Here is a 72,089-nt window from a genome sequence, read left to right as displayed (position 1 = left end):
ATATCTAATATAGTTAATAGTTGTGTTAAAATTCGAATTTTAATTCGAAATCAAGACCTCTATCACTTCATATAGTCATATAAAGTGATATGTGTTGATTTCGATTTTAAATTCGAATTTTAACACCTTTAGTAATTAATAATAGAGAAGATAGTTCATTTAGAATTAAAAATCGAATTTTACATCTTTAATAGTTAATAATTCGAAATTAACACAATAATAACTGAAATTCGAAATTTAAAAAATTAAACACATCTATCACTTCATATAACTACTATATTGGCCTTAAATTCGAAATGAACTCCATAACTATAAAAGATATAACATTTGAAAATAACACCATCATAACTTTATTAAAGGGACATGAAACCCACATTTTTTCTTTCATGATTCAGAAAGAGCATGTGATTTTAAACTACTTTATAATTACTTCTATGATCTAATTTGCTTCATTCTCTTGATATCCTTTGCTGAAAAGTATATCTAGATAGCATCTGTAGCTGCTGATTGGTTGCTGCACATAGATGCTTCGTGTGATTGGTTCACCCATGTGCATTACTATATCTTCAAAAAAGATATCTAAAGAATGAAGCAAATTAGCTAATAGAAGGAAATTGGAATGTTGTTTAAAACTTGGAATTTCAAATAGAAAAAAATACAATACAATACAATCTACATAGGTAAATATAGCACTACAGCATTATCAACTCATCAAAATGCAAAGCCAAAAAAATGCATACCATTTTTTAAAAAAAATGAAAAAATCCAATTAAAAAAAATAAATATATTAAAATAAGCTTTTTACATTACAGTACCTAATTATACATATCAGAGTTCAAAAATCTCAAATAAAATCGAGTATATATACAATACATATAAATTAGAACCTAGTCAGCATCACTGGCTGCCAAATTGCAAATTTGCCCAATTCCATACTACAACACAGGACTAGCAGGCAGCACAGTAAAAAAGAAACAACACTACATTACAACAATTACAACATCTCTATGATGAACAATACATCAGTACTTCTCAACCACAGTCCTCAAGTTAACCTAGGCTAGTAGTAAGCTATCTTTATAACGTCTTAAAAGGATTGTCTAGTCAAAATTAAAGTTTGCTGATTCAGACAGAGGCAGAGCATGCAATTTTTTTTTTTTTTTTTTTTTTTTTTTTTATTTTTTTTTCAAACAAGCTTTATTGAAAAATATAATGTTCCTTACATAAATGAATAAATGTACAGAGAGAGACACAATCTGTAGAAATAGTATAAAAGGTTCAAATGTTACATATGTAATCCGGATGTATCTCAGAATAGAGACATATTTTCTTCCGTCTCAATTTTAAAATGTCAAAGTCCAATTCATCCAGGAGTAGATGAGTCTCTCTGGATAGCTAAGGCTTGCGGATGTTTTCTTCTTTATTTTTGAGAACAACACAGTTAACTTTAAAAACACAAACTATGCTACATATCATTTGAGATTACATTGGTTGTTATGAAAACAAGTTCTCTATGTATAACATCTGTTAAAAAGGCTGGGTGTGTAGACACTTCCTTTACAGGGTTTTCTGTGTGTACGAGGTATGTTATATCAGTCTTGGCTGTCTCTCTATGTACTTCCAGGAAGCTTAAGATTGTATAATTCTATTTTATATCTGATGCCAGAGATACAGGTTATTCTTTCTTTATAGCTGGGCAACTCAGTTCGAGGTGTAGTGTATTGTTGCACGCCGAGAAACAAGACATTATAAAATATCAACTTGTGAGAAGTGAGGTGAAATACGGAGGAACAAGATGTATTAAAGTAGGGCAAAGGTATAAGTCTATGTCATAGCTCGTATATCTTCCATATTGTGAGAAGTGGGTTTATGTATCAATGCCCTACTGGGGGTGCTTAATTAGATGTGGTGTCTGCGACAGTATGGATATATGTTTCCCAGTATAATGACATTGCACAGTAAAAGTCCATTCTATCAGTATTAATATAGTGGTATCTTTCTAGGGACAAGAGGAGTGTAACGTTTTGGGACCAGTCCTTTTTGGAAGGAGTCCTGCTCTGTTTCCAGAGTCTTGGGATTAATTGCTTTGCGCTGCTAAGCATGACATATAATAAAGTAGATTTATATTTACACCTGATCTTGGGAGGTTTATTGAATAATAGCGTTAGGGGGTCAAAGGGGATCTTTTGCGAAAGGACTTTCTGTATTTCTTCGTGTACGTCCTGCCAATATGGCCGGAGTATAGGGCATTCCCACCAGATGTGGTATAGCGTGCCTGTCTGTTTGCAATTTCTCCAACAGAGGGGGTCTGAGTGTTGAAACATCTTAGCTATCCTGCTTGGATATAAGTACCATCTCCCTAACAATTTCATGTTCGTCTCAGTAATTCCCATTGATGAGGGTGCTTTGCCCATTTGCTGAAAAATAGTGTTCCATGTGTCTGGGGGGACTGTAGTGCCCATCTCCGCCTCCCATATCTTAGTATAGGATGGTAAGTGTTTTGAGTGTGTTGCTATTAGGATCTTATATATCTTAGATAGTGTTCCTCTCATTACTTGTGGTGAGTAACATAATTGCTCAAAGGGGGTGAGATCCCTAGTCAGATTGGGCTTATCTTTGTGATGGGAGAGGAAGTGTGATAGTTGAAGATACTCGAACCATCTATCAAAGTACGTTATATTTTTATCCATTAGGGATGTTTTAGCCAGTATAACCCCTTTGTCTGTCACCGAGCATATGGGCAAGCCTGCAGAGATGGAATAGGAGCCTCCCGCCCATATATGTCTGAGTGGTGGATAGTCACCATTGTGGCAAAGGGGAGTCATTGGGGAGGGTATTGTGGATATGTTCCTCTGGGGTCTGACCTGACTGTTCCATGTAATTAATGTGTCTGCCACCAACGGGGAGGTGAATAAAAAACTCTGTCTGTGTTGCCTATGTGTCCAGCATATAGCTCCTAGGCTCTGTGAGCCTGCTAATTCATGTTCAAGTTTCACCCACTCTTTATTATGTGCATTTTTACACCAGTCCGTTACTCTGGTTAGTTGAGCCGCTTGCTGGTAGAATAGGAGGTTGGGCACTCCGAGACCTCCTTTGTCTCTATCTCTGTAGAGTATCGATTTTGCTATTCTGGGGTGTTTGTGGGCCCAAATGTAGGTGTTGACAACCTTTTGTGCGGTGCTGATATATTGCGGTGGGGGTTGGATGGGCACAGTCTGAAATAAGTATAGAAATTTGGGCAACACACTCATCTTGAAAGCTTGTATCCTGCCCAGCCATGAAAGACATTTTCCCTGCCAGGTTTTAAATTCCGATCTAACAGATTCTAAGAGGTGATGATGGTTTAACTGATACAGAGATTCCCTGGTGTTCGTTATATGTATCCCTAGATATTTTATGGAGGTGCTTTTGGACGCGAATTGGTATCTTGCTGTGATCTGATTGGTTACTTGGTCTGTGATCCTTATGCCCAGGAATTCTGATTTCGACATATTTATTTTAAAGTTGGAATATGTACTATATGTCTCAATCTCTGGCAGTAGTGCCGAAAGGGACTGGAGGGGGGAGGTTAGTGAAAAAAGGATATCATCTGCGTATAGTGTTAACTTGTATTGTGTGCTATTTATTTGAATTCCTTGTATGCCTGTGTTGTCTCTGACTTTAGAGGCTAACACTTCCATGGCCATAACAAACAACAAGGGGGAGAGAGGGCAGCCCTGCCTTGTGCCATTTAATATAGGGAAAGGGTCTGACAAGGAGTCATTTAATTTAATACGGGCTGTTGGTGATTGGTATAGAGCAAAGATTTTTTCAATAAGTTTTTTGCCTATCCCAAACCGGGCTAAAGTGAGTTTCAAAAATGTCCATTCCAGTCTGTCGAACGCCTTTTCGGCGTCGACAGCCAGAAAAATTGTAGGGATATTGTGGGCCTTGGTATACTCGAGTAAGTTTAACGTCTTAATGGTGTTGTCCCTCGCTTCCCTATAGGGTACAAAGCCTACCTGGTTCAAGTGAATTAGTTGGGGTAGAAATCTATTAAGTCTGGTGGCTATAAGTTTCGCATATAGTTTGATGTCTACGTTTAGTAATGAAATGGGGCGAAAATTAGAAGGGGTATCTGTTGATTTTCCAGGTTTGGGTATAACTGTGACATGGGCCTCCAACATTGAAGAAAGAAACGGGTGTTTCTGATCCACAGCGTTGAATATGGTTCCTAAGTGTGGTAATAAGAAGGGTGCATATTTTTTGTAATACGAAACGGTGAAACCATCTGGTCCTGGGCTTTTGCCGGTGGGCAATTGTTTAAGGGCTGTGAGAATTTCTGATGTTGAAAAGGGAACTTCTAGCTCTGCTGCCTGTGTGTTTGTCAGTTGGGGTAGCGAGGAATCTGCTAGGTATGTATTAATAGAATGTGAGAGGTCCACAGGATGATTATTTTTCGGGAGGCCGTATAGTTTGGAGTAGTATGATAGGAACTGAGATAGAATTTCTGGTGTGGTGTGTACCTTCTTGTTTGCTGGGGTTTTTACTTCATGTATGAAAGTTTTTAGCTTTTTGAGTTTAAGTGATCGTGCGAGGAGTTTTCCTGCTCTATTACTCTCGAAATAAAATTTTTGCTTTGTTTTGAGGGCTAGAGTGTTAGCTTCCGTTATTAGTTGGTCGTGTACGACCTTTCTAGCTTTTACTAGCTCTGCTAGGACATGTGAGGATGTGGGGTTTCGCTTATGCTCGAGTTCTAGTTTAGATAAGAGCTCCGTGGATGTTTGGTATAATGACCGTGTTTTCTTTTTAACATATGCTTGATACTTTATGAATTCCCCTCTCATAAAACACTTGTGGGCCTCCCACACTATCAGAGGGCCCGTTTCAGGGAGGGAGTTGAATTGAAAATATTCTGGGAGTAATTTCTCCATTTTGCCATTAAGATCAGTACAATTTAATAAATTTTCCTCTAGTTTCCACTGAAATGTGCTTTTAGGTGCAGAGGGCCAATCGAGTCTTGTGAGTACTGCGGAGTGGTCTGACCAGACAGTGTGTGAGAGTCTCGCTGATAGGACGTTAGAAAGTCCCTTTTGGTTGGTGAATTGATAGTCAATTCTGCTGTATGTACGATGTGGGGAGGAGAAGAAGGTGTAATCCCTCTTCTCAGGGTGTTTAAATCTCCATATATCAAATAGAGTCTGATCATACATTATTCTCCACAGTTGTTTAATTGCGTATTTTGATATTGTGGGTTTAGGGTTTGTGGTGTCTAGATTCGGTTGGATGGGTATATTAAAATCTCCTCCCAAGTAGAGTGCTCCTATTGTGTGATCTAATATTCGTGAGAAAGTCCTTCTAAAAAAAGGGAGCTGTTTGGTGTTGGGTGCATACAGGTTGACTAACGTCACCGGGGTGCCGAATAGCAAACCGGTTACACAAAGGAACCTACCCTCCACGTCTGTGTGCGTTTGAATCGGAGTGAAAGAGATATCTCTGCCTATTAGAATGCTTACTCCGTTGCGCTTACGGTCATATGAGCTGTGGAAGTGTTGTGTATAATAGCCTCCATAATACTTAGGCTCTTTTGACTTTAAAAAATGCGTCTCCTGTAGAAAAAGGATGTTACCTCCCTTCCTACGGAGGTCCTTCATGGCCAGGGAGCGTTTTTGCGCTGAGTTCAGTCCCTTGGTGTTCTGACTAACTAATGTAATTATTCTATTTTTGGTGGCCATTGTGTATCCGTATAAGTGTGCCTGTTAAGTGCCATGTGAGAGTGTAAATAATTTCTCTTATGAAAATCACTGTTTGTACATAGTATTTTGAGTGTCACACTGCATCCAAGCCTCTGATACGTAGCAATAACATTAAAACCAGAAACATAAAAAGGAAAAAAAACATAACAAAGAAAAAACAGGTAGCATACATTATTTCTTAATGAAAAACATCTTAAAATACATAACGTCATATGACTTTGCTAAAACGAGGGGGGTTGTAGACCAGCTCCCTTTGTAAAATGCTTAATTTCAAATCTAACACTTGTCTGAAATAAACAAACCCTTTGAACTAAATTTTTAACAGAGAGTTACTACGGGGATAGATGCAGCACTTTTTATTTATTACTACGCTGCCTGGGGCTGTTATGGAAAGGACTCTGGTCATAAGGGGTGCCGATGATAACATTCACTCAAACTAATAACTGTATGATGGTAGCGTAATACAAATAATATTGACATAGTAGTACACAAGTAGATATAGAGAGCGTTATACGTTACCAGAGCACAGTTCGTTTATATTGATCACAGTCTATGTGACGACTCTTAAATGTAACTTTCGGTACAGTCCAATGCAAGAGACAGTCTCTAAGTTGCGGACTGGGGCAGGGTGCCTCTGGGTTGTGTCAATGCCTGATGCTTGGATCTGGGGATAATCTTTTGCCAGTCTCCCGTAGCTGTTCTTAGCGTTTTTTTCTTGGGAGGTTCTGCATTGTCCTCGACGGACATGCCCTCTGGCGGGTCAATTTCTAGTGCAGAGCAGAAATTGTTGACATCTTCCAAGGACTTGCAATTCAATTTCCTATTGCCGTGTAGAACATAGAGGTGGAAAGGGAATCCCCATCTATAGAGGATTTTCTTTTGACGGAGAAGTGCTGTCAGGGGAGCAAGATCCCTTCTCCTCTGGAGTGTTCGTTGCGACAAGTCCTGATAAAATTGAAGAACAGTTCCCCTAAACTTCACAGGCTGGTGTTTACGTGAAAGGTTCAGGAGCTCCTCCTTCACTCCAAAGTCCTTAAACTTCATAATTATATCTCTTGGAGGTGCTGTATCTGGAGGTTTTGGCCTAAGGGCCCTATGTGCCCTTACCCAAGGGATATCCGTGGAGGGAGGAACATTCCTGAGGTGAGCGAAGAGTGCTGGGAGGTAAGTTGGGAAATCCTTAGGTAACACCGACTCAGGGACCCCTCGGATTCTGAGGTTTTTCCGACGACTTCGATTCTCAAGATCCTCAATTTTGTCATGTAGGTCGGCTATGATTGTTGTGTGATGATTTGTGGTATCTTGAACCTCATTGATTTCCTCCTGTAAGTGATCAGAGAATTCTTCTAACGCTTCCACTCTATTGCCAATGGAATGTAGGTCCTGTTTAATTTCAGCTATTTCTTCGCGTATGCATGAGCGAATAATGTCTGCAATGTCCTGTTTGGACGCCAACGTGGAGAGGATAGCATTTGGTACAGAGGTGCTTTCTTCTGATCCCTCCATATTTTTTTGTGGTGTTGGTGTCTTTTGCGAGAGCGATCTTCTAATCTCATCATTTGTTGAGGACCTTGAGCTTGGAGGGGAGAAGAACTGCTCCACCAGGTTGTCTTTTTGACTGATTGATTTTAATAATTTATGGGGTTTTGCAGAGCGCTTGGCGTTCATGTTGCCTCGATGTCCTGGAACTGCGTTTGCGTAGCTGCTGCTCTCTTAGACCAAAGATGGCAAATAAGCTGGCGCCCCTATTTAGTGTACTGGCTTATGAGTGCAACCAGGTTCTGCAGTATGAAAGTTCTTTTAAAGGGTGCACAATATTTCCCAGCAAATTCCCCTAGTTTGGGCAATCTATAACCCTCTGTCTTATATGGTGGTTGCGCTCTATTTAAACTGCAAACTGAAAGCCAGATTTAAAAAGTAAGCAGGAGGGTTGTCTAGGAGCTCTCATCCAAAATGTCCCTATATGTGCTGTATTTAGTCTTCAGGTGCAGCAGCCTCCCTTTGCAACTAACTGCTCTGAGTAAGGAGCTTTATAGTATCTCTGCAACAGTGTCTGCTCGTTTTACTGATATTTTTATTGTTTAGGGAACTGTAAAATGAGTGTCTCTTCTGTTACATCTAAGCCCCAGCTTTATTTATACAGGCTATGCCTATTCAAACTCTAAGCCAAGAGATGAAGCAGTTCTGTATTTCTCAGTAACATGCTCCTTATCAGTACCGTATAAAATAGTCAGTGTGAAACTAACTACTTTCTGCTGTCTGCCTGCTCTCTCTTGGGAGATGCGTGCAGTTACTTGAGTGCACGCTCTCCTGCTTGGTGCTAAACTGGGCTGTGTCTTCCGTTATTGAGAGAGGTCAGGGCTTCAGTGTCTAAGCTCCGTGACCCGATCACTGTGTCTCTAGGAGCTCCCGCCCCGGGGAGTCAACATGGCGGCGCACTGTCTATTTGTAACAGGGAGGAGGGCTCTGCTGCAAGTAAGTATAGGAGCCAGCGGCTATTAGCGGTTAGTCTGACTCACCATCTCCGGGTCTGTCCGTGCCGTTTTTAATGGGGCATCTTCTTTCAGTGTCCCTAGTTGTGCCGAGCGCTGGGTGTATTCTGTGTGCGCCACAGGCCGCGGGGTTAGTTGTGCTTAGCAATAGCACCGGTCCTCGCAGAGCTGTTCCTTATTTGCTTGAGTTCTGTTGCTCTCTGCTAAAAGGGCATTCTTGTCAGATATTATTGCTTCAATTAGCTTAGGTAAATTGGGTCATTTCAGGCTTTATTATGGAGCTGGCTTGCAGAGCTACGGTGTTACACAGCCATCTTAGCTGCAGCCAGCTCCGCCCCCCTCAGAGCATGCAATTTTAAGCAACTTTCAATTTTACTCCTATTATCAATGTTTCTCAATTCTCTTGGTAAAAGTGAAAGAAATATCTGAATCATGAAAAAAAAAAAAAAATCTGTTTCATATCACTTTAACTGGAGCACAGGTTAAATAATCAGTAACCATGTTAACTAAATTGGCCCTCACCTTAGGTACTGATTATTTCACCAGTGCTCTAGTTAAGACAGCATGAAAATATGGCCTGTATTTTGCCTATAAAAATAAATAGACCGCATATTACCTCCACAAATATTGATGAAATTGATTGAAGATGAAGATAACAAATGAGTCTTCTCACGGCGTGCAGTCCACCCTCCACAGTTGTGTAATGTGTCCACACAAAATTCCAAAAAAAGATGCCACAGGAGCAAATAGATAATAGTATATAGAAAAAAATTGGTATCCAAATAATCCAACACGAGTACACGACCACAAAACCAGTACGTCCTTCTCCAAAACTAAAGCTTTCAAATGAAATATTAAGAGCTACATCTATTTATAACATTTACATATGGGAGGGAATAACTTGATTTAAATATTTAAATTCGAATATTAAATAATTCGAATTCGAATATTACATTTAAAAATACAATTTTAGTTAAGAAATACAATTTCGAAATTAAAATCAAATTCGAAAATTTCGAATATTTATAATATAATAGCATTATTATAACAAATTCGAATTTGAATAGTACATTAGAAAAGCAAATACTATTTCGAAATTTAAATCGAATTTGAATATCTCATTACAAATAGTATATAATATATTCAATCGAATTCGAATATAACATTTCGAATTAGAATATGATATATCTCATCGAATTCGATTAGAATCGAATTCGAATATTATATTTCGAATTCGAATGTGAAATATAGTTTTCGAATTCTAATATAATATTCGAATTTGAATAGAATAGAATTCGAATATTATATATCGAATTCGAATGTGAAATATAGATTTCGAATTCGAATATAATATTATCCAAAATAAAACATTCTATTAATAAGAACGAATATTTTCGAATGTAAGCGAAAAATTCGAAAACGAACATTCGAAAATCGAATGTTAGAATGTTAACTAAACATTCGAAATTCGGTTCGAACGAACGAATATCGGAAAATTCGTTTTCAAATTCGAATGTTTAGAAACATTCGCCCATCCCTACTGCCAGGGCACAGTGTCACCCCAGTGCAACTCATATCTGGTGTAACAGTAGTTTAGATTTAAAAAAAACAACACTTTTTTGACTGTGTTAAATAATAGCAGTCAGTTTCCTTCACACATGTGCATTTCAGGGCCTGCCTGCCAGGGCACAGTGTCACCCCAGTGCAACTCATATCTGGTGTAACAGTAGTGTAGATTAAAAAAAAACAACAGTTTTTTGACTGTGTTAAATAATAGCAGTCAGTTTCCTTCACACGTATGCGTTTCAGGGCCTGCCTGCCAGGGCACAGTGTCACCCCAGTGCAACTCATATCTGGTGTAACAGTAGTGTAGATTTAAAAAAAACAACACTTTTTTGACTGTGTTAAATAATAGCAGTCAGTTTCCTTCACACGTGTGCGTTTCAGGGCCTGCCTGCCAGGGCACAGTGTCACCCCAGTGCAACTCATATCTGGTGTAACAGTAGTGTAGATTTAAAAAAAAACACACTTTTTTGACTGTGTTAAATAATAGCAGTCAGTTTTCTTCACACATGTGCGTTTCAGGGCCTGCCTGCCAGGGCAAAGTGTCACCCCAGTGCAACTCATATAAGGTGTAACAGTAGTGTAGATTTAAAAAAAAAAAAAAACACTTTTTGACTGTGTTAAATAATAGCAGTCAGTTTCCTTCACACGTGTGCGTTTCAGTGCCTGCCTGCCAGGGCACAGTGTCACCCCAGTGCAACTCATATCTGGTGTAACAGTAGTGTAGATTTAAAAAAAAAACAACACTTTTTTGACTGTGTTAAATAATAGCAGTCAGTTTCCTTCACACGTGTGCGTTTCAGGGCCTGCCTGCCAGGGCACAGTGTCACCCCAGTGCAACTCATATCTGGTGTAACAGTAGTGTAGATTTAAAAAAAAAACAACACTTTTTTGACTGTGTTAAATAATAGCAGTCATTTTCCTTCACACGTGTGCGTTTCAGGACCTGCCTGCCAGGGCACAGTGTCACCCCAGTGCAACTCATATCTGGTGTAACAGTAGTGTAGATTTAAAAAAAACAACACTTTTTTGACTGTGTTAAATAATAGCAGTCAGTTTCCTTCACACGTGTGCGTTTCAGGGCCTGCCAGGGCACAGTGTCACACCAGTGCAACTCATATCTGGTGTAACAGTAGTGTAGATTTAAAAAAAAAAGACACTTTTTTGACTGTGTTAAATAATAGCAGTCAGTTTCCTTCACACGTGTGCGTTTCAGGGCCTGCCTGCCAGGGCACAGTGTCACCCCAGTGCAACTCATATCTGGTGTAACAGTAGTGTAGATTTTAAAAAAAAAGACACTTTTTTGACTGTGTTAAATAATAGCAGTCAGTTTCCTTCACACGTGTGCGTTTCAGGGCCTGCCTGCCAGGGCACAGTGTCACCCCAGTGCAACTCATATCTGGTATAACAGTAGTCTAGATTTAAAAAAAACAACACTTTTTTGACTGTGTTAAATAATAGCAGTCAGTTTCCTTCACACGTGTGCGTTTCAGGGCCTGCCTGCCAGGGCACAGTGTCACCCCAGTGCAACTCATATCTGGTGTAACAGTAGTGTAGATTTAAAAAAAAACACTTTTTGACTGTGTTAAATAAAAGCAGTCAGTTTCCTTCACACGTGTGCGTTTCAGTGCCTGCCTGCCTGCCAGGGCACAGTGTCACCCCAGTGCAACTCATATCTGGTGTAACAGTAGTGTAGATTTAAAAACAAACAACACTTTTTTGACTGTGTTAAATAAAAGCAGTCAGTTTCCTTCACACGTGTGCGTTTCAGTGTCTGCCTGCCAGGGCACCGTGTCACCCCAGTGCAACTCATATCTGGTGTAACAGTAGTGTAGATTTAAAAAAAAAAAACACTTTTTTGACTGTGTTAAATAATAGCAGTCAGTTTCCTTCACACGTGTGCATTTCAGTGCCTGCCAGGGCACGTGTCACACCAGTGCAACTCATATCTGGGGTAACAGTAGTGTACATTTAAAAAAAACAAACACTTTTTTGACTGTGTTAAATAATAGCAGTCAGTTTCCTTCACACGTGTGCGTTTCAGGGCCTGCCTGCCAGGGCACAGTGTCACCCCAGTGCAACTCATATCTGGTGTAACAGTAGTGTAGATTTAAAAAAAACACTTTTTGACTGTGTTAAATAATAGCAGTCAGTTTCCTACCTTCACACGTGTGCGTTTCAGTGCCTGCCTGCCAGGGCACAGTGTCACCCCAGTGCAACTCATATCTGGTGTAACAGTAGTGTAGATTTAAAAAAAACAACACTTTTTTGACTGTGTTAAATAATAGCAGTCAGTTTCCTTCACACGTGTGCGTTTCAGTGCCTGCCAGGGCACAGTGTCACCCCAGTGCAACTCATATCTGGTGTAACAGTAGTGTAGATTTAAAAAAAAAAAACACTTTTTTGACTGTGTTAAATAATAGCAGTCAGTTTCCTTCACACGTGTGCGTTTCAGTGCCTGCCAGGGCACAGTGTCACACCAGTGCAACTCATATCTGGTGTAACAGTAGTGTACATTTAAAAAAAAAAAAAACAACACTTTTTTGACTGTGTTAAATAATAGCTGTCAGTTTCCTTCACACATGTGCGTTTCAGGGCCTGCCTGCCAGGGCACAGTGTCACCCCAGTGTAACTCATATCTGGTGTAACAGTAGTGTAGATTTAAAAAAAACAACACTTTTTTTACTGAGAAGTGATATACAACAATTGGAGGATTGGACAAACGACTGGGATCTAAAGTTTAACACAGCAAAGTGTAAAATAATGCATTTAGGGAAGAAAAATCCAAATGTTAATTACAGACTCAATGACACTTTACTGACTGTTACAGACGAGGAACAGGACTTGGGAATTATTATTTCAGATGATTTAAAACTTAGTAAACAATGTAGTAAGGCAGCGAGTAAGGCTAGCAGAATGCTTGGATGTATTGGTAGAGGTATTTGCAGCAGAAATAGTAAGGTTCTTATGCCACTTTATAGATCATTAGTTAGGCCTCATCTTGAGTATTGTGTGCAGTTCTGGAGGCCATATCTTCAGAAGGATATTAACAAACTTGAATCTGTGCAAAGGAGGGCTACCAAAATGGTACATGGTCTAAAAAATAAAACTTACCAGGATAGGCTCAATGACCTAAATATGTATAGCTTAGAGGAGAGAAGGGAAAGAGGTGATATGATAGCAACTTTCAAGTACATTAAAGGGTTTAGTAAAACTGAGGCTGTGGGTATTTTACATAAAATGGAAAATTCAAGAACAAGGGGTCATGAGCTCAAGCTAAAGGGTAGTAGATTCAGGAGTAATTTGAGGAAGCACTTCTTTACAGAAAGAGTGATTGATTTATGGAATAAACTTCCTCAAGAGGTAGTAGCAACAAACACTGTGGGGGACTTTAAAAATGCATGGGACAAGCATAGGGCTATCCTACGAACTAGATAAGTTTATACTGTTAGGTAAGGTGGGGCAGACTTGCTGGGCCTATGGCTCTTATCTGCCGTCAATATCTATGTTTCTATGTTAAATAATAGCAGTCAGTTTCCTTCACACATGTGCGTTTCAGTGCCTGCCAAGGCACAGTGTCACACCAGTGCAACTCATATCCGGTGTAACAGTAGTGTAGATTTAAAAAAAACACTTTTTGACTGTGTTAAATAATAGCAGTCAGTTTCCTACCTTCACACGTGTGCGTTTCAGTGCCTGCCTGCCAGGGCACAGTGTCACCCCAGTGCAACTCATATCTGGTGTAACAGTAGTGTAGATTTAAAAAAAACAACACTTTTTTGACTGTGTTAAATAATAGCAGTCAGTTTCCTTCACACGTGTGCGTTTCAGTGCCTGCCAGGGCACAGTGTCACACCAGTGCAACTCATATCTGGTGTAACAGTAGTGTACATTTAAAAAAAAAAAACAACACTTTTTTGACTGTGTTAAATAATAGCTGTCAGTTTCCTTCACACATGTGCGTTTCAGGGCCTGCCTGCCAGGGCACAGTGTCACCCCAGTGTAACTCATATCTGGTGTAACAGTAGTGTAGATTTAAAAAAAAAAACACTTTTTTGACTGTGTTAAATAATAGCAGTCAGTTTCCTTCACACGTGTGCGTTTCAGGGCCTGCCTGCCAGGGCACAGTGTCACCCCAGTGCAACTCATATCTGGTGTAACAGTAGTGTAGATTTAAAAAAAAACACTTTTTGACTGTGTTAAATAATAGCAGTCAGTTTACTACCTTCACACGTGTGCGTTTCAGTGCCTGCCTGCCAGGGCACAGTGTCACCCCAGTGCAACTCATATCTGGTGTAACAGTAGTGTAGATTTAAAAAAAACAACACTTTTTTGACTGTGTTAAATAATAGCAGTCAGTTTCCTTCACACGTGTGCGTTTCAGTGCCTGCCAGGGCACAGTGTCACCCCAGTGCAACTCATATCTGGTGTAACAGTAGTGTAGATTTAAAAAAAACAACACTTTTTTGACTGTGTTAAATAATAGCAGTCAGTTTCCTTCACACGTGTGCGTTTCAGTGCCTGCCAGGGCACAGTGTCACACCAGTGCAACTCATATCTGGTGTAACAGTAGTGTACATTTAAAAAAAACAACACTTTTTTGACTGTGTTAAATAATAGCAGTCAGTTTCCTTCACACGTGTGCGTTTCAGGGCCTGCCTGCCAGGGCACAGTGTCACCCTAGTGCAACTCATATCTGGTGTAACAGTAGTGTAGATTTAAAAAAAACAACACTTTTTTGACTGTGTTAAATAATAGCAGTCAGTTTCCTTCACACGTGTGCGTTTCAGGGCCTGCCTGCCAGGGCACAGTGTCACCCCAGTGCAACTCATATCTGGTGTAACAGTAGTGTAGATTTAAAAAAAAAAACAACACTTTTTTGACTGTGTTAAATAATAGCAGTCATTTTCCTTCACACGTGTGCGTTTCAGGACCTGCCTGCCAGGGCACAGTGTCACCCCAGTGCAACTCATATCTGGTGTAACAGTAGTGTAGATTTAAAAAAAACACACTTTTTTGACTGTGTTAAATAATAGCAGTCAGTTTCCTTCACACATGTGCGTTTCAGGGCCTGCCTGCCAGGGCAAAGTGTCACCCCAGTGCAACTCATATAAGGTGTAACAGTAGTGTAGATTTAAAAAAAAAAAAAAAAACACTTTTTGACTGTGTTAAATAATAGCAGTCAGTTTCCTTCACACGTGTGCGTTTCAGTGCCTGCCTGCCAGGGCACAGTGTCACCCCAGTGCAACTCATATCTGGTGTAACAGTAGTGTAGATTTAAAAAAAAAAAACCACTTTTTTGACTGTGTTAAATAATAGCAGTCAGTTTCCTTCACACGTGTGCGTTTCAGGGCCTGCCTGCCAGGGCACAGTGTCACCCCAGTGCAACTCATATCTGGTGTAACAGTAGTGTAGATTTAAAAAAAAAAACAACACTTTTTTGACTGTGTTAAATAATAGCAGTCATTTTCCTTCACACGTGTGCGTTTCAGGACCTGCCTGCCAGGGCACAGTGTCACCCCAGTGCAACTCATATCTGGTGTAACAGTAGTGTAGATTTAAAAAAAACAACACTTTTTTGACTGTGTTAAATAATAGCAGTCAGTTTCCTTCACACGTGTGCGTTTCAGGGCCTGCCAGGGCACAGTGTCACACCAGTGCAACTCATATCTGGTGTAACAGTAGTGTAGATTTAAAAAAAAAAAGACACTTTTTTGACTGTGTTAAATAATAGCAGTCAGTTTCCTTCACACGTGTGCGTTTCAGGGCCTGCCTGCCAGGGCACAGTGTCACCCCAGTGCAACTCATATCTGGTGTAACAGTAGTGTAGATTTTTAAAAAAAAGACACTTTTTTGACTGTGTTAAATAATAGCAGTCAGTTTCCTTCACACGTGTGCGTTTCAGGGCCTGCCTGCCAGGGCACAGTGACACCCCAGTGCAACTCATATCTGGTGTAACAGTAGTCTAGATTTAAAAAAAACAACACTTTTTTGACTGTGTTAAATAATAGCAGTCAGTTTCCTTCACACGTGTGCGTTTCAGGGCCTGCCTGCCAGGGCACAGTGTCACCCTAGTGCAACTCATATCTGGTGTAACAGTAGTGTAGATTTAAAAAAAAACACTTTTTGACTGTGTTAAATAAAAGCAGTCAGTTTCCTTCACACGTGTGCGTTTCAGTGCCTGCCTGCCAGGGCACAGTGTCACCCCAGTGCAACTCATATCTGGTGTAACAGTAGTGTAGATTTAAAAACAAACAACACTTTTTTGACTGTGTTAAATAAAAGCAGTCAGTTTCCTTCACACGTGTGCGTTTCAGTGTCTGCCTGCCAGGGCACCGTGTCACCCCAATGCAACTCATATCTGGTGTAACAGTAGTGTAGATTTAAAAAAAAAAAAACACTTTTTTGACTGTGTTAAATAATAGCAGTCAGTTTCCTTCACACGTGTGCATTTCAGTGCCTGCCAGGGCACGTGTCACACCAGTGCAACTCATATCTGGTGTAACAGTAGTGTACATTTAAAAAAAAAAAACACTTTTTTGACTGTGTTAAATAATAGCAGTCAGTTTCCTTCACACGTGTGCGTTTCAGGGCCTGCCTGCCAGGGCACAGTGTCACCCCAGTGCAACTCATATCTGGTGTAACAGTAGTGTAGATTTAAAAAAAAAACACTTTTTGACTGTGTTAAATAATAGCAGTCAGTTTACTACCTTCACACGTGTGCGTTTCAGTGCCTGCCTGCCAGGGCACAGTGTCACCCCAGTGCAACTCATATCTGGTGTAACAGTAGTGTAGATTTAAAAAAAACAACACTTTTTTGACTGTGTTAAATAATAGCAGTCAGTTTCCTTCACACGTGTGCGTTTCAGTGCCTGCCAGGGCACAGTGTCACCCCAGTGCAACTCATATCTGGTGTAACAGTAGTGTAGATTTAAAAAAAACAACACTTTTTTGACTGTGTTAAATAATAGCAGTCAGTTTCCTTCACACGTGTGCGTTTCAGTGCCTGCCAGGGCACAGTGTCACACCAGTGCAACTCATATCTGGTGTAACAGTAGTGTACATTTAAAAAAAACAACACTTTTTTGACTGTGTTAAATAATAGCAGTCAGTTTCCTTCACACGTGTGCGTTTCAGGGCCTGCCTGCCAGGGCACAGTGTCACCCCAGTGCAACTCATATCTGGTGTAACAGTAGTGTAGATTTAAAAAAAACAACACTTTTTTGACTGTGTTAAATAATAGCAGTCAGTTTCCTTCACACGTGTGCGTTTCAGGGCCTGCCTGCCAGGGCACAGTGTCACCCCAGTGCAACTCATATCTGGTGTAACAGTAGTGTAGATTTAAAAAAAAAACAACACTTTTTTGACTGTGTTAAATAATAGCAGTCATTTTCCTTCACACGTGTGCGTTTCAGGACCTGCCTGCCAGGGCACAGTGTCACCCCAGTGCAACTCATATCTGGTGTAACAGTAGTGTAGATTTAAAAAAAACACACTTTTTTGACTGTGTTAAATAATAGCAGTCAGTTTCCTTCACACATGTGCGTTTCAGGGCCTGCCTGCCAGGGCAAAGTGTCACCCCAGTGCAACTCATATAAGGTGTAACAGTAGTGTAGATTTAAAAAAAAAAAAAAAACACTTTTTGACTGTGTTAAATAATAGCTGTCAGTTTCCTTCACACATGTGCGTTTCAGGGCCTGCCTGCCAGGGCACAGTGTCACCCCAGTGTAACTCATATCTGGTGTAACAGTAGTGTAGATTTAAAAAAAAAAACAACACTTTTTTGACTGTGTTAAATAATAGCAGTCATTTTCCTTCACACGTGTGCGTTTCAGGACCTGCCTGCCAGGGCACAGTGTCACCCCAGTGCAACTCATATCTGGTGTAACAGTAGTGTAGATTTAAAAAAAACAACACTTTTTTGACTGTGTTAAATAATAGCAGTCAGTTTCCTTCACACGTGTGCGTTTCAGGGCCTGCCAGGGCACAGTGTCACACCAGTGCAACTCATATCTGGTGTAACAGTAGTGTAGATTTAAAAAAAAAAAGACACTTTTTTGACTGTGTTAAATAATAGCAGTCAGTTTCCTTCACACGTGTGCGTTTCAGGGCCTGCCTGCCAGGGCACAGTGTCACCCCAGTGCAACTCATATCTGGTGTAACAGTAGTGTAGATTTTTAAAAAAAAGACACTTTTTTGACTGTGTTAAATAATAGCAGTCAGTTTCCTTCACACGTGTGCGTTTCAGGGCCTGCCTGCCAGGGCACAGTGACACCCCAGTGCAACTCATATCTGGTGTAACAGTAGTCTAGATTTAAAAAAAACAACACTTTTTTGACTGTGTTAAATAATAGCAGTCAGTTTCCTTCACACGTGTGCGTTTCAGGGCCTGCCTGCCAGGGCACAGTGTCACCCTAGTGCAACTCATATCTGGTGTAACAGTAGTGTAGATTTAAAAAAAAACACTTTTTGACTGTGTTAAATAAAAGCAGTCAGTTTCCTTCACACGTGTGCGTTTCAGTGCCTGCCTGCCAGGGCACAGTGTCACCCCAGTGCAACTCATATCTGGTGTAACAGTTGTGTAGATTTAAAAACAAACAACACTTTTTTGACTGTGTTAAATAAAAGCAGTCAGTTTCCTTCACACGTGTGCGTTTCAGTGTCTGCCTGCCAGGGCACCGTGTCACCCCAATGCAACTCATATCTGGTGTAACAGTAGTGTAGATTTAAAAAAAAAAAAAAACACTTTTTTGACTGTGTTAAATAATAGCAGTCAGTTTCCTTCACACGTGTGCATTTCAGTGCCTGCCAGGGCACGTGTCGCACCAGTGCAACTCATATCTGGTGTAACAGTAGTGTACATTTAAAAAAAAAAAACACTTTTTTGACTGTGTTAAATAATAGCAGTCAGTTTCCTTCACACGTGTGCGTTTCAGGGCCTGCCTGCCAGGGCACAGTGTCACCCCAGTGCAACTCATATCTGGTGTAACAGTAGTGTAGATTTAAAAAAAACACTTTTTGACTGTGTTAAATAATAGCAGTCAGTTTCCTACCTTCACACGTGTGCGTTTCAGTGCCTGCCTGCCAGGGCACAGTGTCACCCCAGTGCAACTCATATCTGGTGTAACAGTAGTGTAGATTTAAAAAAAACAACACTTTTTTGACTGTGTTAAATAATAGCAGTCAGTTTCCTTCACACGTGTGCGTTTCAGTGCCTGCCAGGGCACAGTGTCACCCCAGTGCAACTCATATCTGGTGTAACAGTAGTGTAGATTTAAAAAAAACAACACTTTTTTGACTGTGTTAAATAATAGCAGTCAGTTTCCTTCACACGTGTGCGTTTCAGTGCCTGCCAGGGCACAGTGTCACACCAGTGCAACTCATATCTGGTGTAACAGTAGTGTACATTTTAAAAAAAAACAACACTTTTTTGACTGTGTTAAATAATAGCTGTCAGTTTCCTTCACACATGTGCGTTTCAGGGCCTGCCTGCCAGGGCACAGTGTCACCCCAGTGTAACTCATATCTGGTGTAACAGTAGTGTAGATTTAAAAAAAACAACACTTTTTTGACTGTGTTAAATAATAGCAGTCAGTTTCCTTCACACATGTGCGTTTCAGTGCCTGCCAAGGCACAGTGTCACACCAGTGCAACTCATATCCGGTGTAACAGTAGTGTAGATTTAAAAAAAACACTTTTTGACTGTGTTAAATAATAGCAGTCAGTTTCCTACCTTCACACGTGTGCGTTTCAGTGCCTGCCTGCCAGGGCACAGTGTCACCCCAGTGCAACTCATATCTGGTGTAACAGTAGTGTAGATTTAAAAAAAAACAACACTTTTTTGACTGTGTTAAATAATAGCAGTCAGTTTCCTTCACACGTGTGCGTTTCAGTGCCTGCCAGGGCACAGTGTCACACCAGTGCAACTCATATCTGGTGTAACAGTAGTGTACATTTAAAAAAAAAACAACACTTTTTTGACTGTGTTAAATAATAGCTATCAGTTTCCTTCACACATGTGCGTTTCAGGGCCTGCCTGCCAGGGCACAGTGTCACCCCAGTGTAACTCATATCTGGTGTAACAGTAGTGTAGATTTAAAAAAAAACCCACTTTTTTGACTGTGTTAAATAATAGCAGTCAGTTTCCTTCACACGTGTGCGTTTCAGGGCTTGCCTGCCAGGGCACAGTGTCACCCCAGTGCAACTCATATCTGGTGTAACAGTAGTGTAGATTTAAAAAAACACTTTTTGACTGTGTTAAATAATAGCAGTCAGTTTCCTACCTTCACACGTGTGCGTTTCAGTGCCTGCCTGCCAGGGCACAGTGTCACCCCAGTGCAACTCATATCTGGTGTAACAGTAGTGTAGATTTAAAAAAAACAACACTTTTTTGACTGTGTTAAATAATAGCAGTCAGTTTCCTTCACACGTGTGCGTTTCAGTGCTTGCCAGGGCACAGTGTCACCCCAGTGCAACTCATATCTGGTGTAACAGTAGTGTAGATTTAAAAAAAACAACACTTTTTTGACTGTGTTAAATAATAGCAGTCAGTTTCCTTCACACATGTGCGTTTCAGTGCCTGCCAAGGCACAGTGTCACACCAGTGCAACTCATATCTGGTGTAACAGTAGTGTACATTTAAAAAAAAAATACAATTTTGACTGTAATAGATTGAATATCGGTTAGTTGTCTGCAAGCGTGTGTGTCAGGCCTACAGCGTCTACTCTGCCATCTTCTGCCAGTGCACAGTGCTACTCATATCTGTTGCCACAGTAGCTTGCACGCATAGTACCACCAATCGAAAAAAAAATGACAGGCAGAGGCAGGCCACCCCGCAGGGGCCGTCGTGTTCGTGGTGCTGTGATTCCCTTTGGCCCTAGAATAATGCCCAGTGTTCAGAGGCCACGTACCCCGAACTCGAACATTTCTGAGGACATAGTTGACTGGCTAACACAGGACACCCAATGTTCTACAGCTTCCGCTCGGAACCTTGACGCACCATCCTCCTCCAGCTTAGCTTTGGGCACCTCTCAAGTTACCACTCGCCCGCCTGCCGCCACCACCAACACTAGCACCACAGCCGCTTCACTTGATCTATCAGAGGAGTTATTTACACATCAGTTGGAAGAAATGATTGATGCGCAACCATTATTGCCAGAGGATGTAGATAACAGGGATGTGTCTCAGTCAGGCAGCATTACACACATGGACGTACGGTGTGATGATGATGATATTGTACCCGCTGCAGGAGTTTGGTCTTTTACTGTGAAACGGGGGTAACCCTTACACTACCTGATCGATACAACATCATACCTGATGTTTTAAAGCACGTTATTCCAAACAATTTAGGAATGTTAGGTGCTTTATGCCCTTTATGGCTTAAAACCAGACTCTGCATCAACTATGTAATTTTCCATGGGAGTTTTGCCATGGATCCCCCTCCGGCATGCCACAGTCCAGGTGTTAGTCCCCTTAAAATTCGCCTGCCCATTGAAGTCAATGGCGGTTCACCCGGTTCGCCAGTTCGCAAACTTTTGGGGAAGTTCGCGTTTGCTGTTTGCAAACCCAAATTTTTAGGTTCGCGACATCACTAGTGACCATATTGCCGCTTTAAAAAGGGACGTATATGAAAAATGCATATGTCAGGGATGTTTTCAGGGCTGTTTAAAGAAATGTTTTGTATAAGAACCCTGACATATGTATTTTTCATATGTGTCCATTTTTAAAGCGGCAATATGGTCACCCTAGCTAGAAGTAACTTTTTTTTTGCGTGCGTCTCTTAAATCTTGTATTACAAGTTGAAAGTAAAAAGTTTTTCATGGGATACAAGGGTTTATTTCTATTCCATCACATTAATCTAGATCTAGATTCAGATACTTATTAGATAATTAATAAATAGTCACTGCTCCCACTTGTTTCACCCTAGCTTCTCCAAATATGGAAGGGTAATTAGAGAGTTTATTGATTCTATCTACAAATATATTTGCATTCTTTTAAGGGATTTAGCTTTAAGGGCTGAGGCAGTATCCCTTGGTTTGCTACTATCTCCTTTTTAACTAAATAGTGTGCCATTATACCATTCTTTCTACACATTTCTTTTAACTATATTGGACATTGGATATTTTTGGGCGGGGACCCAACTATTGTAATCTTTATTTCCAAAAATTTAAAACAACAAAAAGACCACTAGCAAGTGAACCTGCCATACTAAAAACAAAGGCTACGAACTCGGCCCTACTGACGTCACTGACGCGTTTCAGGTAAACCCCGTAATCATAGTTAACATCACATGGCCAATTGGATACTTTTAAAGAAACAAATACAGGTGCATGCCTAATTAATGTATACAGCCTGGACTTAGTTATATTGCAAGAATTGAACATAGAAACAGCGTATATTTATCATCAAAAAAAAAGCTATACAACAGAACCAGTTTTTATGTTTAAACAAAACTAGAAATGTGCATATATGTATAGCTGACAGGCTCTCTCACTGGGTAATAATTAACAACACATAAGCATATTCAGGACGTACATAGGCTAAAAAATATAGATAAATGTAACGCTTCCAGACTTCTTTACTAAACAGCGCTACCATTTATGAATGAATATAATACTCTAGCTGAATACATAAATAGTACATTTGATGAAATCCCCCAGTGCTCTCTTAGCCTCCTATATATCAGTTATATTTTGCTGCCAATATGTTTGATAAACAAGAAATCGAACAGGACTGATGATAGGATGATCCTATCATCAGTCCTGTTCGATTTCTTGTTTATCAAACATATTAGCAGCGAAATATAACTTCTTAAATATATTCTTAAAATTCGAATTTTTAAGAATATTCGTTCTTATCAACATTCTATTATGTAAATCGAATTTCTACAATAACATTCGTTCTAAAATTCGAATTCGGATATAAACACATTCGCCCATCCCTAATTATTACCCAGTGCGAGAGCCTGTCAGCTATACATATATGCACATTTCTAGTTTTGTTTAAACATATAAACTGGTTCTGTTGTATAGCTTTATTTTTGATGATAAATATACGCTGTTTCTATGTTCAATTCTTGCAATATAACTAAGTCCAGGCTGTATACATGTATACATTAATTAGGCATGCACCTGTATTTGTTTCTTTAAAAGTATCCAATTGGCCCAGTGATGTTAACTATGATTACGAGGTTTACCTGAAATGCGTCAGTGACGTCAGTAGGGCCGAGGTCGTAGCCTTTGTGTTTAGTATAGCAGGTTCACTTGCTAGTGGTCTTGTTGTTGTTTTAAATTTTTGGAAATAAAGATTACCCTTTTACACACTCACATTGGAGTCGGTCTGGGTGATTTTTGTTTATTTGACATTTTCGTTCAACAAGGATACCCATAGGGCGCATGAAGTTGTGTTCGAGGAGAGTCAGCACCCAATCAGCGGTCAGGCTGTGTCGAGGAACAGCAAGCTGTAAAGGTCAGGTGAGACGCTGAAAGCGCTTTCTGTGGAGCACGGCTCAGAATGGAAAGTGAATACTTTATGTGATCGTCAGTCTGTGATGCCTTAAAATCGTAAGTGCTGTATAATGTTTATCATGGGAATGATTGCAAATACTGGCAAACATTTGAGTTTTAAGCAATATCAAGAATTGTTATAACTGTGACGATTTCTTTCACCTCACCTCATTTTGTATGGGTGTACTAAGGGACAGCTGCTCTTTTGTCTCTGAACTTTTCCACCCATCTATTGTCTTATGTCCAGGTATTGGGCTGCCTATTTATAGCTACTTGCTATCACATCATTTGCCTCAGGGTTATACACTTAGCGCTGTTTTACTTTCTCTTGATATACATATATATATATATATATATATATATATATATATATATATATATATATATGTTTATGTGTGTACATATGTATTTATGTGTTTATATGTGTATATATATATATATATATATACACATATAAATACATGGATAGTGGTGATAGATGGCGCTGGTCTATTAAATGATATTCTCTAATAAATGAAGAGAAAAAAGGCTTAGAGCGTATATAAAAGCCAATTAATATGGGTGCAGTATACTCACTCCATAAGATGAATCTGTACAGCTGGCAAAACGTCCACAGGATCCTGGTGATTTTTTAAGAGTATCCAAAGTTTTGGACTGTAAATTAATGAAAATCCAAGTGACAAAGGTATCCAGTATATAATAGAAAAAATGTAATAACTTACTCCATAAATAAGGAGATTCTGGCCCGGCACAGCAAAACAAGATCTTGACAATCTTTCAACAAAGGATAAAAGTATTTTATTTGCTCAACGCGTTTCAACGTATTACACGTCTTTATCAAGAGCATATATTAAAACAGGTAAAACAGGTAAGTAAAACCAAATTATAAGTGTGTCTTCTGTGACTGAAGAGCCGGTTTATATACAGGATAGCAAATGTTCCAATTTCCTGTTAAACACAGGAAGTTGGACTCACAGGATATTCAATTGTTATACAAAAGCATCAATATCAAACTATACAAATAGAAATACAAGTAAAGCCGTAATCAAAATAATGTCATTAAATGACCGATTGGGTTTTAAGTAAATTTAGAAGTTTGAAAGCATAGTTTAACATTGATATGATTTTTAACCAATCAAAACATTTGGTGAATATCTAAGCCAATAAACGAGCGGTATTAGGAGGTCCTCAAACGAGTAGTTAATTGCATGAAAGTTCCATTTCAGCTCCGATCCGTGGTCATGTGCTGTTATTGTCCAATCGGGAAACGGTTGTAATCCAAACATGGGAGAATATGTCAATCCGAAAAAGGTCCGTATTGTTTATGTCGCGTGATAGTGGAGGGGGTGTCCTGGGTGACGTCAAACGTACACCTATACCAATAAACAAGAAAAACAGTTCTGCAACAAAAAACGAAAAAAAGTGACCAGTATTTGCTCTTTACATATATTTTTACATTTGTAACACAGTATGTTAATCGCACACATAAAGATGCAAAACACATAATGTTAATAACGAACATAAAAATGCAAAACAGTTTATAACTGGTTCAATTATTGCGGTCTCCTTACATTCCATTGTGTAAATTCTTATATGTGTGGGGATGTCTATCGACCGTTTAAGGTATTCTGTATCTAGATCTTATATATGTTTATATTGAGTAATCCCTGATTTCGAATGTAGAAGTCTATCGTAACATGCAGATAAGAAACAATATATATCGTCAGAAACATTTTTCATGTACGCAAAAACATCTATGTTATTAAAGGGACAATATATATATAATTAAAGGGACAATATATGTATGATTAGAGACATACTTTCAAAGGACAATATATATATATATAATGTCTATAATGGTCTACAGTAACTATAACATTTGTATCCTCAATCGAGTATCTCTTAATTAAAGGGACAGTATATATGTTGGGAAAAACACATATTATCATGATTAAAGCAATTATATCTTTTTAAACAAATATGGTGACTATGTACAACAGTCGTCTACATTTATACATATCATATTGAGAATCAATGATTAAGAAACTAGAAAGAAAATTGTTCAAATGATTATAATGGATATAGCTGTTAAACGAACAATCTGTAGACTTATTACATGAATGAAATATTAAATATGTATATACATGTATAAAGTGACAGTCTAAAGATGATACAGACATGAGTTAGTTGATAGTTATTTTAATTTTAATTCACTCTAAGCACGCCTATACTAAAGAATTTTGCTCTATTAAAAAAAATTACTATTTGTGTCCTTGTTTGTGTGTAGCTAAAACATGTTACATGAGACAAAACAAAATAATTAGTAAAAAACTAGTTTCATCAGCTAAATAACTAATAGGTGCTAAAATTATCTAATTTAATATATGTATATCTATGTGCTGTAAATTCTATTATATTGTTGTGAACATCCTAAGATAAAAAATACTATCTTAGAGAATCATAAAAATTCATATTAGTTGTGAAAGTGTATATTATGTATTTTTAGTGCTAAAAATCTATGTTATTACATTTGTGTGAAGATCCTAGATAAAGGATATTATGTATTTTTAGTGCTAAAAATCTATGTTATTACATTTGTGTGAAGATCCTAGATAAAGGCTGCTATCCTTATGTCCTTATTTAGACCCCAATGAGTGTAGGTTCTCATGGTATGTATCCACCAGAGTTCCCTTCTATCTAGTTCCTTTGAGAGCATTCCCCCTCTCCAATGAGTGGACACTCTTTTTATACCCAGCCAGAGAAAGTTGTTTTTATTAAAATCTTGACAAGAGTTACAATGTAGGGGTACACCGTGATCATCGTGTTTTTTCTCTATTTTGTTGAGATGTTCTAATATGCGTGTTTTTAGGAATCTGGTTGTTTGGTCAAGGTATTGGATCTTACAATTACACTGTAGAAGATAAATAACGTTGGTAGTTTTACATGTTATAAAATGTTTGATAATAAATGTTTTTCCTGTAGTGGAAGAAGTGAATGACTTACGTACCCTTTTCGTGTAGTTACAACCTTTGCATCGACCGCAGGTATAAAAGCCTTGTAGGTTTGAGATGGCTAAGGGAATTTTTGGAGTCATTCCTTTTATTAATGAAGGAGCTACTTTTTGTTTGAAATTATGTCCTTTTCGGAATGTAATCTGTGGTTTGGAAAGTATAATTTTATCTAGTATTTCGTCACTTTGTAACACATGCCAGTGTTTGATAAAATTATACCTTCCAAACCAAAGATTACATTCCGAAAAGGACATAATTTCAAACAAAAAGTAGCTCCTTCATTAATAAAAGGAATGACTCCAAAATGCAAAGGTTGATGCAAAGGTTGTAACTACATGAAAAGGGTACATAAGTCATTCACTTCATCCACTACAGGAAAAACATTTATTATCAAAAATTTTATAACATGTAAAACTACCAATGTTATTTATCTTCTACAGTGTAATTTTAAGATCCAATACCTTGGCCAAACAACCAGATTCCTAAAAACACGCATATTAGAACATCTCAACAAAATAGAGAAAAAACAAAATGATCACTGTGTACCCCTACATTGTAACTCTTGTCAAGATTTTAATAAATTTTGTTAGTGTATCCCTATGGCCTCTAGGGAAAGAGGGGGGGACAGGGATTGACCCCAAATAACCTATTGATATAGACCTAAGTGTTAGCAATAGGTAGTGCCTTATGCCAAAATAGTACAAAATGTTTACTGAGAAGGAGGACAGAAAAAGAAAAGCATATTGGGCACACTTGTTAGGGGTCAAAACCAATACTGTAGGTAGTGTGGTGTGTCGTGTGTTTGTTAAAACTTAACTTTTATATCAATAATATTAAAAAAAGGGGTGGAATTTTCCACCAGTGAAAATAAAATAACAACCAAATAAATAAAAATGTGTCCGAGTGATACTCGGTACGCAAGAGCTCCTCTCAAGTGTGATACAGTGATCAGTCTGTATCACAGAGTCCGGTGGATAGCTAAAACAATAAATAAAAGTATCCTTAACTATACGCTTGAACCTGTATTGTGAATACCATTATTTATCAATAGTGTGGATAAATATATCACTGGACTCTTATCTGTTCTGAACTTTTCACACAATAACTATCTATATAAGAATTAATTATTGGTATGTGGATACAATATGGTTACCACACAGTAAATATGTAGGTATGCGTGTTCAGGTGTTTTTACTGTTGGTTAAAGAGGATATATTGATCTTATGCTATTCCACTTGGAGTCTCCCTCAATCACCCAGATTTATTATAAAGTATTCCCCTGAATTGGGATATGTAGGTTAATATAAGGGATTATATGACTCAGATTCTGTAATTTTCACAATAAGTCTTGTTCATGAAAGCTTATAAGAGGCAGTAAGCTTACATTTGTCAGCTCCACTATCATGAGACTAAATATAGTCTAAATCAATAAAGTGTTTTGTGCTGACTGTCGCTAGGTTCATGAAAGCTTGTGAGAAGCGGTTAGCTTACATTTGTTTACTTCACTATCATCTGACTAAGCATAGTCTAGATCAATAAAAGTATTAAGTGCTAACTATCGCTTAGTCAAACAAGCATAAAGTGGAAGTATAATGGGATAGCTCCCAAAGTTAAAGTGGTATCACAGTAATTAAACTATAACAATAGCCTAGATTTGAGCATATCGCTCCAACAAGGTCGGGCTAAGTACAGCCTGAATCAATAGTATTATAGGCTAATATTTGTTAAGTTTAAGTAAGCACTAGTTTTAAAATCTATTGTTTTTAAGTTTAAGGATAAGGTGCCTAAAAGAGGCCAACAATTTAAGCTAAAGCAACCGGACTGCAGGAGAGGAGCAGTGCACTTAATACTTTTATTGATCTAGACTATGCTTAGTCAGATGATATTGAAGTAAACAAATGTAAGCTAACCGCTTCTCACAAGCTTTCATGAACCTAGCGACAGTCAGCACAAAACACTTTATTGATTTAGACTATATTTAGTCTCATGATAGTGGAGCTGACAAATGTAAGCTTACTGCCTCTTATAAGCTTTCATGAACAAGACTTATTGTGAAAATTACAGAATCTGAGTCATATAATCCCTTATATTAACCTACATATCCCAATTCAGGGGAATACTTTATAATAAATCTGGGTGATTGAGGGAGACTCCAAGTGGAATAGCATAAGATCAATATATCCTCTTTAACCAACAGTAAAAACACCTGAACACACATACCTACATATTTACTGTGTGGTAACCATATTGTATCCACATACCAATAATTAATTCTTATATAGATAGTTATTGTGTGAAAAGTTCAGAACAGATAAGAGTCCAGTGATATATTTATCCACACTATTTATAAATAATGGTATTCACAATACAGGTTCAAGCGTATAGTTAAGGATACTTTTATTTATTGTTTTAGCTATCCACCGGACTCTGTGATACAGACTGATCACTGTATCACACTTGAGAGGAGCTCTTGCGTACCAAGTATCACTCGGATACATTTTTATTTATTTGGTTGTTATTTTATTTTAACTGGTGGAAAATTCCACCCCTTTTTTAATATTATTGATATAAAAGTTAAGTTTTAACAAACACACGACACACCACACTACCTGCAGTATTGGTTTTGACCCCTAACAAGTGTGCCCAATATGCTTTTCTTTTTCTGTCCTCCTTCTCAGTAAACATTTTAATAAAAACAACTTTCTCTGGCTGGGTATAAAAAGAGTGTCCACTCATTGGAGAGGGGGAATGCTCTCAAAGGAACTAGATAGAAGGGAACTCTGGTGGATGCACACCATGAGAACCTACAATCATTGGGGTCTAAATAAGGACATAAGGATAGCAGCCTTTATCTAGGATGTTCACACAAATGTAATAACATAGATTTTTAGTACTAAAAATACACAATATACACTTTCACAACTAATTTGAATTTTTATGATTCTCTAAGATAGTATTTTTTTATCTTAGGATGTTCACAACAATATAATAGAATTTACAGCACATAGATATACATATATTAAATTAGATAATTTTAGCACCTATTAGTTATTTAGCTGATGAAACTAGTTTTTTACTAATTATTTTGTTTTGTCTCATATAACATGTTTTAGCTACACACAAACAACGACACAAATAGTAATTTTTTATAATAGAGAAAAATTCTTTAGTATAGGCGTGCTTAGAGTGAATTAAAATTAAAATAACTATCAACTAACTCATGTCTGTATCATCTTTAGACTGTCACTTTATACATGTATATACATATTTAATATTTCATTCATGTAATAAGTCTACAGATTGTTCGTTTAGCAGCTATATCCATTATAATCATTTGAACAATTTTCTTTCTAGTTTTTTAATCATTGATTCTCATTATGATATGTATAAATGTAGACGACTGTTGTACATAGTCACCATATTTGTTTAAAAAGATATAATTGCTTTAATCATGATAATATGTGTTTTTCTCAACATATATACTGTCCCTTTAATTAAGAGATACTCGATTGAGGATACAAATGTCATAGTTACTGTAGACCATTATAGACATTATATATATATATATATATATATATATATATATATATATATATATATATATATATATATATATATATATTGTCCTTTGAAAGTATGTCTTTAATCATACATATATTGTCCCTTTAATTATATATATATTGTCCCTTTAATAACATTGATGTTTTTGCGTACATAAAAAATGTTTCTGACAATATATATTGTTTCTTATCTGCATGTTACGATAGACTTCTACATTCAAAATCAGGAATTACTCAATATAAGCATATATAAGGTCTAGATACAGAATACCTTAAACGGTCGATAGACATCCCCACACATATAAGAATTTACACAATGGAATGTAAGGAGACCGCAATTATTGAACCAGTTATAAACTGTTTTGCATTTTTATGTTCATTATTAACATTCTGTGTTTCGCATCTTTATGTTTGCGATTAACATACTGTGTTACAAATGTATAAAATCAATGTAAAGAGCAAATACTGGTCACTTTTTTTCGTTTTTTGTTGCAGAACTGTTTTTCTTGTTTATTGGTCGAGGTGTACGTTTGACGTCACCCAGGACACCCCCTCCACTGTCACGTGACATAAACAATACAGACCTTTTTCGTCGGATTGACATATTCTCCCATGTTTGGATTACAACCGTTTCCCAATTAGACAATAACAGCACATGACCACGGATCGGACCTGAAATGGAACTGTCATGCAATGAACTACTCCTTTGAGGACTTCCTAATACCGCTCGTTTATTGGCTTAGACATTCACCAAATGTTTTGATTGGTTAAAAATCGTATCAATGTTAAACTATGCTTTCAAACTTCTAAATTTACTTAAAACCCAATCGGTCATTTAATGACATTATTTTAATTACGGCTTTACTTGTATTTCTGTTTGTATAGTTTGATATTGATCCTTTTGTATAACAATTGAATATCCTGTGAATCCAACTTCCTGTGTTTAACAGGAAATTGGAACATTTGCTATCCTGTATATAAACCGGCTCTTCAGTCACAGCAGACACACAGCATTTGGTTTTACTTACCTGTTTTACCTGTTTTAATATATACTCTTGATAGAGACATGTAATACGTTGAAACGCGTTGAGCAAATAAAATACTTTTATCCTTTGTTGAAAGATTGTCAAGATCTTGTTTTGCTGTGCCTGGCCGGAATCTCCTTATTTATGGAGTAAGTTATTACATTTTTTCTATTATATACTGGATACCTTTGTCACTTGGATTTTCATTCATTTACAGTCCAAAACTTTGGATACCCTTGAAAAATCACCAGGATCCTGTGGACTTTTTGCCATCTGATGTCATATTTCTTTCCAGCTGTACAGATTTATCTTATGGAGTGAGTATACTGCACCCATATTAATTGGCTTTTATATACACTCCAAGCCTTTTTTCTCTTCATTTATTAGAGAAAATCATCTAATAGACCAGCGCCATCTATCACCACTATCTATCTATACACAGTCCAAGAAGGCTGCGGTCTGACCTAAAGGAGAGTATCAGTTCTTAGTTCATTTGTTACAGAATATTGTGTTTTTTTCCATCTAACACTTCTGTATATTGTTTGTTTTTTTACATATAAATACATGAATACATCTATACACACATATATACAAATATAAATACATATTTAGACATGAATATGTATGTATCTCAATGTTAAAGCCCTTTGCTTGACTTTTTTTCTAACACCTGAGACCTCATATCTTTGAGCCCTTATAGCTTTTTTCTGTAATATATATTTTTTAGTAATTTTTATTAGATGGTGTTATTATGAGTGTAACTGTACTTGGTAACATATTTGTTATGTGTTTTGTGACACTTTTTTACAACTTGTAATACAGGCAAAAAACTTGATGCGCGCTAACAGCTAAACCTCTTTTCGGTTCCACGTAACTGTTAGGGCTCTACTTGTAATCTGGCCCTTAAATATTTTTGAGAATAATTGTTTTTTGTTTCAAAAAACAAAACAGCTATTTAAAATGCAAAGATAAACCTAAATGTGTCATCTCCCTTACATTTAATACTCTGCAGTTGTACAACAAGTCAAACAAAACATATTAAGGGGACAACTATTTTACAGAACAGTGCCCCTTTAAAATGTTGGCACTCCTAAGGGAATGGACTTGAAAACTGTAGACAATTAAGAGTCCATTTTATAGATTTAAAGGGACAGTCAACACCAGAATTTTTGTTGTTTAAAAAGAAAGATAATCCCTTTATTACCCATTCCCCAGTTTTGCATAACCAACACAGTTATAATAATACACGTTTTACCTCTGTAATTATCTTGTATCTAAGCTTCTGCTGACTGCCCCCTTATTTCAGTTCTTTTGACAGACATGCAGTTTAGCCAATCAGTGCTCAGTCCTAGGTCACTTTACGTGCATGAGCTCAATGTTATCTATATGAACCATGTGAACTAATGCCCTCTAGTGGTCAAAATGTATTCAGATTAGAGCAGTCTTCAAGGTCTAAGAAATTAGCATATGAACCTCCTAGTTTTAGCTTTCAACTAAGAATACCAAGAGAACAAAGAAAAATTGGTGATAAAAGTAAATTGGGAAGTTGTTTAAAATTGCATGCCCTATTTAAAACATGAAAGTTTTTTTGGGACTTGACTGTCCCTTTAACTGGAGAGCCTGTGAAAATTCTGGACTGTCCAGTTTAATACTGGACAACTGGCAATATTTGGATGTTTGATGGCAGTGTGATCTTTTAAAAAAGTGAATAAGCGTTGTTAAATTTAATCATTGAGACAAAAAGGTGTAAGGTTTTTAACACAGACATAATTAGGATAATCAAACATGATTAAAATAAAACTAATTGTCCACTTGTACACAGATTCATGTGTCTTATTATCTTAAAACAGCTTTCTGTACTTCATAAACTATCTTGAGTTTTTAACCAACTACTGGTACATGTGAGCTCTTTGTAAAGTTTCCATAAAATTTACATCTAAACTGACGGTGCCAAAAATCAGGACTCATATTGTAGTGTTAAATACAACAAAATAATAAAGTCTGTACAGAAAAACTTTATTGTATTTTTAAATAAGTGTATTTGTGTTGTAGACACAGAATAAAGTGTTCACATTCCCAACCAATGTCTGGAAAACAATTGCATATAGAGAATTTCCTATGATAAATCTTGATTCTGTCTTTATTTAAATATAAAATTTAACTTACAGTGATTTATTTTTGCTTATTTTTTTTCCTGAAAGTTTTGTTTTTTCTTACAATTATTTTTGTTATTTTTTCTTTCCTTAAAGGGATGTTAAACACTATAGGCTGATAATCAAAAACTCACCAACATCGAGAGAAATTGAGCTAAATTTTTGGGGAGTTTTTTTTTAAACATATTATTGTAATACAAATCTTCCAACATTTTTGGCTGGTTATCAGGGACTCAGGAGATTGATGAGAGCCTGTCATTATTTTATTTTATGGGTGGAGTTGAGTTGGGAGGGGTGTAATCATGGGTGTTGATGGGCGGGATAATAATATGAGATAAAAAGCTCTCAAACTAATTATCGCAGTTCTAAAATTGTTTGAGGGACCTCACTGTACTAACTAACTTCTTAAATAATCTTACCAGAACGGAGAACTTTAGATGATCTGGCACTAAGAGTCTGTTACTCTAGTAGTTCATTTACAACTGCCCCTTACTGATATCAGTAATGAATATAACATAACAGACATTAAACCTAGGGAAACCTAGATTTCTACATGCCAGCACCTATTACTTTATGGAGAGTGAAGGGTTACACTTATTCATTCAATATTTCAAAACTAATAACATTACAAATAGCACATCTAAATATAATTCTCAGGCTAATCTTTGCTTTGAATACATACAGTAAACTCTCAATTAACCGACATCTATGGGGATTGGTAGATCCTGGATAAGTGTACTTCTGGTTGCTTGAGAGTTACTATTAAAAATAGGCCTAACTAGTTCTATAACCCAGATTTTACTATAAACGCTGTATTTACTTGATACTTTATTGATATTTAAATACATATTGTACTTTTGAACTTTGATGATTATCCCTTGAGCCGGGGCACCTTAATTTTTTCTATTGGGCAAATCTTTTACATCATTGGTGATTCGTGGATCACATGGGCAGGTACCGGTTGCCGAGAGGTAGAGGCACACACTAGATGCAAAATGACGACAGAACGTATCAACACTCTGAGGCAGACTTCAACAGGAAACACGCTATCGATCAGAAAGGTATCTCATTAGACAGGCAGTACACGGGCTACCCTTGCAGCGGTTAGTAGTAGACTGTCCGCCGGAGAGGTATTGAGTGTGTACAATACGGCTGGAAAGAGTTAGTGTAGCAGAAAAGAGTCCTGAGACATCAATTACTGTGCCTGTCTATTGGTCTATCTACCGCAGCTCCTGCTGTTTCAAGAGATCCGGACTGTTTGTTTGTTATAGAGCACATTTATGCTCTAACATGTTTCCTTTTTTTCTGGTTGCTTGAGAGTACCAGTTGCTTGAGAGTGCCAGTTGCTTGAGTTCCGGATAACTGAGAGTCTACAGTAATTTTATCTAGCTTTTATTTAGTGTTCAATATCCCTTTAAAGAGCACCATTGAATATATTTCAGTGTTTATCCAGTATTTATTGGCACATTATTTATTACAAGGACATTTGCCTGCCTTTTTAGCTTCATCAATACACTTTTCTAAAAAAAAAAAATGATTTGATGTGCAGTATTTATTTATTCCAACAGATCATGCAGTTTGAAAATTCAATATATTCTTTTCTGTTTTAATTCCTAGGCTCCAGCCCAGGCATATTTCTAATGCATTGCATTTATATTTCCAAAATAGGAAAAGAACAGAAACAGTAAACCACTGAAAAACTTGCAGCTTCATGGATTCAATTTTATTAGTAGATTCAAAATTGCCAATAGTCATTGGGATGCAATGGTTAAAGTGTATTTAACAATTCAATCTGATATATTAAAATATTTGAAGAATTGGCCATCCAGTTTAAAATCTGACAACCTGTAACAGTTAAATAAGCAGCTATGGTAGAATTAAAGGGATATGAAACCCAAAAAATGTATCTTGTGATCAAGACAGAGCATACCATTTTATAAAAACTCTCACATTTGTTTAGTTCCCATGATATTCTGAGTTGAAGAGAAACCTAAGTAGACATCTGAAGCACTACATGACAGGAAATAGTGCTGCCATCTATTGCTCTTGCAAATTAATAACATCCTTGCAAAACTGCTGCCGTATAGTGCTCCAAAAATGGGCTGGCTCCTAAATATATGTCCCTGCTTTTCAACAAAAGATACCAAAATAATGAAGAAAAATTAATAGAAGTAAATTAGAAAGTTGTTTAAAATTGCATGCTCCATCTGAATCATTAAAGAAAAAAATTGGGTTTCATGTCCCTTTAACTAAAGTTTTTCTTTCAAACCAGAAATGGAGTTGGAAAAATAGAAACAAATGGCTAGTGTAAACAGTACAAACCACTGTGCCTAACAGTATATACCTATTACTGGACGTGCTATTATAAAATATATCCAGTAATGTAGATTTGTTTCATAAAGAGTGCAAGATTTGAGTTCTTTTTACATTTGTATTTAAGTAATAGAAGCATCTGGCCCCTTTCTCTAACATAAACTAATAAGGGAACATTATGGCTGAGTAGATTCTTCAGAAATCAGCATGCCATTGTGATCCAGACCACCAAGTTCTAAGGAGGAAAATAAAATATTTTAATTCAACTGAAAACATTATTTTTCTGCAGTGTTTAATCTGTATAATTACTGTGTAATGTGCTCTTGCCTCAATACCACTGCTCCCATCATTCTACAAATACACTATTAGCACGTCACATGATGTTGGTTTATATACCCCATTTGGCTGCCTATTATTGGCAGCTAGTTTTTCTTTCACTTGCCAGTGACATTGAAATGTATACTATTTACAGTAAATACATAGTTAAACACTTTATTAAAAATGAATATTGCCTAAATATGATTTTATATGTTTTCATCTACTTAACTGTAAAGGGCCCCAATGTATAGATAGATAGATAGATAGATAGATAGATAGATAGATAGATAGAGAAAAAAAAGTATATATATGTATACATATGTATTTATGTGTTTATATGTGTATATATGTCTGTAAATACATATATACACATATAAATACATAAATACGAATTAGCTCCTACATATATCAACCAATCTTAGTGCAGTATTTAATAGGTCTAGGGTACCATGGAAGAACATTGGAATGTGAAATATTTACAGTATGTACACAGTTAAATACTTTAATAAATAGGAAAATTGCTTAAATATGACTTTTCATGTTTTTAGCTACTTGACTGCAAAGGGCTCCAATGAACTATATATATATGGAATCCCAGAGAGGGAACAAAAAAAACAGCGCTCCAAGCCCAGAAAAAGTTAAAAGTTCAGCTTTATTCCAACATGATTAAAAACATGCAAAATATGTAAAAAGTGGTCAGCACAGTTGTGCAAAATACAAGTAAAAGAACAGGTGCAAAAAACAGCAAACGTTTCGTGCTTCACGCACTTGATCACTGCTAATTGATGCACCTGTTCTGTTCTCCTTTTATTTTTTTATTTATATATATATATATATATATATATATATATATATATATATATATATATATATATATATATATATATATATATATATATATATATATATATATATATATATATATATGTATGTGTTTATATGTGTATGAATACATATATACATATATATATTTATATACATATTTAGACATTGTGTATGTATGTACAGTATGTACAGTATGTATGTTAAAGAAATTTGAATTCCTTTATTTCTAACACTTGAGACCTCATATCTTTGAGCCCTTATAACTTTTTTTATACAATGTTTTAATATATTTTTTCGAGATAGTGTTGATATGATTGTAACTGTACTTTTTAATATCATGATGTGTTTTGTAAATCTTTTTAGCTGATCGTACAGTTAACCAAAGCTCTGAAGTCATGCTATCCCGACGTGCGTTAAATTCAATTGCACTCGAGCGAACGCATTTACTTTCAATCTGTAATACAAGCGCTGCTTCCAATGCATGCTGAAAGCCGCGATAAACCTCTTTTCACTTGGGCACAACAGTTAAGGAGCCACTTATAATCTAGCCCTATATGTACTAATAAATGGGTAACCAAAACACAAGTAAAATACATTTAAAAGCAAATGTTAAACAAGGGTACCTTTAAGACGAAGGTAGGAGAGGAAATCAAGGACAGTTTGAATTGTGTTTTCATCCAGAGAATAGAGTTGGTTACCTGCATAAGAACAGTGATTAAAAGTATAAACAATATACTGTAACAGCAATAGCAAATCTATTATTATTACTATATAGTAATTTCATGTCCATAAATTCAGCCTCAATATTTATCTACTTGAGGAATATGATGGAAGATCTAAAATTCCCTGTGATGGGGTTGGCTAATGTGACTTGCTTATGTGGAGAATGTATTAGTTGGATAGAGGTGCACAAACACAACGTGATATGGAGTCTACATGCAATAAAATAGCAACAACACTCTTGAAAAGATTATAAATGTTTGTGATAGAAGAGCCAGATATTATATAACACAAAAAAAAAGATCTCTGGCTTGTTTAACTTACTGTACACCTCTCTTGCAGGTTTGTACATGTCTTCCTCTGTCTCCCTTTTCCCAGCTGTTCCTACTTTATCAGTCAGAGTTCGATGAGCATCTGCCCAAAACAAAAGGAGAAGGTTAAACTCATATTCTGTCACCATTTGTATACATACATGTGCTGAGTAATAGAAGATAACAAACTTGTGACTGTATACTGAGTCTACCTCAATGGCTCTGTTTAAAAAAAAAAAAAAAGTACACGGAGGTAGTTAAAGTAAAATACCACAAAAACAGACACATGAGGGGAAACAGGTCAGATTACCTTGTAGATCTACAAGGACATAAATATACACACACATTATAGTAATAGGCCCCATTCTCACTGGCCCTAAAAGACCAATGGAAATTTCCAAATATACATATAAATTTCAATCTGTATATTTATATATATATTTATATACATTGAAGTTCCATAAATAAAATGGTGAAAGGTTACATTTGTGATATGAATATTAACGTTAAATGTGTACAGGTAAAATAAAACATGTTCTTTGTAGCACACATATAGATACATAATTATTCTCCATTACAGGCCTTCTTAAACTATGTTGTAATTAAAAGACAGGTATCTGTATATGAGTTGCGTGGTGTATATGTGTAGCTGAAGTGGTGACAAGCTTACTATGCTATAATATGGACTGCAGAGGTATCTACAGGAACTATATATGAAGGGTAGGGCAGACAGGGTTTTACAGTCAAAAAGAGAGGGGGCACTAGTACTTGTCAATGCAAAAGACCTACAAATAAAATAATGAAGCATTCACTAATTACATTTATATACATACAGTGATGAGAAAACATAACTATAACTATAGTGATATAGCACCTGATTCTCTACGGCCTTTATTTAAAAAAACTTGCTGCATATTTTGAAGCAGTTTGCGTACAAATACGCTCCCATACGCCGATACCAGTAATGTGAAATTCCTTAAAAATATCCATCAGTGCTACAAAGTCCTTTACTGGATTCCCTAAAGGTACATTTTACCTTGATAGCTGTTATCTTGCGAAGGGGCGTAGCCTAAATATCTGTATGTGAAGGAGAGGCACTTACATACAGTAAAGTGCTCAATGAAATCAAAAGTCGCATTAGATATATGCTGTAAAAATTGCAGCATATTAGTAATACGTATGGAAATCTGTATTAAAAATCCACAGTAAAATGTAAATTTACATTGATCTGTAAAATTATTTTTAACTTTCACATATTTAAAGTGATGGTAAATAATAGGCATATTGAAAATTGATTTTGATCTTAATAGACTAATATGGTTATTTGTTGTGCGCCTGTAAATTAGCAGATGTGCCCGTTTACGAGCGCACAATAAATTAGCATTCCACTTGTAATCTAGCCCTTAATATTAACATAACACGCCTTAAGTTAACTAATTCTTCATGTGCGCTAACCCAACCTGCAGCAAGAAACCGAAGTGCATTACGTATATTTTACATTCCAATGTTCTTCACATAGAAGAAAATGTTCTTTGTATTTATAAATATATATTAATATATATCTGATGCTGTAAATGTAAAATAGATATCTATACCTATATACAGAATCTCTACGAATATATACGTATGGGTATATATATATATATATATATATAAAATAAAATTTTCCTGTATGTGAAGAACATTGGAATGTGAAATATTAATAACTCCTGTCGGTATAGTGCTGTGAGTTTAATATGGTGTTAAGTTAGTGCGCAAGCAATAATTGTTAGGTTTTTTATTTCTGTGCTCTCCCGTGAAGTCTATGGGAAGAATAAGTTGACGTGGTCGTGATATCTAAAGTCCTTTAGTTTTTATCAGTTTACGCTCACATGCAAAAAAATTACTTTCAAGGCAGAGTTGAGTCTGTCTTGTCTGGAGTATGACTTGGCAACCAAGGATAGAGGTAGAAAGGTCCAAAGTGTTAGCTGAGTATTTGTGGTGCAGTTGGGTAATTTGGGAAAGGGTTAGTTTTCTTTGCGAAACTGGTCAGGTGGGCACATTGGCAAAAAGATCCCTATCCATGAACCAGATTACAAGTGGAGCACTAATGATAGTGCTGGACATAATAGCAATATCGCTGGACCACGATAATATTAGCATGCAATTTTAATTAATTAAGTCCATAGTAAAGTGCATTCACCAGAGGAGGCTTAACCTGGCCAACATTGCTCTAGAGCAACCTATATTTTCAATGGATATTGGGACTATGCTAAATTGCGCTGGTATTGAAAGTCATAATTGAAATTTATAGTTTACGCTCAAGCAAAATCTGAAACTGCACGAGAATATTTAACACAACTTGAGACCTGGAGACCGAATTATCAAATGTCTGTCGGACCTGATCCGACAGTGCGGATCAGGTCCGACAGACATCGCTGAATGCGGAGAGCAATACTCTCTCCGTATTCAGCATTGCACCAGCAGCTCACAAGAGCTGCTGGTGCAACGCCGCCCCCTGCAGACTCACAGCCAATCGGCCGTCAACAGGGAGGTGTCAATCAACCTGATCATACTCGATCTGGTTGAATTGTGGCAATTCCTGTCCGCCTCATCAGAGCAGGCGGACAGGGTTATGGAGCAGCGGTCTTTAGACCGCTGCTTCATAACTGCTGTTTCTGGCGAGTCTGAATACTCGCCAGAAACACGGGCCCTCAAGCTCCATTCGGAGCTTGATAAATGGGCCTCCTGTAGTAAAGTATAATTATTATTTTTTTACTAAAAACATCAAAAACATATTAAATTGAACTATTACACATATATGCAATTTATAAATTAAAAATATAATTGTAATATTGAAAAACAGGTTTTAAAAGGGTTAAATAGGGATATGGTATATGGCAAAGTGTTTGACTGGGAAGGGCTCCAACGTTTATAAATATGTCTAAATATGCGTATGTGTGTTTTAATAGAGGTCTATATATGTGTTTACATGTGTATTTAAATGTTTATATGCTTAAAAGTGTATGTGCACATATATATTTTATATGTTTTAATAGGTTTTTAAAAGAACGACTTTACATTCGGATGTTCTTTACTTAGAATTTTGTATTTCTTTATTTTAAAATAGATACTTCTATATATACTGTATCTATATATAATATATATATACATATATATATATATATATATATATATACTGTATATTTTCATATAGATATATACAGTAGGTATAAACATATATTTTACAAAGAAAAATCATATATATATATATATACACAGTCATATATCTGTCAGATAATGCACCAATAATTTTGTCCATTCCATTTTAGGAGTTTTGCATGGAATGTGTGAGATTTGGCTTTTTTTTCTCCACTTTTTTTGTGTCATATCAATACAAACAAAAGAGATAAACTTAAGAATGTCTAAACATTTGTAATTGCAACAATTTTCTGGGCAAAGTGGTGCATTATCTGACAGAAATGCAGGAGGGACAATATTTTTGTCTGTATATATATAAAAATAAAGAGAAAATATTCTTGAATGCGAAGAACATAGGAAGCTGAAGTATTCCTAACGAGCCATCAGGTTTAACGTGTGAGCGATATATAATAATTTTTTATAGCGCTTCCCATCAAATTCTATGGGGAGGAGTTAGCGTGGCCACGATATCCGAAGTCCTAAAGTTAGCACTTCTGAGTCTTTTGCTCACTTGATAACTTTTTACTTTCAACTTAGGGGCCCATATGAGCTTTTGGTGGTTATAATATAGATTAGAGAAGCTCAATTGTGTAGTACAGAAATAAAAGCACTTTTTTTCTTGCAAGGTGTTCCCTTCTACCACAGTGATCACCTGACTTACAGACAAAATTCATATACTTTTTTAAAAGAGGGACTTCTCTACAATAAAATAAACTTTATTAGGGCTCTAGACACACCAGATTTTTGTGTGTGCGTATAATGTAATATCCCCAAGCAAATCCCCATGTGTGTTTTTTATACTTTATTTTTAAAAGATCTTTTGCGTGGTACTACTCGAAGACAACCACCATTTGAAAGAGCAGACAAGTCTCTTTCAAATGAGGGGTCTTGGGGGTTTGTAGCTGCTATGGGAACTGAGATTTGGTTTTGAAAATCCTCCACCAATAAACTCCCTTGCTGCTACCAGTGTATCCTGGTTCAGCCCTCTTTGTGACATCACTACATGCGTACGTAATGTCACCGGCCTGGGAATGCAAAGCACTAGACCATCAATGATCCCCGGCCTGTAGTGAGAATCGCAGAAAAGAGTGTTTGATCGTCGAGCCCCCGACATGATGAGAAGGGTTTGTCATGTATATATTCTTTAGAATGAATATAAACAGTTGAAACTATCTTTTCTACAATATATAATATGTTTTTTATATATATATGTACATAATATCCCATGAAACAAAAAAAAAATTTAAAATAATTTTCATAAATTTTTTTCATACATTTTTTCCTAATTTTACATTTTAACACTATTGTTTTTTTAGACTTTCCTACAATTTTCTTACGGCTAGATTTAGAGTTTGGCGGCCAAAGGGGTGCGTTAGCTACGCTTGCTTTTTTTCTCCCGCACCTTTTAAATACCGCTGGTATTTAGAGTTCACAGAAGGGCTGGGTTTTCAGTGCGTAGAGCATAATTTAACGCCACTACAACTCTAGATACCAGCGGTGCTTACGGACGCGGCCAGCTTCAAAAACGTGCTCGTGCACGATATCCCCATAGAAAACAATGGGGCAGTTTGAGCTGAAAAAAAACCTAACACCTGCAAAAAAGCAGCGTTCAGCTCTTAACGCAGCCCCATTGTTTTCTATGGGGAAACACTTCCTACCTCTGCACCTAACACTCTAACATGTACCCCGAGTCTAAACACCCCTAGCCTTACACTTATTAACCCCTAATCTATCGCTGACACCTGCATATTTTTTTTAACCCCTAATCTGCCGCTCCGTATACCGCCGCTACCTACATTATACCTATGTACCCCTAATCTGCTGCCCCTAACACCGCCGACCCCTATATTATATTTATTAACCCCTAATCTGCCCCCCACAACGTCGCCGCCAGCTACCTACAATAATTAACCCCTAATCTGCCGATCGGAGCTCACCGCTACTATAATAAATGTATTAACCCCTAAAGCTAAGTCTAACCCTAACACCCCCCTAAGTTAAATATAATTTTTATCTAACGAAATAAATTAACTCTTATTAAATAAATTATTCCTATTTAAATCTAAATACTTACCTGTAAAATAAACCCTAATATAGCTACAATATAAATTATAATTATATTGTAGCTATTTTAGGATTAATATTTATTTTACAGGCAACTTTGTATTTATTTTAACCAGGTACAATAGCTATTAAATAGTTAATAACTATTTAATAGCTACCTAGTTAAAATAATTACAAAATTACCTGTAAAATAAATCCTAACCTAAGTTACAATTAAACCTAACACTACACTATCAATAAATTAATTAAATAAAATACCTACAATTATCTACAATTAAACCTAACACTACACTATCAATAAATAAATTAAATAAAATTCCTACAAATAAATACAATTAAATAAACTAACTAAAGTACAAAAATAAAAAAGAACTAAGTTACAAAAAATAAAAAAATATTTACAAACATAAGAAAAATATTACAACAATTTTAAACTAATTACACCTACTCTAAGCCCCCTAATAAAATAACAAAGACCCCCAAAATAAAAAAATGCCCTACCCTATTCTAAATTACAAAAGTTCAAAGCTCTTTTACCTTACCAGCCCTTAAAAGGGCCCTTTGCCGGGCATGCCCCAAAGAATTCAGCTCTTTTGCCTGTAAAAAAAAACATACAATACCCCCCCCAACATTACAACCCACCACCCACATACCCCTAATCTAACCCAAACCCCCCTTAAATAAACCTAACACTAAGCCCCTGAAGATCTTCCTACCTAGTCTTCACCATGCCAGGTATCACCGATCGTTCCAGGCTCCAAAATCTTCATCCAAGCCCAAGCGGGGGCTGGCAATCCATAATCCGGCGGCTGAAGAGGTCCAGAAGAGGCTCTGAAGTCTTCATCCTATCCGGGAAGAAGAGGCGATCCGGACCGGCAGCCATCTTGCCCCCCCTACACCGCCGCAACTATAATAAATTTATTAACCCCAATCCTGCCCCCTCCTACACCGCCGCAACTAAATAAAGTTATTACCCCCTAAACCGCCGCTCCCGGACTCCGCCGCAACTGTTCCGATCAGCCAATAGAATGCAAGCTCAATCTGATTGGCTGATCGGATCAGCCAATCGGATTGAACTTGATTCTGATTGGCTGATTCCATCAGCCAATCAGAATTTTCCTACCTTAATTCCGATTGGCTGATAGAATCCTATCAGCCAATCGGAATTCGAGGGATGCCATCTTGGATGACATCCCTTAAAGGAACCGTCATTCGTCGGGAAGTCGTCGGAAGAAGAAGATGGGTCCGCGGTGGAGGTCTTCAAGATGGAGCCGGTCGTCATCAGATGAAGATAGAAGATGCCGCTTGGATCAAGATGGTTGCCGGTCCGGATCGCCTCTTCTTCCCGGATAGGATGAAGACTTTGGAGCCTCTTCTGGACCTCTTCAGCCGCCGGATTATGGATCGCCAGCCCCCGCTTGGGCTTGGATGAAGATTTTGGAGCCTGGAACGATCGGTGATACCTGGCATGGTGAAGACAAGGTAGGAAGATCTTCAGGGGCTTAATGTTAGGTTTATTTAAGGGGGGTTTGGGTTAGATTAGGGGTATGTGGGTGGTGGGTTGTAATGTTGGGGGGGGGTATTGTATGTTTTTTTTACAGGCAAAAGAGCTGAATTCTTTGGGGCATGCCCCGCAAAGGGCCCTTTTAAGGGCTGGTAAGGTAAAAGAGCTTTGAACTTTTGTAATTTAGAATAGGGTAGGGCATTTTTTTATTTTGGGGGTCTTTGTTATTTTATTAGGGGGCTTAGAGTAGGTGTAATTAGTTTAAAATTGTTGTAATTTTTTTCTAATGTTTGTAAATATTTTTTTATTTTTTGTAACTTAGTTCTTTTTTATTTTTTGTACTTTAGTTAGTTTATTTATTTGTATTTATTTGTAGGTGTTTTATTTAATTAATTTATTGATAGTGTAGTGTTAGGTTTAATTGTAACTTAGGTTAGGATTTATTTTACAGGTAATTTTGTAATTATTTTAACTAGGTAGCTATTAAATAGTTATTAACTATTTAATAGCTATTGCACCTGGTTAAAATAAATACAAAGTTACCTGTAAAATAAATATAAATCCAAAAATAGCTACAATATAATTATAATTTATATTGTAGCTATATTAGGGTTTATTTTACAGGTAAGTATTTAGCTTTAAATAGGAATAATTTATTTAATAAGAGTTAATTTATTTCGTTAGATTTAAATTATATTTAACTTGGGGGGTGTTAGTGTTAGGGTTAGACTTAGCTTTAGGGGTTAATCCATTTATTACAGTAGCGGCGAGATTCGGTCGGCAGATTAGGGGTTAATAATTGAAGTTAGGTGTCGGCGATGTTAGGGAGGGCAGATTAGGGGTTAATACTATTTATTATAGGGTTATTGAGGCGGGAGTGAGGCGGATTAGGGGTTAATAACTTTATTATAGTAGCGGTGCGGTCCGCTCGGCAGATTAGGGGTTAATAAGTGTAGGCAGGTGGAGGCGACATTGAGGGGGGCAGATTAGGGGTTAATAAATATAATATAGGGGTCGGCGGTGTTAGGGGCAGCAGATTAGGGGTTCATAGGGATATTGTAGGTGGCAGCGGTGTGCGTTCGGCAGATTAGGGGTTAAAAAATTTTAATAGAGTGGCGGCGATGTGGGGGGACCTCGGTTTAGGGGTACATAGGTAGTTTATGGGTGTTAGTGTACATTAGAGCACAGTAGTTAAGAGCTTTATAAACCGGCGTTAGCCCAAAAAGCTCTTAACTCCTGACTTTTTTCTGCGGCTGGAGTCTTGTCGTTAGATTTCTAACGCTCACTTCAGCCAAGACTCTAAATACCAGCGTTAGAAAGATCCCATTGAAAAGATAGGATACGCAATTGACGTAAGGGGATCTGCGGTATGGAAAAGTCACGGCTGGAAAGTGAGCGTTAGACCCTTTAATGACTGGCTCCAAATACCAGAGGGCGGTAAAAACCAGCGTTAGGACCCTCTAACGCTGGTTTTGACGGCTACCGCCCAAGTCTAAATCTAGGCCTTAGATTTTTCAAAAAATTTTTTTATGGCGTTCTAGGATTGTTTTGCCAAGCACTTGCTGGAGCTCCACATAAAAAGAAAAAAAACCCTATTGCACACGTAAAGGAGAATCAGCATCTAAAGAAACCAACGATAAGGTACTAAAGGAGATTATAATTTAAGTACAAGACTCTAACACTTAGTTACTAAAGGAGTTTACAAATAACTGAAAGACTGGGGCATATATATGCTAATCACATCAGCTTTAACAAAACAGCTATATCAAAGACCGAAAACAAACTGCAATACTAATGTGTTCTAGACACAAATAACCCCACCTACCCGTGATTATAATACAATTTGTTGGAAAGAAATATATATTTTTATTATGTTAAATTGTATTATATATATTTTCAAAGCTATACTAGGTTTTATAAAAAGTTTTTTAAAAAATGTTACATTGTCTTTGAGCACACACTATACTGTTGGTACCAACACAGCTAGACACATGTTATTAGATTTATCACCTGTTTTTATGTGAATAAATGGAATGTTATTATAACCAGCATTATCAGTGTTAGTTATTTACAATTGGTTATTTTATTTAATTTACATTATTTTATTTATAACGGTTTATTAGAAACGTTACCTATATATTGCCATTTGTTTTGATAGATCTTTAGCCAGTGTTTGATACACAGGCGCACACATATAAGAACCCTTTTTTTATATATAGTAATTTATCAGGTTTTTTGGGATAACCTGTTTTCTATGTGAAGTTTGGTCTATATCCAGCGCACAGACTTTTTGCTGTTTTTTGTACACTGCTACAAGAAACAGATCTTGGTTCTCAAAGCTACCACAAATAATGTTAACACCTGTGTGAAAGTGTTCTCTAATACAGTGAAATGGCTTTCAATGTAAATATCTCAAAACATATTCACAACACTTTTTACCATAGTACAATCCATGTACCTAGAGCTATCCACAAACTAAATTGAATTAATATGTATTCAGCTGTGTTGCAGAAAGTAATTGCACAACTCCTCATACCATACAACCACATGATATCACAAAAACACCCCTTTTCAAACTTCATACTCAATTCCAGCTAGGGAGCATGTGCAAAATATCTACAATCCTAATGCAGGGGAACCTTTTATTTGTGTAGGTTGCCAGTCTATCTATCTATCTATCTATCTATCTATCCATTTATCCCCAAAATCACTATACAGAGAAGCAGGTATATTATTACTATATTGCTTACTACTGAGTCACCTGGATGGCCCAAAACAAAATGGCACTAAGACCCTCTGTAGAGTAGGTTTGCTACTGGTTCAGCTAGTCACCATTGTTACTCCTAGGTTTATGATTCAACATAAAATACCAACAAAATTATTAAAATTTGATAATAGAAGTAAATTTGAAAGTTGTTTAAAATTGCTTGCTGTATCTAAACCATTTGACTTTACTGTCCCTTTAAACTACAGCTGAATGGTCTCTATAAAGCAAAAAAAAAACTTTTCAAGAAGACAATTAAGTAAGAAACAAGGAAAGAAAAACACTGGATCCAAAATGCCAGTGCAGTTAAAAGTTTATTCAGTTAGGAGACATCCAATACAAAGGTAAAGCTCCTGCTGCTGACGCGTTTCGCGCATGCACACTAAGAGAATGTGCTTTGATATGGAAAGACAACTTGATCAACTACTAATATACATTATAAAAACAGAATCAAGAAGTAGGAAAATGTACATGTATTCCATCAAAATCCTCATGTTAACACTAGTATTCAGTCTTAAATTACTAATAAAACTGCAAATACAAAGCTAAAAATAAACATGTTATTAGAATAATATTTTCTATTACATATCTTACAAATCCTGTTTGTATGCAGTATTTATGACAGAAGTTACATATTTATGGTGAACTTTACCCAGTTTTTCACTAGGTGTAATTGCTTGAAACAAGCACTGAGTTTTATAGTGTACATGGACATTTTATGCATAACAGAGATATCTACATATTTCATGGCATAGGAGCAGCTTGCTATGTGGTATTGATGAGAAAGGTCTTACTGTTTTTTCTGACCCTTTGAATTTCCGTTCCCTGGACTCGTGAGCTGCCTCTCCTAATGGCAGGACCTAAAACAGGATGAGAGCAAGACCTTTGGAAGAGCCTTTTGGACAATAGAGAAAGAAGTCTGTCCCCAGTCACATTTTGCCTTCTAGCTAGTCCCATTTCATTAAGACTAGAAATACATGAAGCTCTACACATATTAGATGATAATGACAATGTGTTTTCTATTGTGACTATTGGGAAGCTTGTCTTAAGTGTTATAAATCATTAGTTTGCATGAAACGCAAGCAGCCCACAGCTTTTTGTTTGTTCTGTCAGTCAGGAGGCAGAATAGCTGTGCCAGCCTTTTCAGTTTGTGAATTCTATCTCAGTGAAAAAGATGCATAGAACAACATTCACTCATTTCTCCATTCATTAGTAAAGAAGCTGCAAAGAAGTTGGTGAAACTGGAGAGGCTGGAGAGACCGCTTAGTGAATTTAGCAGTCCACAGTCTTTCTTTATGTTCATATCTTATCTCTCAAACGGTCTATTATTCCTACCTATCTCTCTCTTTGCATATCCTAACCATAAAATTATCTTCTCTGCATGTCTCAAAACAATAATTCTAAGCATGTGTCTTGCCGAAATTATTGTCCGTCTCTGCCTAGACTCTCTGTATCCCTATACTGGGCTAGATTACGAGTGGTGCGCTAACTCTTGCGCCCGGGTGATATCGGGTTTATTGTGGCTCTTTGCGCACATCGGAAGTAGCGCGCATAATACAGGTTGAAAGTAAACACAATCACTTGAGTGTAATTGAATTTAACTTGCTGTGATAGCTCTGGTTAACTTTTACGCTTGAATAAAAAGTGTCACAAAAAGTACAAAGTACACTCATAATAACACTATCTAATAAAAAATATTTTGAAAAAAGGTTTTAGAAAAAAAGGGCTGTAAAGTCTTTAACATAGAGATACAAACATACACGTCTAACTATGTAAATGTATGTGTGTACATATGTATTTAAATTGCGAGTGAGTGGGGTGTTATGTTTTCCCCCCACTTTTCATGCTCTATTGAAGTCTATGAGGGAAATGATGCTAATGCGGTTGTGATATTTTAACTTTGGCTTCTTGCATGGGTCGGGTTTAGCACACAAGCGAAAACTTTTAATTTTCAATTTGTAATACGAGCGCTGCCAGATGCGCTCAAAAAAATGTACTTCTCGCAGAATTAGCTCGCTAGCGGGAGCATTAAATACTGCTTCACTCATAATCTAACCCACTATCGGGTCTATTGACCAAGTCCCAACTTTTACAGCTGATTTACTAGTAGAGAAAGTCAGATATACACAAAACACTGACAAAATCCTGCTGCATGCTTTTCATATACTTATTTGCAAATGAAGGCATTAATTCTATAACTTCAACAAACTCTATTTGTGTTAACAGTGAACAAATACAGATGGCAATTCACAATTTGGACAGAAAGAGACAATTAAATACAAATATTACATTGAAATTCAAATCGCTTGTAAGTGGGTAGCAAAGCCGGTTTAGAACAACTTTAAATGCATTGAACCTGGAAAACATATCTTAGTTAGTTCCAAATTGGTCCAGATGTTTTTACTTTCATAATTGTCATCTGTTATGTTATCAATCCTGAAAACCTGGCCTATTGGGGAGGCCTGAGGACAGGTTTGAAAACCAGTGGTTTATAGTGATGATTTTGGATGAATTAATGTTCCTGTATTGAGTCAGCCTTATCTGACTTCCTTTTTCCCGAGTCAGCCTTATCTGACTTCTTTTTTCCTGAGTCAGCCTTATCTGACTTTCCTTTTTAAAGAAAGGTTGTTTAGAAAGTTGGACCTTGGTGTTTAGACTCCATCTTTAAGCTACTGTCTCTCAAAAGGTCTCAAGTCCACATTATATTCTCACTCTTTCTATGCAACAGCCCATTCATTTAATATGTTCTTGTCTCCCATATACATTCAAGCAATCTCTATGCCCACTTGTGCCCTCAGAGGGTTTCCTCTACCACTGACACCTTCTCTATATTTGCATATAAACTCTACATACATTAGCTCTATTTATCATTTCTATACCGTGCACTTTCTGCTTGTAGACCTCACTCTACTATAAACTAAACACTCTTCTCACCATTTCTGATTAAACCTCCACCATACATATTCTGCATCTGATCTTGTTACCCCCTTTTCTTATGGATATATACTTCATTTTCTAGTTATATGTCCCCTTCAAATATTCCTGCACATCCTGTAATTTCGCACTCTATGAAAAATGACATGGACCATGTTGACATAAGGGCTTATATGTTATTAGTCCATTTTAGTATAAATTGTTACTATAGCTAGAGTTTTGTTTTAAGGACCTTTTTAATTGCATTCTGCTTTTTCCTTTCAATTCACAAACATCTCTGATAAACCTCTAAAAATAATGTAGTCTGCAAATTGTAATGTATTGACCCCAACAAGCAACACCCTTAACATCATAACTGTGACTTTTAGATCAATGTTACATTTTAATATTGAAGTGTTGGCTGGCAATATACATGTAGCAACATTTAAGTTTATCAACTTCAAATGACAACAAACAATAATGTAATGAGAACATTTTGAAAAGGTTAACAAGCAGGAGTCACAGAACTATACTGCAGTATTGATGCAAACTTTAGCCTATTAATTAGACAACCCAAATTTAGAATATATATATATATATGTGCACACATATATATGCATAATATTTATATATTTGTACATTTCAGCTCAATTACGATAATAGTGAAACTAATAAGGACCCTGTAACAGTCAAACATCATATAAGTATTTGAAATCTAATTTAAAACAAATGAGTATTTAAAAGAAAATGAAACTCATTTTTTTCCTTTGATAATTGAGAGAGAACATGCAATTTTAAATAACTCTCCAATTTTTTTTGTATTTTATCTTGTTTTGTTCTCTTTGTGTCCTTTGTTGAAAAGTATACCTAGGTAGGTTCAGAAGCTCCTGGTTGGTGGCTGCACATATATGCCTCTTGTGATTGGCTTTTTAGCTAGCTCACATTAGTGAATTAGTAAATTGGAAAGTTGTTTAAAATGATATGATCTGACTAAGGAAAATAAATTGGGTTTCATGTCCCTTTAAAATCAGTTCTAACAGCTTTAGTTTCTGAGTTCCACTGTATAATAACTTATACAAACGTATGCTAATAAGCATTGTATTTTCTCCAAGAAAGGTGGCACAGTTATCTGGGTTAGTAACATGAGATTAAAATAATCCAAAATTATTTTATGATTTATATTTCCTCATGACTATACTGTAAGAGAAAAAAAAACTAAGAATGTGTGAGCAGTTTCACAGAAGTGTTGCACAGTGAAAAATAAACTAATAAAAATATAATGTCTCTTGCTTGACTGCAGGCTAATAAATGGCCAATAACAATTAAAGAGGTAGGCTACTCAAAAAAGCGTATTGTTTAAAAATAGAGATAATCCCTTTGTTACCTATTTCCAAGTTTTGCAAAACCAATACTGTTATATTAAAGGGACACTAAACCTGAATGTTTTCTTTCATGATTAAGAAAGAGCATGCAATTTTAAGCAACTTTCTAATTTACTCCTATTATCAATTTTTCTTCGTTCTCTTGCTATCTTTATTTAAAAAGCAGGAATGTGATGCATAAGAGCCAGCCCATTTTTGGTTCAGGACCTGGGTTATGCTTGCTTATTGGTGGGTAAATGTAAGCCTCAAATAAGCAAGCCCTATCCATGGTGCTGAACCTAAATGGACTGGCTGCTAAGATTTACATTCCTGCTTTTAAAATAAAGATAGCAAGAGAACGAAGAAAAATTGATAATAGGTGTAAATTAGAAAGTTGCTTAAAATGCCATGCTCTATCTGAATCATGAAATATTTTTTTTTTATTTAATATACTTTTTACCTCTGTGATCACCTTGTATCTAAGCCTCTGCAGACTGCCTCCTTATCTAAGTGCTGTTTACAAACTTGCATTTCAGGCAATTAGTGGTTAGAAATCAACCTATGAGCTTATTTAGGATTAGCCTTCAACAAAAAATACCAAGTGAACAAAGCAAATTTGATTATAAAAGTAAATTGAAAAGTTGTTTACAATTACATGCCCTATCTGATTCATGAAAGTTTAATTTGGACTTTATTATCCCTTTAAATGAATAGTAAGATTCTGATCCTAGAGATTACACAAACATGTCAAATGGATTCATTACATTTTAAGAACATATTAGACATCACTGGTATCATCTGTGACTGCATAACAAACACAGCATTCACTATCAATTGTTGCATCCTCTATAAAACTAAAGCTAAACAGGGTATATTAAAAAAAACACACCCATTGCAAAACTAGATCAGATAATTATTAATATTGTTTTTATGCTGTAATGGCTTTATTTGTTTTTCTTTCATGGTATAGATAAACCACTGGTTTTCAAACCTGTCCTCAAGCCGCCCCAAATGGCCAGGTTTTCATGATACCCTTGGATGAGAGCAGGTAAAATAACCATGATTATTTCACCTGTGCTCCAGTTCATATATCTACAAAATGCGGCCTGTTAGGGAGGTCTGAGGACAGGTTTCAGATAGAGCATGGAATTTTAATCAACTTTCTAATTTACTCCTATTATCAATTTTTCTTCGTTCTCTTGGTATCATTATTTGAAATGAAGGAATGTAACCTTAGGAGCCAGCCCATTTTTGGTTCAGAACCTGGGTAGCATTTTCTGATTGGTGGCTAAATGTAGTACCCAATCAGCAAGCGCTATCCAGGGTCTGAACCAAAAACGGCCCGGCTCCTAAAGCCTACATTTCTGCTTTTTCAAGTAAATATACCAAGTGAACGAAGAAAAGCTTATGTTATATTTTAATGAAATAATATGGAGGTTAACTCCAACCAAGCAATTTTTTTTTAACAAAAATAACTTTTTTGTGGTTTTCTTTATTTTTCCAGGGTTAGATAACTAATTTTCCTGTTGCTTCTAAAATGTGGATTTTTAAATAATTATGTTTGTATTATTATTTTGTAAAGCAGATGTATCCTGCACAGAGATATTTATTCTCATGCTAATGAGGTGTGTCAGTGTCGTCCAATAGAGCTGTAGAATTTTAGCTTTCAACCAGTAAGTTTCTATAACATAAACCAGTATAAGACAAAATTGTCTTTCTGTTCAAAATCAAAATATCCGTTTTACAAACATGTGTTATATTTCTGATAATTTATGTTTTAATTTTCTATTACCTGAGAACACAAGTTTTGTAGACCATAAAGGAACATTAAAGCCAATATTAAACTTTCATTATTCGGATGGAACATGCAATTTTAAGAGTTTTCTTTTTACTTTTCATTGTATCCTTTGTTGAAAAGGTTTAGGAGAAGCAATGCACTGCTGGGTGCTAGCCAGTGATAGGTGGCTACACACATATGCCTCTTGCCATTGACTCACCAGATTCAGCTAGGTCTCAGTAGGGCATTTCTGCTCTGGAGCTGACTTTAAAGGGATACTAAACCCAATTTTATTTATTTATTTAATGATTCAGATAAAGGGGCCTATCTATCAAGCTCCGAATGGAGCTTGATGGCTCGTGTTTCTGGCGAGTCTTCAGACTCGCCAGAAACAGCAGGTATGAAGGAGCAGTCTAAAGACTGCTGCTCCATAACCCTATCCGCCTGCTCTGAGCAGGCGGACAGGAATCACCACAATTCAACCCGATAGAATACGATCGGGTTGATTGACACCTCCCTGCTGGCGGCCGATTGGCCGCGAGTCAGCAGGGGGCAGCGTTGCACCAGCAGCTCTTGTGAGCTACTGGTGCAATGCTGAATACGGAGAGAGTATTGCTCTCTGCATTCAGCGAGGTCTTGCGGACCTGATCCGCACTGTCGGATCAGGTCCGCAAGAACTTTCATAAATAGAGGCCATTGCATGTAAATTTAAGCAACTTTCTAATTTACTACTACTATCAACTTTTCTTTGTTCTCTTGCTATCTTCATTTAAGCAGGGAATTGTGGACTAGGCAGGTATGCCCTCTTTCACCGCTCATCTTCGTGCTCGCAATGGAACCTTTTGCCCAAAGGATTAGACAATCCGACCTGATCACCGAAGTCCCTGTCTAAACTCCTCCAGAGAAAATAGTTCTTTTCGCAGATGATGTGACCCTACTCCTAACGGAGCCAATGACTTCCATGCCTGTAGTCTTTAATGTGATTCACCACTTTGGCGAAATAAGTTACTATAAAATTAATTATAAAAAGAAAGAAGGCTATCCCATAATGATGGACCACCCGACTCTACTTAGACTTCAGTCTTTATATCCATTTTCCTGGTCAACACAGAACCTTAAACACCTAGGGATACTTCTGAGTGCTAATCCGTATCAGCTAATCCACGATAATTATGATTCATTATTCCATAATCTTAAACACCTATTGGAGAAATGGGACTTCAAATAACTGTCCTGGCTAGGGAGGGTTGCCTCAGTTAAAATGTCCTTGATCCCGAAGGTGCTATATTTATTTTGCTGCATCCCGCTGAATGTTCCATAATCCACTTTGTTTCACATACACAAATTATTCTCTAACTATATATGGCAAAATAAGGAACATAGAATAGCCTATAATACGCTGCAGAGACCATTCCCCCATGGGGGTATAGCTGCACCTAATATTTTCACATACTACGAGGCAGCAAGGCTTTCTCATGTTACAGTATGGGGCATCAAAGAGGATAGACTGGGCTAGTATCTCCTGGAGGCCTCAGAGATACCAGATGTTTTGGAACTCTCTGATTTAATCTGGGTCCCTAATGTTAGAAAACTAAGACCCTACCTTCACAATGTTATGGAGTCGACTATTGATTGCCTCCCATCCTTTGGCAGTACATCATACGGCAGAGTTATTTTGGGACCTTAAAAATTTCCATTCGGGAGATTGGAGACTGAAGGGATTCTCAACTGTCGAAGATTTTTTTGGCCAAAACAAAACTCTTAATTTGACCCTGGTGTCTATCTGGTTTGAACCGGCCCCACCATGGTTTCCATTTGAATCTCTCCGAGTCCTTAGCTTTTTGAAGGCCTGGGGATTTCTCACTAACCTACTCCATGGGAGATTAGATGGAAAAGTGGGTCTAAACACCCCAAACCTCTTACAATTCATTATAGCCTACTCCTGTCAGACCTTACCCAAGGTGTACCGTGGCAATTTAAAGCATGCATTATGGAGATAGATGTCAATTTATCTGATCACGACTGGGACAACGCTATCTCACTCACTAAAAAGACCATACACTGTGTCACTATGCTGGAAAAATATATCAAAGTGCTTTTGAAGTGGCATAGAACCCCAGCCAGACTTACTAAAATGTACCCCGAGACCTCGCCCTTATGTTGGCATGGTTGTGGAGCTATGGGCACTGACCTACACATCTGGTGGGAATGCCCAAAACTATCCTCATTTTGGGCGGAGATCAGGAATCTATGCAATTCCTACACATCTGGTGGGAATGCCCAAAACTATCCTCATTTTGGGCGGAGATCAGGAATCTATGCAATTCCTTAAAACTTACTACTGCAATACCACCTGCCAGCGCTCTACTACATATAATGACAAATCATACGCCGCTGATGTCAAGGGGATTGCTAATATACATATTCACGGCAACTAAGTTGTGCATTGCACGGGCCTGGAAATCCCTTGAACCCCCACGCCTCTCAGAAATCAATGCGGTAGATTACATGGCTAGCATGGAGAGACACTTGGACACCTACTGGCTAATATGGGATAACTGGCTCCATAAACAATGAGACTCCCCACTGCTGCTCTAGTCTCTATAAAATAGAAGGGAGGGTCCTCATCACTTTTTTTTTCTTTCCCCCATCTTTCTTCCTCTTCCTCACCTCTTTGACTCCTTTCTTCCTTATCTTTCTCCCTAGCCTTTTCCACTCCTTTTTCCCTATGATCCGCAAACAGACTTTAAATGGATTGGCTACTATATAAATTGAGAATGTAATACAAATTGAGAATGTAATTGTGTTTAATATCACCAAGGTCCATAATAGGCGCGCTTCTATTGGATACATTACAGAATCTTGTTGATAATGTGACATAGCATCAGTGTTTGATAAATGTTTGGATACAGCGAAAAGTATCTATGCAAATATTTTCTATAATCTGATACTTTGTATACACCTGTATTTGTTTTCTATCTTTTTACTGATTGACCCCTTGTATACATTCATGTTCGATGATTGTTTGTTTACTTATGCAAATTTTTTTTCAATAAAATAATTTTTTTGGGGAAAAAAGCAGGGAATTAAAGCTTTGGAGCCAGACAATTTTAGGTTCAGCATTGCTTGCTTATTGGTGTCTACATTTAGCAAACCAATAAGTAAGCATAACCCAGGTTCTCAACCAAAAATGGGCCAGCTATTAAGCTTTACATTCCTGCTTTTTAAATAAAGATAGCAAGAGAACAAAGAAAACTTGATAATAGGAATAAATTAGAATTAATAATAGTTATTAAATGAGAATTATTGCTTAAAACCGCATGCTCTATCTGAATCATTAAAGAAAAAATGTGGGTTTAGTGTTGCTTTAACCATATATTTAAAGGGATATGAAACCCAAAAAATTTAATTTGTGATTCAGACAGAGAACACAGTTTAAAAAAGTTTCCATTTACTTTTGTTGTCAAATTTGCATTGTTCCCATGGCATTTGTGGTTGAAGAGATACCTAGGTAGGTATGTGGAGCACTACATGACAGTAAACAGTGCTGCCATCTAGTGCTCTTGCAAATGGATAAGCTTCTTGCAAAACTGCTGCCATATAGAGCTCCAGACACGCGCACGCACCTGAGCTTACATCCCTGCTTTAAAAAAAAAAAGTAAAGTAGAAAGCTGTTTAAACTGCATGCTCTACCTGAATCGTGAAAGAAAATGTTTGGGTTTTCTCGAGTACAAATATTTTTTAACTTGTAATCTGCACGCAAATCTGCACGCATTAAAAGTTTACTTCTTGCCGTGTGCGCAAGAGTGAGAGCACAAGAGTGAGAGCGAAATAGCGCACCACTTGTAATCTGGCCCAAAGTCAGTAAAAAAAACAAAAAAAACCGCTATATTCAATTTTAAAATCTGTCGTTTTTAAAGATATTATTTCTCTTATTATTTCCTCTCTTGATACAAACCTAAGTGCACAACTTAAGAGACAAATAAAATAATACTTACGTGGACCAAGCAAGTAACCAGCACTGTTCAAAGTCCATCCTCTTTTGTCTTTGGGCTAATAAAGCGTTTGGAAGATGTAATAAATAAAAGAGTAGGAGAAAAAAGAAAAAAAAAAACATTTTAACAGTTTCATAACCTGCTAACCAACATGAAGTAGGTGAAAGAACATATAGATATAGACCTTTGTGTCACAGATTTCCTTTTAACAGTGTTTACTTAGCCTTGAACTGCTGCATTTATATTATCTTTGTACCTTTACCCAGATTAGGTGTTCGTGGAAATGTTATTTGAGAAGTATAAATGGGATTTGTAAGTACTCTACCTAGTATGTGCTTAGAAGCACTATTTAGCAATACAGTATATAGATACGAGTGCATAATGTTATATACCTTTAAAGGACCATTAAGTACAGCAGAATTGCATAATCAACATGTGCATAATAAAAAGACATTTCAGTAGTGCTTACTCTGACTTTTAAATGAGCAGAAGATTTTTTTCTGACAAATTTAAAAATGTAGTTAAATTTTCCACCTCCCTTGATCATGTGACAGCTATCAGCCAATCACAGACTCACGTATGTATATACTGTGAACTCTAGCGCATGCTCATTAGTAGCTGGCTCTACAGAAAGCGTGCATATAAAAAGACTGAGAACAAATTGATAAAGTAAATTGGAAAGTCTCTTTAAATTGCATGCTCTATCCGAACACTGCATTGTCACATTATTAGTATCATTATTTGTGTCTCCACATTGCATAGTTCATTAGGTACCTCAGTGCCAATGATTACTTGTTCTTTCCAATGTAGATAACTCACAGGGTCCCTGGCTAAGGGCCCTCTTGATGCTACCGCAACCATGCTCCACCCAACAGATGCCCCCCCAACCCCACACACACCTACATTTTTCTATAACAGAATTGGACATTTCTTCACCAATGCAATAGCATCTGTTCCTTATTGACAGCATAAAACTTTTAAAGATGGAAAATGTAAAAACAAGAGCTACTATCTAGATTTCTACTATCTAAATTCTAATAGTATTACTTTTTTTGGATATGTTATCTTATTGCCACAACAGTACAGTTAAAAAAAAAAATATTTATCAAGTTCTGTATGGAGCTTGATGCCCGTGTTTCTGGCGAGCCTTCAGACTCACACAACAAATGTAGCCCAGTACTCACAGTCCAATAGCCAGGTGCACGTTGCAGGGATCCTGTACAGATCCCTTAACAACACAGCAGATTCAAATCAAAGCAACAGCACCTCCATTATGCATCAAAATAATCCTTTAATGGTGAGACATCACAGCATACAATAACAACGTTTCGGTCAGCTATTGACCTTAATCATGTTGTTGCTGTTGCTTTAATTTGAATCTGCTGAGCCTTCAGACTCGCCAGAAACAGAAGTTATGAAGCAGCGGTCTAAAGACCGCTGCTCCATAACCTGTCCGCCTGCTCTGAGGAGGCAGACAGAACTCGCAAGAAATCAACCCAATCCAATACATTCGAATTGATTGACACCCCCCTGGCCGCGAATCTGCAGGGGTGGCATTGCACCAGCAGTTCACAAGAACTGCTGGTGCAATGATAAATGCCGACAGCGTACGCTGTCAGCATTTATAAATGTGCGGCGGACATGACCTGCAATATCTGATCATGTCCGCTCGCACCTTCTTAAATAGGCCCCTATCTCTACACCTCCTATCTCTCTAATGCAACCTATTGAAACCAGTATTCTCTAAGTTTAAGCACTGCATAATGTAAACCTTTACATATGAAATATAATAATGATCATGATGATGATGATGATGATGATGAATGCATTAAATACTTCCACTGACTACTTTCAGAACTGTAGACTTTCTGAATGTACTGATATATTATTGTATTGTATAGCTTAACTGATTGCCTATGAACATTTAAGAACTTTGCTGTTTAACAAAACAATTAGCTGGTTTTGAACTTATATATTGCACCTGATGTTTTCAAAAGCATTTTAAAGTGAAAAGAAATATGTAAGAACAATTTGTATCACCATTAAAGTGTAGCCAAAACATTCTGTCACCAAACCACAGAGAATGAGAGAGAAGCACAGTAGAACTTGAGAATTCTTCATCTGGAGAATAGAAAACAAACATGAATTGAATTAACAAAGATGACCATAGCTACATCATCCAGTATATTACAGTAATATAAACAAATGATTTCTTAAAAACAGTCACAACAATCACATAGCTCACAAAAAAAACCATATCATTAGTACTTTAATTCTTTTTTTTACTTAAAGGGACATGACACCAAAATGTTTAGTTCATGATTCAACAGACAATTACAGAAAACTATTTGTTTTAAACATTTTTAGACTTTGCTGATATGTTATTCTATAGCACAATAAAACACGTCTTGTAATTACATTGTGTTTACTGTCTCTTTAAGTTTAACATACATTAAGTAATATTGATGTTGCTGTGCAGACTAGAGAACTGTTTGTTTTTATAGCACAACATAGGGTACACATAGGGTTGCCACCTCAGTCATGTTTTCCTGGACACTATGAGTTACACATGCTGCAGGGTGTGCAGGGTGGAACATGTATTGTGTTTTGACAGCACTATTCAAACTCCTCCCTGCACACCCTGCAGCATGTGTAACTTATAAGTGTTCTGTATTTTAAGGGACGGGTGGCAACCCTAGGTACACAAATGATCAGACTTCTTTATCTAGTGAATATTTCACAACTGAACTGATTTACTTCATATTATTAGGGCTTAAAGTGATTGACAGTCACTTCTAAAATATCCAACTGCAATTTTGTAAGGACATTTTGCATGAGAATAATCATACAAATATATATAAATATAAATTGGACTTTTAACCTATGAGAGCCACAATAGTCATAAATACTGCAAGAATTTCATTTGTGAGAATTTCAGCTGCAGTTAAAGGGCCATTATAGTAAAAAAATAACAGTCTCTAATCCATTCTACTCGGGACATGAGGTGCACTGCTGGTCCTGAGCTGAACTCACCGCTGATCGAATCAGCAGCACTAGTTGCTCATCTGAGTTGAGCGATTAGTGCTGCTGATTGGATCGGAAGCGGGTTCAGCTCAGGACCATCAGTGCACTGCGGGTCCAGAGTGGACCATCTACTATGTGTTTAACCCCACCTACCATTGTAACCAGTCACCTATAGATTGCCAGTATTATAAGAACAACTACCTTTGAAAATTACTTTCTTGACAATGTACCATACTCAATATTCCAATCAGTTTGCTTTCTCTAACTATAAAACTATTGTGGTAGTTAAAGGGCCATTGTAGTTGACAAATAACATGCTCTAATTTGTTACAGCATGCAATTTTAAGACTAGTGCCCCTGCACCTCTATGTACACAATAGACGTACCATGCTATATGACTAGCTCTGCTGATTGAGTAAGCGTCAGTTTCCGCTTGGGCCCAGCAGAGCTCTCCGGTTTCTGAATACTACTTCTACTATGTATTTAACTCCTTTTGTGGTTGTTAATCATATAAAGGTGCAGGGTCGCTAGTCTTAAAATTAAATTCTCTAACCAATCAGATCATGTCATTTTTCTTTCTTGAGTCTTTATTACTTTACTGAAACTGTACTCACAAATGTAAATACAAAGGGCCAGATTACAAGTGGCACACTATTTAGTGCTTTTGCTCACACGCAAACACCCCCAGAAGTTGAAAGTAACTTTTTTGCACACAAGCAGAAGCTGATGCGTGCTAACTTCAGGACTTTGGATATCGCAACCTTGCTAACTTCTTCTCCCCATAGACTTCAATAGAGAGCACAAATTAAAACAAAACAACCTATTACTTATCATTTGTACTCTAACCCAACAGGAGTTAAACCTACAGCATTAACCCAAAGGTAGTTATAAATATTTTACATTCCAATGTTCTTCACATTGAAGAAAATGTTCTAATTATTTTTAAATAGATATTGTATTTTCTGTAAAATATAACGTATAGCTATATATATATATATATATATATATATATATATATATATATATATATATATATATATATATAGTGGGGCAAAAAAGTATTTAGTCAGCCACCAATTGTGCAAGTTCTCCCACTTAAGAAGATGAGAGAGGCCTGTAATTTTCATCATAGGTATACCTCAACTATTAGAGACAAAATGTGGAAACAAATCCAGACAATAACATTGTCTGATTTGGAAAGAATTTATTTGCAAATTATGGTGGAAAATAAGTATTTGGTCACCTACAAACAAGCAAGATTTCTGGCTCTCACAGACCTGTATCTTCTTCTTTAAGAGGCTCCTCTGTCCTCCACTCATTACCTGTATTAATGGCACCTGTTTGAACTTGTTATCAGTATAAAAGACACCTGTCCACAACCTCAAACAGTCACACTCCAAACTCCACTATGGTGAAGACCAAAGAGCTGTCGAAGGACACCAGAAACAAAATTGTAGACCTGCACCAGGCTGGGAAGACTGAATCTGCAATAGGCAAGCAGCTTGGTGTGAAGACATCAACTGTGGGAGCAATAATTAGAAAATGGAAGACATACAAGACCATTGATAATCTCCCTCGATCTGGGGCTCCACGCAAGATCTCACCCCGTGGGGTCAAAATGATTACAAGAACGGTGAGCAAACATCCCAGAACCACACAGGGGGACCTAGTGAATGACCTGCAGAGAGCTGGGTCCAACGTAACAAAGGCTACCATCAGTAACACACTACGCCGCCAGGGACTCAGATCCTGCAGTGCCAGACGTGTCCCCCTGCTTAAGCCAGTACATGTCCGGGCTCATCTAAAGTATGCTAGAGAGCATTTGGATGATCCAGAAGCGGATTGGGAGAATGTCATATGGTCAGATGAAACCAAAGTATAACTGTTTGGTAGAAACACAACTTGTTGTGTTTGGAGGAGAGAGAACACCATACCTACTGTGAAGCATGGGGGTGGCAACATCATGCTTTGGGGCTGTTTCTCTGTAAAGAGAACAGGACGACTGATCCATGTACATGAAAGAATGAATGGGGCCATGTATAGTGAGATTTTGAGTGCAAACCTCCTTCCATCAGCAAGGGCATGGAAGATGAAATGTGGCTGGGTCTTTCAGCATGGCAATGATCCCAAACACACCACCCGGGCAATGAAGGAGTGACTTCGTAAGAAGCATTTCAAGGTCCTGGAGTGGCCTAGCCAGTCTCCAGAACTCAAGCCCATAGAAAACCTTTGGAGGGAGTTGAAAGTACGTGTTGCCCAGCGACAGCCCCAAAACATCACTGCTCTAGAGGAGATCTGCATGCAGTATTGGGCCAACATACCAGCAACAGTGTGTGACAACCTTGTGAAGATTTACAGAAAATGTTTCACCTCTGTCATTGCCAACACAGGATATATAACAAAGTATTGAGATGAACTTTTGATATTGACCAAATACTTATTTTCCACCATAATTTGCAAATAAATTCTTTCCAAATCAGACAATGTGATTGTCTGGATTTGTTTCCACATTTTGTCTCTCATAGTTGAGGTATATCTATGATGAAAATTGCTCATCTTCTCATCTTCTCATCTTCTTAAGTGGGAGAACTTGCACAATTGGTGGCTGACTAAATACTTTTTTCCCCACTGTATATATATATAAAAACTACATAATAATTATAGGTGTGAGAAAACCATATATGTATCCAGACAAGCTATTCAGGTATAGGAATATCTATCTAGAGTTAACCTCTGTTTTTAAGTGCAGTACATCTGCAAAATGATTTATTTTCCTTTTCTTGTTTAATTAGAATATTCTATGTATAGGTATGCAACATATTTTCACCTCCAGCAGGGGCGCTATTACAAAATGCTATAAAAAGGGACTAGGTAGTCCTTTCAATATACCGCCCTGACGAAGCCCGGTCTGTCTATCAGCCCTGCGGGTGAAACGCGCGTCGGCATTGGCTAAGCCGACCGGCCTACGTGGTGCACGCTACTAACACAGCCTCCAGACCGCATGATTGATGGTACCTGCGGTGAAATACAGAAGCGCAACAAATGTAACCTGAGGATCAGATAAGTAACGAGGACGCACCTTGCCACAGCGATATGTCTGAATGAAATAGCAAGGTCGTATATGCTATATCATGGTTCACTAATATGGACTGTATCACGGTCACATACAACTATGGATACAATTGCCCTTTACCTGTGAAAACTTGCATGTCTAGTTGATCCGTGAGCAATATATTTACAAAGAAAGTTATGGGTACTGCTATAACATTTGCCGAGGATAGCAACATTGTTACCTATATGCTACGCTGGCCTCATAGTAACAACATTGTGAACTGCTTTTCTTCTTGCTTACTACAATTTTCTTTGCATGCAGCCTCACTTGTCAGCATTTCAGGATCCCAGCAATACTGAGGAAATATCACCTACTGTGCTTTATGCTATAACCCTCTACCTTTGCTTACTTTTTCCTACTGCAAGCTTTGCATGAAGAGCTAACAAAAAAGCACTAAATGGCACATACTGTCTGTTATTATTGCCTATAAATGTCGTTCTACATGCATATTGTTTAATTCAAGAAAGCCTAACTTAGAGACCACTTAGATCCTGGTAACAATTACCATTTTATGTACTGCCCGGTATTATACTCTCCTTGTTTGGAGTACTGTGAGCAGTTGGGTGTAGTGAGTCTAAAAATAAGGCTTTATATTCTTGATTATATATAAAAATACGCTATTCATTGTATACCATATTGTGACTGTGACAATAAGTTGTGACTTGCTTCTGTTTACGATACCCCTATTTGACCTCTTAGATCCCACTTTCTCATACCTGCCCAGGATATACCTCTTCACAAGGGGTTCTGTGTGCAGCAGGGTGTAGAGGTTCTATAAAGGTATCACATATCAAACTTACTAAGCTTTGGCTGCTTTTTCTTTGTACAAGCTGTGCACCCCTGACCGGTCAGGTTTTGAATACAAACTCTAGAATGTATATAAGTAACTTTTGTTTTCTTTTTAACTCCCTATAACGAATGTGATACAGTGTTTTGTATCTTTCTCATCTGGGGAGTGGTGTACATACAGTTGGAGGATTTCCCTGTTCACAATTGGATTAAATAATTTACTGTTTAAAAACGTACTTTGGTCTTATGAGCTTTATTTTTTCAAAAAGAGTGCTGAAATCCCTGTCTTTCTATAACTAGGATTACACTCCTAGTCATTTCTCCCTTTTCTAAACCATAATATATATATATATCAAATACTCCATAGAGTGAATCCACCCTCCTGGGTCAGCTACCTGGGTGCAAATATGTAGAGTTTAGAAACCAAAGACAATGCACTCACAGGGTTTTTGCAATATCAATAAGTCAAACATTTATTGACATTTTGGGGACTTATATATATGCCCTTCTTCAGAATATGAATATATATATAAGAATTGGTGTATACTGATTTATATAGGAATATCTATTTAAACATAGAACATTTTCCCATATCTGAAAAACATTGGAATGTAAAATATTTGCAGTACATACACAACCGCATTATTAAATATTAATATTGATTTAAAATGAATTTTCTTGTTTTAAGGTATATGTATATATGTGTATACATGTGTGCGTATATATACAGTATATATAAATATATATATATATATATACACATATAAATACAGTATGCAGATATAAACATATGTTTATATACATACATACATACATACATTATAGCCCTTTCCATTCAAACACCTTGTCATATACCATATACCTTTGAACACTTAAAACTTTTTTAATATTTATATGAATAATTTGCATTAGATAGTGTATATATGAGTGTAACTGTTAATTTTATTGTATTTATGTTGTGTTTAATGCAACTTTTTTAGCCCTTATCCTTTAAGTAAGGTTCTTCAGTGGCAAATTTAATTTGCGCTTGTGCGGTTGCATTTACTTTCAACTTGTAATATGTGTACATGCTAACGTTAGTGCACCACTTGTAATCTAGCCCAAACTATTTGCAGGGAGTACTAAAGGTCAGTCTTTATTAACCCTTTGAGTGCTAATGACGGCTCTGAGCCGTCACAGATTTTCTCACTCTGGAGCTAATGACGGCTCAGAGCCGTCATGAGCACTCTCCCACCTTGAGGGAGATCTGAGGGCTCCTTACTGCTCCTACCCCGGCGATCATGCCTGTAGAGTGACAGGCATCGGCGGGGCTTCACGTGATGCACGGTGACATCACGCCCAATTACGTGATGATGTCACCGCGCAACTTTACAGGGAGTGCAGAATTATTAGGCAAATGAGTATTTTGACCACATCATCCTCTTTATGCATGTTGTCTTACTCCAAGCTGTATAGGCTCGAAAGCCTACTACCAATTAAGCATATTAGGTGATGTGCATCTCTGTAATGAGAAGGGGTGTGGTCTAATGACATCAACACCCTTTATCAGGTGTGCATAATTATTAGGCAACTTCCTTTCCTTTGGCAAAATGGGTCAAAAGAAGGACTTGACAGGCTCAGAAAAGTCAAAAATAGTGAGATATCTTGCAGAGGGATGCAGCACTCTTAAAATTGCAAAGCTTCTGAAGCGTGATCATCAAACAATCAAGCGTTTCATTCAAAATAGTCAACAGGGTTGCAAGAAGCGTGTGGAAAAACCAAAGCGCAAAATAACTGCCCATGAACTGAGAAAAGTCAAGCGTGCAGCTGCCAAGATGCCACTTGCCACCAGTTTGGCCATATTTCAGAGCTGCAACATCACTGGAGTGCCCAAAAGCACAAGGTGTGCAATACTCAGAGACATGGCCAAGGTAAGAAAGGCTGAAAGACGACCACCACTGAACAAGACACACAAGCTGAAACGTCAAAACTGGGCCAAGAAATATCTCAAGAATGATTTTTCTAAGGTTTTATGGACTGATGAAATGAGAGTGAGTCTTGATGGGCCAGATGGATGGGCCCGTGGCTGGATTGGTAAAGGGCAGAGAGCTCCAGTCCGACTCAGACGCCAGCAAGGTGGAGGTGGAGTACTGGTTTGGGCTGGTATCATCAAAGATGAGCTTGTGGGGCCTTTTTGGGTTGAGGATGGAGTCAAGCTCAACTCCCAGTCCTACTGCCAGCTTCTGGAAGACACCTTCTTCAAGCAGTGGTACAGGAAGAAGTCTGCATCCTTCAAGAAAAACATGATTTTCATGCAGGACAATGCTCCATCACACGCGTCCAAGTACTCCACAGCGTGGCTGGCAAGAAAGGGTATAAAAGAAGAAAATCTAATGACATGGCCTCCTTGTTCACCTGATCTGAACCCCATTGAGAAACTGTGGTCCATCATCAAATGTGAGATTTACAAGGAGGGAAAAACAGTACACCTCTCTGAACAGTGTCTGTGAGGCTGTGGTTGCTGCTGCACGCAATGTTGATGGTGAACAGATCAAAACACTGACAGAATCCATGGATGGCAGGCTTTTGAGTGTCCTTGCAAAGAAAGGTGGCTATATTGGTCACTGATTTGTTTTTATTTTGTTTTTGAATGTCAGAAATGTATATTTGTGAATGTTGAGATGTTATATTGGTTTCACTGGTAAAAATAAATAATTGAAATGGGTATATATTTGTTTTTTGTTAAGTTGCCTAATAATTATGCACTGTAATAGTCACCTGCACACACAGATATCCCCCTAAAATAGCTATAACTAAAAACAAACTAAAAACTACTTCCAAAACTATTCAGCTTTGATATTAATGAGTTTTTTGGGTTCATTGAGAACATGGTTGTTGTTCAATAATAAAATTAATCCTCAAAAATACAACTTGCCTAATAATTCTGCACTCCCTGTATTTATACTTAACAATGTTAAGTATAGGAGGAGGGGGCATGCTGCATAGAAACCTGTATCTCAGTCATCTAAGCAGCTACAGACCCCCAAGACCCATTGTTGGAAAGGTAATCCCCTACCTTTCTAACAGTGTAAGTCTTGAGGGTCTATAAAAAAAAAAAAAAAAAATTCAAAAATTTAAAAAATAATAATAATAATAATAAAAAAATATGAGCACCCAGGTGGGAAATGGCTTGGCAGCCAAAGGGACACTCAAGTCAAAATAAATGTTTGTGATTCAGAAAGAGCATGCAGTTTTAAGACACTTTCTAATATATGTCCATTATCAATTTTTGCACATATGTTCACACTTTCTGGGGAAGAAGATCCTACTGAGCATGTGCACAAGCTCACAGGGTATACGTATACTAGCCTATGTGATTGGCTGATGTCTGTCACATGATACAAGGGGCCAAAAAGTGGGAGCAGAAATAAATTTGTCAGAAAAAAAAATTACTACTTATTTCAAAACCAGAGTAGGTGTTAAATCATTGTCTTCTTATTGTTAACTTGTTAATTATGCAATTCTACTGCATTGAGTGGCCCTTTAAGCATCCTTCCCAATGTCCTTGTCACTTTTGATATGTATAATTCTATTTACCTACTCGCTAACAGCTCTGAAAATGATTTTTCTTTGTGATTATAATTGTCTTCTCTGTTTGTGCTTATCTGGGTTGAGAAGTTGTTTGGAATACTCTTTTCCTTGGTCGCTGTTATCATAAATCCTATGAATCTGAAGCCCACTACTTGCAAAAAACAAGGCACCAAGAAAGGTAATAAGTGTAATATCTATCTCCCATGAGCTGAACTGCTCTGTGTATGTACAGTATGTATATAAACAAGTAGATAGGTACGTATTAAAGCAGTTATAACAGTTAGGGATACCCTTAGCATTTGTAGGGCCCTGGGCAAGACAAATTTGTGGGGTCGCACAGAATAACATTATATATTACACCTCCTGATACCATAAACACTTCTTCATAAGCTAAAAACAGGAAATACACTGCACCTACTTATGCCCTCAGTCCTGAAAGTGCAGGGCTCCCAAAGCGCAGGGCCCAAGGCAGGGGCCCATCTCGCCCTGCCCAAAGGGAAGGCCTGATAACATTAAAGCGACTAAAATTAAACTTTCATAATTTCATGATAAATGTAGCCACCAATCAGCAAGTGCTACCCAGGTTCTGAACCCAAAATGGGCCGGCTCCTATGCTTACATTGTTGCTTTTACAAATAAAAGTACCAAGAGAGATGGGGCGGAGCCAGCGCTCAAGCGAGATGGCTGCACTTTTGTGAGCTCCACGCTCCCTTTAGGGCAAAAAAGAAGAAAACCACTCCTATAACGATAGAAATCGACTTATTTTTATTTGTGGCTATGGAATAACCTTGCAGTGGCGATGCACCGGAGGAACTTGAGACTTGTTTGAGCTGGGAGGAGACTTTCTTTGCTATCGTCAAGGCAGAGCAAATTTAGCAGCAGCATCTTACAGCCTGTTATTCGCTTTTTATATAATCTAACATACCGGATGGCTTAAGGGAAAATATTTCAGTATGCCCCTCTGAGAAAATTGAATTGGATTATAGTTAATACATTAACCAGTCTCATCCTTCTTGTCAGCGACTTTCCTCCTTCTGATAAATTTTGGATTTTATTCTGTTGTCCATATTATAGCAAGAGTGGTGGATTATAACAGGAATGGCTAGGAGCTTGATATTTTTAACATGTCGCCTACGAAGGGGAATAAGCCTGATAAGGCAACTAAAAAACAAGGGCCCACTCCCTCATTGAATAACTTTTTTAAAACTATGGAGACTCCTGCACCTGTGCCATCTAAATCTATAGACAGACACTCCAGATCCTCTTCATCGTCTTCAGAGTCCGAATCTGAAATTCAAAATCCTGCTATTACTATACCAAAAGCACTGTTGGACTCAGTACCTTCTAAGAAAGATTTTACTTCCTTAATAAGTCAAGTTAAACAGTGTATCCGTGAGGAGCTCGCTGAAGTAAAAAAAGATATTGCAGACGTTGGTCAAAGGGTGGAGAAGCTAGAGGGTCAGTCAGATCTTTCCAACTCAAATATTGTGTTTCTTAGGGATAAGACAGCCCAACAAGATGCTACTATAGCCCAAATGGAGAACAAAATTCACAACCTGGAAAATAGGAGCCATCGTAGTAATATCAGGATCAGGGGAATCCCTGAAACCGTACCACCTGCAGACCTTGAGTCATACATACAGGGACTTTTCACTTTCTTATTGGATACAGGAGATGATGCTACGGTAGCCCTAGATCATTTCCACAGAGCCCTGAGGGCTAAACCATTGGGAGACCAACCACCAAGAGACGTGATCGTTAGGGTCACTAATTACCCGTTGAAGGAAGAAATTATGAAGAAGGTGAGGCAAAAATATCCGATTAAGTTCAGATCGGACCCCCTACAAGTATTTGAGGATCTAACACAAAGAACCTTATTGAAGAGGAAAGAGCTCAGACCACTGACGACCAAACTGAGACACTTGAATATCCCATATAGATGGGGCCATCCGTTCCACCTACAAATCACATGGAAAAGCAGAAAATTATTTTGTCATTCACAGGAACATATTGGCCGGATCTGTAAAGAATTGGAGATTAACCCACCGGCATCACAGGAGGATACCAATCAACCCACCACTTCTGGAACACTACACCCACCTCCACTTCCTCAAAGGGGAGAATGGCAAGATGTCTCCTCAAGAAGACCTCACAAGATCAAACAGGGTCCTGGGACGATTGACACACCGGGCTGATTGCCCTAGGGCGGTAACTGTAATGTGGTATAATTTCTTTTTCTTTTTCAGCTTGCAAGCCCAGGGCTTTATAAAAAGAGACAAACTCCCAACACCCGTATGAAGAATAGCTAAATACATTGGGTGCAGTTATTGGGAACAATTTTAAGTTATATGTGTGTGTGAAGCGCTAAGGCTTAACCCACTTGGCCACTCTACGTTTAACTGTCTCCTTCCCTGACAGTAAAAATAGGCAAATAGTTAAAAGTAAAATTTGTAGATGGCGCTAAAAGCTATGGGAAAGATAAGGTAAATCAATAATTTTATTTATTCTTAAAATTAATTGCAGACAGTCACTAAAAATTGAATTCATAACAATTTATTCAGATATCTAAAAATTACAGACACAAATAGAATTCTAAAAAATCCAATACAATTAAATCACACCTCATTCAAAACTTACATTCAATCAAATACTAAAAAACAATTCATAGATATCTATAAAGACCCTTTAAAATAGATATTAATAATTCGGTTAAATATACAGGAATTAATATATGATAAAAATGTCTTTTGAGGCAAGTCCATCTCCAAATGGAGTTTAAAAGTTAAAAGTTAAAAAGTGATAATGGGGACGTCTCTTTACATAGATCTCCTTTTATAAAAATGACTTTTTAACTTGCTTTACACCCGGGTGGTATCCTTTATATTGATACTCAGTTTACCAAAAAACCTTTCTTAGAGGAGGTTTTCCACAGTCAATTATTTGTTGCAGTTTATGCTGGATACAAATCAGGCAAATGATGTTTCGATCGTATATAAATGATTATACGTTTGTGCACATTTATGGCTTGTAATTTCGCTGAATAATAATAGTCTTACCGCCTCGGTGTAGCACAATGCTCTCACTTGCAGTTCAGTCCGGTATTTTTGCTTACGGCTTGGGGTTTCCCTGGGAGTCCTCGCGCTGCTAGCAAAAGCGCTTGACGTCACCGGTTCCGATCAGCTTGTGAACTCCTGTATGGTAAGTTGAATACTTGCGCAAGTAATGTCAATTCAATCCGTTTCCTCTCGACTGCCCTTTGCTCACTCTCTGCACTTAGTACTTTGTACGCAGAGTGGAAACTGGTCCGGGCTCAAATCTTTCAATGTCTCCCAATCGATCCACAGTATTTCTACGCGTTTCACCCCTTTCAAACGGGGCTTTCTCAAGATACTGTGTCCTGCTCACCTGTGCCTTAAATTCACCTGTAACTTCCGGTAGGTGATTGAGAATTGACTGCTTCCTCTCTCATTATGTCTATACGATCTCATTAGGTGGAAACCTCATGTACTTCTTATCCTTCATGATTATTTCAGATGTAAATCTTTATTCCATTTATTGGGAAATGAGACTTTGGTTCTGTGATGGTTTTTATGATGGTACAACGGGGGAGGGTTATTACTGAGAGACATGTTTTCTGGGTGGTAATAAATTATGTCAATAAGTGGTTCAAATTTTGGTGTTTAGTAATAAAGAGCCACATCTTTTAAATTGTCCTGGGCCCGCTTGGTGATTTTATTTTGCTGCGGACCTGGGAGAATGGATGCTCCATTTTTCTAACATGTACCAAGTAGTGCTTTAGATTTATAAACTGTATAATTCTGCTCATTTGGAGACGTTTTCTCCTATTTTAGAGGATTTGGTTCCTCTTCTATATCTGTTACACCTGTTGTGTACCTGTAGTCTTTTTTTATTATTGTTCTTAGAATGTTGATGTTTAACTGCATTGTGTCATATCCAGGGGTCATTTGCAAATTTGGGATAGCAAGAGAGTATGGAAAAGATGTTATTAGCTGAACAAAAGATACAAATAATTACACAAAATGTTAAAGGCTTTAATTGTCCCAATAAGCAGAATCTAGCATTAAGGGATTTACGGAAGAGAGGGGGACACATATTATTGTTGCAAGAGACTCATTTTAAAGGTCATTCAATACCCAAATATTTATCATCTCATTATCCCCAGCATTACCACAGTACTAACATAGCCAAGAAAACAAATGGAGTAAGTTTACATATCCATAAGTCCATTTCGTTTAAACTTTTGCAAATGGATAAAGACAAGGAAGGTAGATATTTAGCTGTGATCGGTCTGTTATTTGGCAAACCTGTCACAATAGTAAATCTTTATGTTCCCAATACTGGTCAGGATAAATTTATTTCCCAATTCACCACTAAGATTATTGATATCCAAAAAGGGCCTCTTATTGTGGCAGGGGACTTGAATATCCCACTAAACCCTGAATTAGACTGTTGAAACCCCAACACTAGAGTCAATTATAAATTGC

At 37.2% G+C, this 72,089-nt stretch overlaps 1 protein-coding gene across 1 annotated transcript; it reads right to left on the bottom strand.

Moving 5' to 3' along the window:
* Positions 1-35,533: 35,533 nt before the first annotated feature.
* GAL (galanin and GMAP prepropeptide) lies at positions 35,534-59,210 on the bottom strand. Its single transcript, XM_053691049.1, has 5 exons — positions 59,130-59,210; positions 57,093-57,147; positions 37,545-37,634; positions 37,124-37,198; positions 35,534-35,592 (listed from the first exon to the last, which is right to left on the bottom strand). The coding sequence occupies exons 1-5, from the start codon at positions 59,208-59,210 to the stop codon at positions 35,534-35,536; spliced, it is 360 nt and encodes a 119-aa protein (XP_053547024.1).
* Between the last annotated feature and the right edge of the window lie 12,879 nt (positions 59,211-72,089).

This window comes from Bombina bombina, chromosome 8, assembly GCF_027579735.1.
Source record: "Bombina bombina isolate aBomBom1 chromosome 8, aBomBom1.pri, whole genome shotgun sequence".
Classification (NCBI taxonomy): Eukaryota; Metazoa; Chordata; class Amphibia; order Anura; family Bombinatoridae; genus Bombina; species Bombina bombina.
This window is presented reverse-complemented; position numbering and strand designations above follow the sequence as displayed.

What these genes read in the sequence shown, in the direction of transcription:
- GAL (XM_053691049.1), bottom strand. Translation starts at nt 59,210, where the DNA reads ATGAAGAATTCTCAAGTTCTACTGTGCTTCTCTCTCATTCTCTGTGGT. An exon ending in GTTTTGGCTACACTTTAATG is followed by an intron (nt 57,148 to 59,129) that starts GTGATACAAATT and finishes ACGCTTTATTAG; the next exon opens with CCCAAAGACAAAAGAGGATG. An exon ending in ACCTGCAAGAGAGGTGTACA is followed by an intron (nt 37,199 to 37,544) that starts GTAAGTTAAACA and finishes GTTCTTATGCAG; the next exon opens with GTAACCAACTCTATTCTCTG.